This window comes from Stegodyphus dumicola, chromosome 1, assembly GCF_044657685.1.
Source record: "Stegodyphus dumicola isolate Sdum_Otavi_A_Nest chromosome 1, ASM4465768v1".
In the NCBI taxonomy this organism is placed as follows: Eukaryota; Metazoa; Arthropoda; class Arachnida; order Araneae; family Eresidae; genus Stegodyphus; species Stegodyphus dumicola.
The window spans coordinates 129,863,840-129,935,928 of record NC_140768.1 but is presented as its reverse complement, the minus strand read 5'-3'; the positions used below and the strand labels follow the sequence as shown (position 1 = coordinate 129,935,928).

The following is a 72,089-nucleotide window of genomic DNA, read 5'->3' as shown; positions in this document are numbered from 1 at the left end:
AAACATATAGGTTTGGTTTCTAAACAATAATCAGCGTTATTTTAGCCAGTTTATTAGAGAAAAATCTTCTTTTTAACCACCATGTTGCTAGAAAGCTATTTTTCTTTTGTTGAAGAAACACATAACTCGCTTTGTGTTGCTTCATTTGAAACTCACTTCCTTTGAAATTTTCATTCATTTTTTTTTTTCTAAGTAGAGCAGTATGCACATATTTAAAATAAAATTATTCTTGAATAAGAGCATATTCTGTTTCATAATTAAAGTTTGGATTAGCGCATGTAGAAAATATTTATTTACTTTGTTGAACTAATTACGGATACGAAACAAGTATTTTATAACTCCAAATATTCAAAGTTCTAAAGTACTTAATACTAGATATTAAATTCTGAATTGAAAAATCTGGGTAGTTCTTTAAATCTTTTATTTGTAGGCTAAATGTGATTATTGCTCTACAAGTGAATAAATTTTGTACATACCAAGTTTTGTTTCATCAGAGATAACAGTGCTAAGTGAAAAGTAAAACATTTTCTGTTCCTTATAAACAGTATACAAAAAACGGTTCTTTGATGATGATAATAATAATAAGAGTAAATACTGAAAGGATATAGTTATAAAGGGAAATAAAATGCACTTTTAGATTTAATTGAAAAGTTGTAGAAATCTGGAATTGATGAACTTCACAGTGTTATAAAGAAAACCTAAAGTTCTTAATCATCGAATATCTTGAAACGATCCAATTGCTGTTTTATATTGACATTTTGGGAATGGACTTAAACATTATTGTATTCCGTGAAAAGGAAATAATGCGGTCGGTAACCAGAAAGATCAGTTTTATTGTTAACAGACGTGGCCACAGGCGAGGCACTTGGCGTCCCACGATGTCTTGAAAGCTAGTTTGAGAATGGTCAAAAGCAGCGGGAACCTGAGGCCTTTCAGCCAAGTTCGGTGTAAAACTTTGAATCCTCGAGAATGAGTCATAGTCACAGGGTAAAAATTTTAAGGAAATCAAAAACATTTGCTCATAGACTTCGAAAAAACTTTTGGAAGTAAAGTAAAATATTATTTTCCATGTTTACCGAATGTGCATAAGCTTTGCACGCACGATTGTTCAAAAAGTTAAGCGTTTTCAAGAATACTTTGTTTACATGTTATTGTCAATAGATGAGCAATGCAAATAAAATTTGCTTTTCATTAAAACAACGAATATTTTGCTAAATATCAGAAATAATATGTAAATAGCTTCTAGTTAATTGGACGACATGATTTTCATACAGGAAATCAAATTCTGAGTTAAAAGTTGATATGAATAAAGGACAAATTTATATAAAAGGAACTATATAAATTCATTTGAAAATCTACAGCTTAATAATATTCGTAACAGTTTCGATGCAGATATACATAAATTTCTCGCATGTGATTAAAAATCATTGATAAATTTCAGCTTCATATATGTGATCTTCCGAATAATGATTAAATTATTTAAATTTGCGAAAAATAACAGGATTAAATTTTCCCAATTCGCAGAGTTTTTAAACAGGGAAAAAATTAAAGCAACAAATATATAGAGTATGAAATTAAAATGCTGTTGAAAAAACTATTTTTTTTTTCATACTCTTCTTTTTTCATGTCTATGAAAATGGATAACAAGTGTAAAATATCAAGATATTTTGAATTCATAAATTTCTTATGCTGCCTAATTTTCAATTTTTTATTTTTCTGTAAAAACGTAATAGTGGACAAATGACTCATTTGGTGATCACTCAGAAGGGATTCCATTTGTGGCGTATTTAGGTATCCAAATCTTGCAATAATCCCAAGACCTTTTCATTTTTTTCAAAGAAAAGCAATTAAGCATTAACGTATTACTAGATAAGATTATTGGCATTTACTAATGCTTGTTATCTAGTGGTTTTCTACTGATGTCATGCACTTTTCAGTTCTCACTATAACTGATATTCGGTAACGCGCATATCAATTACTTAGGGCCCTCGAGGCCCCTTAAGTAATTAATTAAAGAGTTCGGGTCCATGTGTTGTTAATTATTTTACATGCGCTCGAAAATAAGTTTGATTTTCCATTGACTCATTTTTATCCTAAATTTTCTATAGTATCACTCTGCTTTATTGTAAATCTTGTACAATATCATAGATTGTTGCAATATGTGAAGGTGGGGGTTCGCGAGAGATTTTGGTCTGTGTGCCTGACAAATATCTCTTTATGACGCCTGTTTTAGGCGGTGAGAAACATGGAAAATGTTCAAGCAAAAAAGCGGATTTTGTCGCCCCAAATTTGTATCCTTATTATTATTATTAAAATTATTGTATACGTGTGTATTATTATTATTATTATTGTATACGTGTTTACATGCTTGTAAAATTAATAAAATTTATAAAACAATTTTCTTAAATAAAAATCATTAAGTGACTTTTCTCTTCTTTCACTTGAAAGAAACAGTTCATCACGGTTGTAGGAAAAAATGTCACCCGGAAAAAAGGGAAACGGAAAGAATATCCCCGGAAAATAAGGAACGGAAAAAATGTCACCCTTCGTTTGCAATGGGAAATATAAGGCATGTTTAGAAAGATCGCCAATCTGGGTGATAAAAGTTTTATCTCAACAACCGTAACTTCGGATGACCGGAAACATGTGCGAGTAGAAGCAAGAAGATGTGTTGGCTGCTTGTTTCTTCCATGGAGCCTACCTCCATAGTTTCTTCGCTAAGGTTAAAAATAGAGGGTTGTTTAGAGAGGGAAGCTTTCGCGATGGACGCCAGGGGGGAAAGGCGGGTTGTCCAGCGTCGGTCATTGTCAGGTCTTTAGTAATTACTCTCCTCGCACTGCATGTAGTTATAGCCTTAAGCTGCGGTTTAGTGAAACATTTATTGAACATCCTGAGCTTTGGTATAAGAAACAGTTGTAGATGCAATTTCAAATTACGGTTTGCGATAAGAATAGGACTAAATTTTTTACCTAATTAATTTTCGTATTTTTTTTTTTTTTTTTCTCATTTGGTTTTAATTAAAAGTAACGCATCTGCACAGGAAACATTTGTTTAAATTTGCACTTAAGTTTGAAAACAAGAATACCACAGTTATTAAAATTAAGAGGTTTATTTCAAAATTATTAGTCCAAAATTATTAGTCTCTGAGGGACTAATGTTTTCATTTTGCGTCGAATCACTCTGAATGTCCGTTTCACTTTTCAAACTGTTGCCACCAAATATTGTGATAAAACAACGGTACCTACAGCCATCGAGTTTCGAATGACGTAATCCTACTGCGAATATGGGCAACTGGAAGCCCAAATTTGAAATTTGGAATTCGTTTTATTATCGATTTTATATTTTGTAACGAATTTTTGATTAACAAACTCAAGAATTTCAAAGCGAGCCATGGCAATGTTGTACAAAAAAAACATTTTTATCTCCAGCGCGTGAGACTGTGAATCGGAAATTCTAAAAATGTGCTCAATTAAAAATTATTTTGCGATACTGCTCTTGAACTGAATTTTATGGTTTAAGTGCGAAGAATATGATATTTAATAAATAAAGGTAACACAAAATGTTAAAAAAAGGCCCCTTTGGACGGAATTTAAAATCTGAAACCTTTCAGATTTTTTATTTTACTAAAATTTTAAAATCTAATTAAAATGGATCCCATAACCACGCGATCTGGATTTAAACATTTAATATGCAATGAACCCTCTTATGGCAACCTCTTCCAAAATAATTTCTCAGAGTAGAAATTAACACTTGTACCGAGCATTATCTCTTTAAGATGACCACTTCCACCAAAGACCAAAATAATTAGAAACGTTGATGATCGTATTAGAGAGGATTTAATGCAGTTTACAATGCACCAATGCGTAACCTACTCAGAGCCGGACCATCTAGTAGCCCATAAACGATTGGCGACCATCTCCTTAAGACGATCACTTCCAAAAGTGACCGGCATTTCTATAGGTATAAACAAACACTTGCACTGAATATCATCTTTCTAGGGTGGTGATCTTCACAGATATCAAAAATCCACTAGAAACATGGATGGATTAGGCTTATTCAATTATGGCAAAGCGCACGAGGGCTATCTACCTAAAGGGAGGGATGCCTTTGTGGAGAACTTTCTAAGGGAAACTGGCTCGTATACATATTACACATGGGGAAAACCACGAAAGTGCCCATGCAGCCAGCCCGTTCGCGGGATTGGAATCTCGGACCGAGCTACCAGTGTTCAGCGTCTTTACCGCTCAGCCGCTGATAGGCTGAAATCTGATGGATGGCTGATGGATATCTTAGAAAGGATTTTTACTTATAGTAGTTATATTAATTACAATTACGTGTACAGCTTATGGAAACTTAAAAGCGGCCGAGCGGTTAAGTTGCTGAATACCCTGGTTGTTATATCTGGGTACGATTCCTAGCAAAGCAGCTTTTCGTGGTTTTTCCCCTATATAACGTGGTTACGAGCTAGTTTTCCTTAGGAAGCCCTCCACGAAGGCAACCATTCTCTTAGGCAGATACCTTTCGTGCGCTTTGTTATAGTCAAGTAAACCAAACCAAATTAAAGAAGCTTATTTATTCTACTCTCCAAATTGAGATCCAAATAAGTCATACGTGGGAGCTTTTCGTATTCATAACGTAAGACGTATCAAAATGGGGAAATTAAATAAATTTAATTATTTAACTTTGTTATCTAGAATTCCAGTTTTTAATTTATCTCTTGTTTCCAAAAATCTGAGCATGAATAAATGTATAATAAAGCATAGACAGATAACTTTGAAATTCAGAGAATAACTTAAATGACCTTTGACCACTAGCAGCCGAGAGGTAAAAATAGTTGAATATTGGTAGTTCGACTGGCACGCCACGATAATTTCTTGGTAAGCAGCACATCAAACCATGGCGGATGTGCTACTTACCAGGAAATTTTCGTGTTTTTCTCCATGTGTAACATAAATACGAGGCAGTTTCCATCAGACGTATGAAATAATTTTTGTCAACTACTCGCTATAAACAGTCCTCCATGAAGGCATCCATATTCACTTCGGCAGATAATCTTATGGTACTTTGCCATAACCTAAATAATCTGATTTGATGATTATGCTAATTTTTTCTCATACTGAATCCTGTGATGCTTTAATTAATGTTTTATTTATCATAAACTGTGTTAACTGCTTAAATTAACCAAATCAGGATTTTTTTCTGTTAGATTTCCTTTTTGAAATTTTTCACATCATTTTAGAAGCCTAAATATGTCAGATCGTTTTAGTAAGACGTATTATTTGTAACTGTTTTACATATAAGTACAGAGAATCTCATGACGGCGAACTCTAAAAGTGTTTCCTACAACATAAATAAACAGGCTTTTATACATTTGCCTCTCTAATGCAACCATCTACTATATAAGTGGCCTAAAAATCGCTTGAAGCCACCGTTAGTGGTCGCATTAGAAAAGTCTCATTATATTTGCATTTTTGTGGCATTTAATAATTTCAGTTACATGTCTGCCTTATAAACTATAATATTGATTTTTTAAGGTCGTGTAACAACTTTCAATATAAATTAGAATAGTAATAATCTTTTACATTCCATTCGGATTATTGTATTCGTATGAAAGCCTTGAATCAATTGTTGATCATTATTTTGTACGTATGTTATTGCAAAAATTTAAAAATTCTTAATTATGATATTTTCCAATATTCGGGCTTTAAATGCCCAAGTTATTTAATTTTATGCCAAGATTTAAACTTTGTGCATTTACAATAAGAAGGTCTTAATTCTGGAACTTTTTAACATTTGAAGCTGGTTAAAACTGGTTGAAATGTGTTGCAGTCGCAGTTCGTATGCAAAACCTTTCTCGCACTGATTTGTTTTATGCTTAATTTATAGCAATTTCCCTAAGTAACCAAATTTTAGATTTATATCATTTTTTTTTTTAAATTGTGAAAATAAACAAAAAGAAAGGAGAAAATTTTTCTTTCTTACATTATAATTATTTTCAGTTCATCTTTTATGATAATTAGTGTATTTTTCAATTTTCCTCAACTGTCAGATCTTGTTGTATTTCTAAATATCTTTAGATTATTTACAGTCCCTGCAATTTTAGAGGTTTTATGTTAAACTCTAAAATAGTTATTAGAAGAATTATTAGAAGCATTTGATGTAATTAATGACGTACGTCGCCCATAGATTCGCAAATTTTGAATTTTCAATATTGTTGCAAGCACTTGAGCAGAAAATTCGTCTTTTCTAGCAAATTGCAAATTTTAAAATTCAAAAAATTCAACTCCATCAATCCAATTTTCAGACTCAATTAAAGGCACTGAAGTTATTTAACATTTAAGAACTCTCGTTGATTTAGAACTCCCCGGAATTGGTACTCAAGAAATGATTTCAAAAATGCTCTTCTACATCTATTAATAATTGTTCTCCCTTGAATAGCTAGTATCTACTGCATTTTCTCCTCATTTCTTCTTTGGTGGTTATTTGAATCATGGCAAAGCACGGGAACTTGCCTTCGTGGAGGACTTAACGAAGTATGAGAATGGGAAACTTGATTGTATTTACCTTACACAGGAAGAAATAACTAAATTATCTTGCAACCAGCTTGTTTGCTGGGATTTGAGCCCCTGTCGAACTGTCAATGTTAAGCGACCGCCAGAGTCGTAGCTAGGGTTTTCAGCGCCCAGGGACAACTGAAGATTAATTCTACAATGTCGTAATATCAGTTTGGCGCCCCTTGGATTCTGCGCCCGGGGACAGATGCCCTCTTTGCCCCCTTCTAGCTACGGCCCTGGCGACCGCTGGAGCGCTGATGAGCTGCATTATGTATTCTGCTTAAGAATATAGAACACAAATGACTGTCAATTTTATTATATCATCAGTGTTTGGTAACTTTCCCTATGAAAGTAAAATTGTTAGAAACGTGAGTGAAAAGACATGTAAATATTTTGAATTTGGATTCAATTTAATCCCCTTCATGTAACATATAATGCAGTTTACGTAATAGCATTTAAAATTTTTGAATATATTAACACAAAAGGATACGGCAATGCTGTTACGGCATTCGACAAAATATGTCTCGTTTACGTATATATATGTACGTATATATTCTTTGCAGAAGGAAGAAAATTATAGCCAATGCAGAAAATTTCTAAATTCAATTTCGCCAGATAAATTTCACATAAAATGAAAAAACAATTTTCTGTACATATAAATAATTAATTGAATGAATGTAAATTTTTACTGCAGAATACATAAACTTATTTTCAGCTCAATGTAAAACTGTTCCCACGCAAAATTTATATTATAAGAAAAAGTTAAATGTCTGTTATGTCGAATATTTCTTCACTTAGATTGCAGAGACATTCGATATTTTATGGAAGCAGGAGACTTGAAAAATGAGCAACCCCCTCTCCGGGAATCGAACTGTGGATCTCTGGAATACGTGCCCAGCGTGCAGACCACTACACCACGAAAGCACGTCAAGAAGGCTCAAGTCTAAAATTTATGTATAGTATTAATTTAGTATTAATTCTATATTTTGCATATTAACATTTTAAAAATACCTGACTAAATTACTCCTGGACGGTTGTGTATAAACCTATGGTTTGTTTGATCAAGTGCGACTCATTTGTAAAGTATTGAATGGTGTACTCGCTTGCAAAACCTTGTGAATTTTGTTTTTCTTGAAAAATCGGCAATACTAAGTATGATTGCTAAATATTACATTCTTTTTAAGGGAACGTTATAGTATAATAATAAGAATATTTTCTCCTGGGATATACTTTTATCAATGATATGTTACTGTAGCGCAGTTTTGCTAAATTCCTATAAATCAGTTCTAATTATTCTAAGCTGATTTACTAAGACTTGGAATGATGCTGAAGGCCGGCGCTAGACGTTTTGCCGCACGGTGCCTGCTTTACAACTTCAAAATTCTGCCGCCCAGCTCTTTCCAAAGTTCTAAAAATTTTGCGTTCTCTCAATTCTGCCGGCCGGTGCGGCCGCACCGATTGCATATGCTCTGGCACCGGCCCTGATGATACTAGGAATGATTAGGAAACGATAATTCAGATAATACTTATTATCTGAATTGTCATTTCCTCATAAACATGATGCTTATTAAAAATTACAGATGTTTTAATTAATAACAACCTTAAAAACTGGTTGTTAGTAGCTTTAATTTTGACTCCATACACTTCAACAATTAAAAAAGCCAAAAGATAGGAAGTTTCCTTGTCAGCTCTTTTTGAGGCCTTTTCTAATACTGCTAAAATTCTGCATGATATTTGTTTTAGAACTGCTAACAAACTGCTAACAAAATTTTAAATACAAAAGTTATACTGCAATTTTAAGTCTGAAAAGTAATTAATTCAGACTTGAAAGCTCTTGAAACATAGAACTTGAGCTCAAAACAATAAGAATAGAATTTTGCATCCATTTTTTTTAATTATACGATTGTTGCTTCATTGATAACAATGTTATAAATAGTTCATTTAGAATTACACTACAATTGCTGCATTAGAATCCATATTTCTTACTAATTATTTAAACATGAAAAATGAGAACTATAATATTTATATATACTTTTTAATCTCCAAAGTCATAATAAAGTTTTCTCATAAATAGGAAATTGACTGTTTTCAACAGTTTTCACCTCTTCGTCAAGATGCATTTCTTTTACGGTCCTAATTAAAAATTACAGAACAGCAGAACATAATCTTCTATCTCACGAAATTTGCTAAAACAAATTCTTTCGCATTAATTTTGAATTTTATTTAACTCTAATTTATTCAATATTTCGAGTTCTGGATAATCAAATTAGCGGTATCATTCTAAAGCTGCAAAATGTAATTAAGAAGCTCAGCTTCATTTTTAATGATTCATTTTACCATGCCACTGGAGAAAAAAAAAAAAATCTGAGTTTTCAGATTTTCAATTACGTCCAAAGGGCGTTTTTTTTAACATTTTGTGTGTTACCTTTATTTATTAAATATCATGTTCTTTGCACTTAAACCATAAAATTCAATTCAATAGCAATGCCGCAGCATATCTTTAGAATTTCCCATACACACTTTCGCGCGCTGGAGACAAAAAAGTTATTTCCCAGCCGTAGAGTGTTGCCATTGCTCCCTTTTAAATCGCTGAGTTTGTTACTCAAAAATTCGTTAAAGTTTTGCAAAATATAAAATCGATAATAAATCAAATTCCAAATTTCAAATTTGGTCTTCCACATGCCCATATTCGTAGGAGGATTACGTCATTCAAAATTCGATGGCTCTATGTACCGTTGTTTTATCACAATGCGAGAAATATACATACATTTATGCAGATTTTTCATTATTTAAAGGAAAATCTGAAAGCTTTCGTATTTCATATTGCGCCCAAAAGGATTTTTTTTAACGTTTTGTGTGGTACCTTTATTTATTAAATATAATGTTCTTCGCACTTTACCATAAAATTCAATTCCACAGCAATATCACAAAATATTTAAAAAGCGCAAAATTTAAGAATTTCCAATACACAGTTTCGGGCGCTGGAGATACATTTCTTTTTTCGTACAGTGTTCCCGTTGCACGCTTTTAAATCGATGAGTTTGTTAATTAAAAAATTCGTTAATGTGTTGCAAAATTGGGAATAGCTAATAAAACAAATTCCAAATTCGGAATTTCAAGTGCTCATGTTTGGTTGAAGCACTGCGTTATTCAAAATTGGATGGCTCTAGGTACTGTTGTTTTTTGAAAATGCGGAAACATTCATGCAGAATCTTCATTATTTAGTTTCTTTAAATATAATGCATGGCAATAATATTTTGTAGCAACAGTTTGAAAAGTGAATCAACGCAGAAAGTGAAACCACGCAAAATGTCGTTTTGAGACTAATAGCCCTTTGGGCTTAAAAAAAAAAAAATAAATGTTAGATTAGCAAGTTAAAAGTCAGAAATAGCAACATTTAACCGATAAGAAAGTCAGAACTCTTTACTACCTCGCTCGAAGAATGCAATTTTGAATAAAATGATAATTTTGCTTCTTTATTAAATTATTCTTATAACAGGGCTTGCATGAATGGATTATATTCTACTATAAGAAATTTTTTCATACCAATAAATTGCCACAGTTAGAGACAGAAAGTACAGTAAACCCTTTCTAAGATGACCACAGGTTCATAAGATTTTGGGCTTTTGCGAATTAGAGAAATAGCTCTCAGCACCGATGTCCAAGTTCTCAGAAATACTGATCATCATAGGAAGATAATCACCAGAAGAATGTTCACTGTTCACATTCGGAAGTGCATTATTCTATAAATGAAAGTACATTAAGCCGATTCGATTGCGTGTATGGCCGTATCTATTTATATATAGGAAAAATTTTAATATAAAATAAATATAGTGTAAAATATATGTTACCGTTAAAGCGTATAATTAAGTTATTTCCTCGAATAAGTAAATATTTGGCGGGGGGGGGGAACTAGCCAAGCCGGTTTAGCTAATTATTTTAAAATAACTGTATTAATTAGTATAGAATATTATATTCTATAAACTAACCAATGATAAAGGTTAGCGGTGTAGTGGTTAGGGGAGCCAACTTCGATACCTAACGGCTTGGGTTCGAATCCAGGGGAATGCATAGTTCTAATGGTCCGTCCCTTTATAGGAGACAAAGTTGGCCCACCTATTAGGTGACTGCATAATAAAGTGACAACTGCTTCTGGTCAAGTCGAAGTCGGCTGAGGAACCATCATTCATATTTAAAAAAAAAAAAAAAAAAAAAAAAAAAAAAAAACTTAATAACAAACAAAAAAAAATCTCAAAGGTTTCAGGTTTTAAACTACGTCCAAAGAGGGCGTTTTTTTTTTTTTTTTTTTTTTTACGTTTTGTGTGCTACCTTTATTTATTAAATATCATATTCTTTGCACTTAAACCATAAAATTCATTTAAATAGCAATGTCGCAAAAGAATTTTAAAAAAGCATATCTTTAGAATTTCCGATACACAGTTCCGCGCGCTGAGATAATTTTTTTTTTTCGTATAGTGTTGCCATTCCTCGCTTTTAAATCGTTGAGTTTGTTAATCAAAAATTCGTTAAAGTTTTACAAAATATGAAATAGATAATAAAACAAATTTCAAATTTGGGCTTCCAGATGCCCATATTCGCAGGAGGATTACGTCATTCAAAATTCGATGGCTCTATGTACCGTTGTTTTATCACAATGCGAGAAATATGCATATATTTATGCACATTTTTCATTATTTAATTTCTTCGAATATAATGCAGGACTCGGCGAAAAAAAATGACACTATAAAATATCTGTCGTTTTATAAATTAACTGATGATAAACCGTTAGTGTTTAGAAAATTATATTTCATATTACGGATAGATTAAATAATAACGGAATGCATAATATAATATTATTGCTAGATTCGTTAAACCGTAATAAGAAATAACAAACAATACTACGCCAATAGTTCTGTTTAGCAGCTTTCGTGTGCCGTCTTTACTGACAATTCGTCATTTATCAACACTTTAATGTGTTGATAAATGACGAATTGTCAAACAATTGTCAAACTTAATGTGAACAAGCTGTTAGCTTCCAGTTAGGGATGGATGAAATTTAGTTTAAAGACCGGCAATCATTATTTAACAGAGGAGAAACATTTGCTCCCCGTGAATTCTTTCCTTCCGGGTGAGGTGGGTCGGTTTCTTTAAGGAAACGGGTGAAGCAAACCCATGAACCACGGGGGAGAACATACGATTTTCCCGCAGGCAAGTTTGAAAAACCTGCTATCGAAATGACCTTGCTCAGCTGCAGCCAGCTCAACGTCTTACCCTTAAAACTTCCCTCAAGAGAGCCCGCTATAACCCTGCCCGTTTGGCAGGTTTCCCCATCTCCAATCGGCGACATTATTTGGCGAGATTTTAGAGTTCCTTTTTTTCCGTTCCTTATTTTCCGAGTGACATTTTTTCCGTTCCTTATTTTCCAGGGACATTCTTTCCGTTTCCCTTTTTTCCGGGTGACATTTTTTCCGCACACCGTTCATCCCCAACGACATTTAACACCTACAATACGAATAATTCGTGTATTTTAGGGAAAAAAATTAGCACGCTCGCAAACGTGTCCTAACATCATCATAATTCTGTTGCTATTCTAAATATGTACAATCGCATTTGTAACGCGAATAACATGTAGTTTTTTTACCCCATGTCCAAATGTTATGGAAGATACCAATATTGCACATAGAAAGCTACATAATATTCACATGGTTGTTCTAGTAGAAAGTTCATGACACGTTTCATGAATGTACTGCAAACACAAATGATTAATGCGAAATGAAAAAAAAAAAAAAAAAAAAAAGACATAATTTCATCTGAAAAAATATGCAGGAACTTTTATTTATTTATTTTTTTGAAATTCTAAATAACTTACATTTAATAAGCAGAATACAGTTTTTAAGAAACATTATTTTATCTATTTTTGAAATACAAGCCTTACGAACTGTCTTTACAGTACATATATAATGAAAATGTTTTCTATAACTAATACTGCGGCAAAATAAAAGATATTGAAGTATTTATGAAAAATGAATAATTTGACGGTTGCCTGAAACCTAGGTAATTAGTATAATTGTAATGTGAGTAGCATGTACTTTATAGCACACGCTCCAAATGTTTTAACGAAGAAACATGGTACAACACGGCAGTTTTATATATTAAAATGTACAGAAAAATACAGGTGTAACAAGCACGTCATGTAGAATGCGTTTGATAGCATGCAGTGAGCCATCCGAAAATTACCAATGGATGCTCTGAAAAGAACATCCTAAGAAACACAGTGTAATTAGCTTTAGCGTGTCATGTATAAAGTAATTTATACCACATTTTTTTTTTATTAACGTGCTTCGCTCTTAGGCACTACACGGAAGGGAGATGCCTTCCTGGAGGGCTTCCTAAGGGAAATTGGCTCGTATACACGTTACACATGGGAAAACCACGAAAGCGCCATGCAGCCAGCCCGTTCGCGAGAATCGAACCTCGGACCGAACTAACAGTATCCAGCGAGTTTACCGCTCGGCCGCTGGGGGCCTATAGCACATGCTGAGAACGTTTTGAAAAATACCAGTATTGTATTTCTAAATGTACGTTATAAGAATATAATTGTAACACACACTTCTTCAGCACATCATGCAGAACGTACTTTATAGTATGTCTGGGAACGTTTCGAAAAAACCAGTATTGTACTTTAAAATGCATGTCCGAAGAACACGGTTATAATACGCACAGCTTTACCACGTCCTGTAGAACGTACTTCAGCACATGATCAGAACGTTCCAAAAAGTATAAGTGTTTTACGTTGAAATATGTGTTCTGAGAACACTGTTATAATGCGCACCTCTTTAGCACGTCGATTAGAACGTTTTTCATAGCACATGTTGAGAACGTTTCGAAAAGTACCAGAATGTACGTTGAAATATACGTCCTAAGAACACGGTTATAATACGCACCGTTTTAGCACGTAATTTAGAACGTTTTTCCTAGTACATGTTGAGAACGTTTCGAAATGTACCAGGATTGTACGTTGAAATGTGCGTTTTAAGAACACGGTTATAATACGCACCGCTTTAGCACGTCGTTTAGAACGTATTTTCCAGCACATGTTGAGAACATTTCGAAAAGTACCAGTATTTTACGTTGAAATGTACGTCCTAAGAATACGGTTCTAACATAAACAACTTTAGCACGTTATGTCGAACGTATTTTATAACTCAATCTGGAAACGTTTCAAAAAACACGATTGTTATACGTCGAAATGTACGTATTAAATACACGGTTGTTACACGCACCACTTTAGCACGTTATGTAGAACGTTCTAAATACACCTAACACCGTTATAGAACGGTATGACACGGACTCTGAACGTTTTCGGAACGTTCCGGTGCTGCTTGGGTTATTAGTACAGGGGCCTGTTTTCACGTGCTTACACACCTGAGCCTTGGAATCCAATCTAAGTCGAATTAGTAGTCATTAGCGGTAAGGCTTTTATATGCCAGGCTGAATCACCAACTCTTTTCCATCTTGGCGAGAAAGGAAAGCGCTGCCAGTTTTGGCGCGTTTATTTCAAACATTGGCTGAATGTCTGCTGTATTTTAAAGATTGATTTTATAGATGCGAGGGATTCCGCGCATATAAACTTTTCGGATAATTTATTAGTTCTCGAATAGTATAGACGTTTTCGAATAGTATTAGTTCTCGAATAGTATAGACGTTTATATAAAAATTTCACGTATATTTCGTAAAACATATTCAAACTTATGCTTTAGCCCACCGGGCGGCTCGCATTCAAATCTATTTATGTCTCGAAAACTGCAGTAAAAATTAACCATGTTTACAATTTTTTTTTCATTTAGAGTGAACCAAAATTGTCCTGAAAACGGCCTTTGTTAGATTTTCTTCCCCCCTCCTTGTAGCATGGAGGTAGGACCTCCTCCATGCCTTGTAGGGCGATCAACAAGTCGTTTCACTTAAGTGATGGTTTCCTACTGTCCTTTGATTACCGCCTAGAGGCGATTAAGCAGATGGGGTGCTTTTGCCCTTACGGAGGAAGGAACACGTTTTGTGTCCATGCTTTGGTTAGACGAAAAAAGATATTTTTTTCTGGAAATCCAAAACAGAAAAGGAAGTTTTGCATTGCCTTGTTACTAATTTTGTGCATATTTCTAATCTTAATTGCTTATCAGAGCCGTGCCAAGATATTTTTTCACCTGAGGCAGAAAGGTCAATGCGCGTCCATATAAATATAAAAATAGCTACACTTGTATTAAGCCAAAGTAATTGTATTAAATCAAAATGTCATAACTCTTATAGCATAATTATACCATAATTCTTAAAGTATTTTTTAATCGTAGTTTTATAAATTCAGAGAAATAATGTAGCCAATTATTTATAATTTTCAAATGAAAACGTTAAAAAATTCGTTTTTGATAAATAAGAAATAACACTGAAATGCATATTGCATTAATTTCCAGGTTTTCTTGCAATTTTTTTGGTTTGTTTTATTGATTTAAGTTTGACGAAGCCTATGTCCCCTAATAATTAAAGTAATTTTCGAATTCGTATAGCCAATTTGGCGCCTCTTCTAGTGATTCACATGAGCCCGGCTTTGTTGCTTTTTAAGTATAAATGTTACTGATTTTTATTGCGTTTCGGTATTTTAATGTACGTTAATAGAATGTTAATTTGTTTTTATATGCATATTTCAGTAATATAATCTTACGACTAGTGAGACAGTGTAGTTTAATTTTCTGCTTTTGATTCATGTTATCGAGATTTAACGCTAAGAAAAAATTTATAAGAGGCTTAAAATACCTAATTCCTATTGTAAGCTACATGTAATTGATAATTAAATTACTATTAAAATAACAAACACATGCTCAGTGTCAGTCATTTCGACATAATGTTTGTAATTCATTTTGCCGCAAATTTATTTCGTTTATCTTGTTTCATATTTATAAAAGGGGAGTTACCTTTATCGCATTTATTGGGTGATAGAAGTTATGAAATATTGAATATTTTAAAACAAATTTCAGTCATAATAACCTTATTAAAAATTTTCTACATATAGACAAGATGTCACAGATACCTCTCAGTTTCCGAACTGAATTACATGGTACTAAAATTCGGCGCATTTTCATATGATTATTTTTGACAGAAAGAGTTAGTTACCTTACGTAAATAACAAAAGAACATTGTTTTAATTCTTAATTAAATATAGCACTTGTATTAAATTGCTAAAATTCATTGTTAGGAAAATCTCTCTCTAAAAAATTAGACACTTTTACCTTTCAAAGTGGAATTTTCGTGGTTTTCTCTGTGCATAATGTGAGCGCGAGTAAGTTTTTCTTAGAATGTCCTCCATGGAGGCATTCCTCCTCTTAGGCAGATAGCTCTAGCGTGCTTTGAAGGAAAAATAAAGCAAACCAAAACAAAATCTTCAAAATTGGTGTTTAACATTTTTTTGGGTTCAAATACGCAAATTACTTAGAGATCTCAATTCACATTATCAAATGTTATTATTTAAATAAATAAAAGCAAGCTGAGGATTTCCATTTAAATTGTTTGTTTTAAAATAAAAAATAAGAACAGTAAGTTTTGAATAAATCTTGTCAACATCAAGCAGGGACAGGAACATGCCAATGTAAAATTTAATATTAGGCCAAAAAGAAATGCTTTGACGTAGATTTTGAATAAAACTTAATCAAATTCGCAGGTAGTCAGAGACAGGCCTTTCTTGAGTAGAGAGAAAAAAAATGTTTCTGAAGTATTTGTGTATTTATTACACAAATGTTTTAATGCTTCCATAGCACTGCTAATCGATAAAATTTATTTGATGAAAAGTAGGAAGTTTGCTTTTAAAATTCCGATTTTTCAACCTTTTTCAGTGACATATGTGGCATCGAAAAACACGTCTGGCCAGGAGGCAGATTAATGGCTGAAAAATTCTTAGAATTTAAAGAGGCATCGAACAAGAAATTTTATGGATGGCGAAATTCTAAGAATTTGGCACTTGACAACGGCAAAAGTTTTAGAATGTAGAGAGCTACAGAATTTAGGCAGGGCAAAATATTTTAAATTTATAGAACATCGGTCAGTAGAATTAAGATCAAACAGCGATTGCACTGAGAAACAAATCGACCTGCTTCTCGATTATGCGGATGGACGCAGATTAACTTCCGAAAGCTCGGTGAAGCAAGAGCTATACATAATGCAGCTATTTACGATTTCTGCTATAAATAAACTGAAATTTAATATAATAATTTAACACTATATATCAGTTTACGAAAACATGATGATACTTTTGAGAAATTTTCTTTAATTCCCCAGTACACTAAAAAGAAAAAAAAAAAAAAAAAAAAAAACAAGAAAAAAAAAAAAAAACAATAGATTATATAATGATATTATTAACAAAATGATGCCGATGACGCATTTAATTTTTATCAATCTAAATAAATATGTCATTGAGTTTTCCATAACTTATAATTTTGCAAATTAAAAATGTTTAATAATATAATATGTGATTATGGGTATGGTACTATTCAAGGCAAAGCACACGAGGGTTATCTGCCTAAATGGAGGGATGCCTTCATGAAGGACTTTCTAAGGGAAACTGGCTCGTATACACGTTACACATGGGGAAAACCACGATGCAGCCAGCCCGTTCGCGGGATTCGAACCTCGGACCGAACTACCAGTGGTCAGCGTCTTTACCGCTCGGCCGCTGGTGGGTAATATGTGATTATGAAAGCTGTGAAAAAGAAGAAAAATTCTTGCACATTCGTCAGGCAGCATATACGATATGCACTTGCTTGAGGAAAAGGATGCGTTTGTAGATGACTTTTTCAGGGAAACTGGTTTGGTATATTCAACCTAAAATTCACCAAAATACCAAGCAACGAACGCATTCGCCGGAATTCAAACTTAGGCAAAACTACCAGTGTTCAGTTGCAAAAGAGAGTTAACAACATAAACAGCCAACATGTCTGAAATTAGTATTTATTGCATCCAACAGTGATATGATTTTCTGATATAATTTAATGGAATATCACTGTAAAAGAATGGGAATCTTTTTTTTTTTTTTTCCTTTTGTAAGGAGATTTTTTTCCGCTTTGTTTTCAACATTTGGTTGAAATGCAAATTAAATAAATATTTACAAATGCAGAATATTGGATAGTTATTGATGATTTCGAGCTTCAGTTTCTGAAATCCATTTCATGTGTCATTTCCTTAAATGGTGATACTGAAACCAACTTTCGAGGAGTAAAATGATTACTAGAAAAGAGTTTCCGATTTCTTTCATTCTTTTATTCCCATTATAAATTTATCCCGTAGTTCTTAGAACATTCTTCTATTCGTAAGTGATGATTTGCTTCCCGAGAAAATTTTCTGAAAGGAATAAATTACTTAGTCTTCAAACCATGAGAAAATCTTGCCATCGCCGGTACTTAATATTGAAAAGAAGGAGGGGGATATGTACAAAATTATAATAAAGATAATTCTAAGGTATTTTTTATAAATATGTATGTGACTGATTACACACTGAATATAGAAAATAATCGCTTACAAATGACTTATGCAGTATTTGTTTTATTATCATATCCTGCCCCCATAAGCTCAAAAATAAAACTTTATACAGGAAAGTCATTTTACCTCCAAATATATTTTATGGTATTGAAGTATAACAGATGATTATTTTTGTTAGAAAAATTATAATGTTATGAATATTTTCTAAAAAAATATTTTCCTGAAAATAATTATACTTTATATTCAAGCATATTTATATATTAATATATATATATTATATTCAAGTAATAGATGATATATTTATATGTTCTATTTAAGAAATAAATGGCAGCACTATGTCTTATCATTAACTTTATCAAAAGAACTTACAGGTTCAAAGCACCTAATTTCTAGTATAAGAACTGTACTTCGAATGTCCTTTTCTTTTCCTTTTTTTTTTTTCTGTAAGAGTTTTGCTTTATACTAGACATCTAAAAATGCTTGGCCTTTTTTATCCAAATATCTAAATATGGAAGTCTGAAATAATGCAATATATTTGTATGTATATAGAGTAAAATATTAGTAAATTCTACATAAGTATATTATTATTCTAAGATAATGTATTTAAAAATATTCAGTTTAATGCAAACATGTGAATCAATTTATACATATAAATTTTAAGTGTATGACTTCTGTTGGATGTTTTAAGTAAACAATAAAATAATTAACCTTTTTATCAACTTATCTTGCACATATATACATTATTACTTTTTTTCCCTATAAGAATAAACTTAACTAAAAATAAATAATACACAACATTTATTAAGGCAGACCATTTTTAGTACAGTAACAAATAATACAAGCAATATAATTTAATACTTTCAGTCGTCAGAGAATGAAGTGAGTTTTGTGAAGCTATTTAATGAACAAATCTGAAAACAATTTTTGATGGTTCTAAAATATAAGTTCTAAAAGAATTAAAATATGTACATGAGATAAATGCCGTTCTTTTTGTTTTAACCCTTTGAATAAATTTTAAACAATTTGATACTTTTTTTACTTCTTTTCAAAACCCTGAAATACATGAGAAACTGATTTCAGGACCAACACATTTCAAGAAATATTGCTAACTGCAATGAATCAGCACACATGTATGACTTCATCAGAACCATCAGAATGTCTTGTATTACCTTTATTTATTTATTTAAAGTTACTAATGGATTTATACATAGAAGAGCTGAGATTTCTAATACAGTTACCACACTGGCATTTTTAATGATCTTTTCACTAATGATTTGAAATCTCTATATATTTTTTTTATTATTATTCAAATGAAAAGTTTTTGTTCATTTGTTTCCAAACTAACAGCTATTTCCTTAGTTCAATTATTATTTTTTTAACTGGTTTGGCTGGTGAACTCCTATAAATTTTTAGTTTTCTTTTTTTTTTTTTTTTTTTTTTTTTTTTTTTTTTTTTTTTTGAATACATTAATTCTGTAATTTTTTGTTTTCAGTTTTTAATTTCTCTTTTGAAAAGTTTTCTGCAGTTTAACTTAATAGCCTTGAAACTTATGATCAACATTCAAAATCTAACTTCAATTTTAAATTTCAATGTTTACCTGGATTCATAACAAGTGTATTTATTATTTTTAAATTATTCAGACAACTTAAGATCTCTGTGTCTTACATCTTCATAATGGTAGAAAATTTCATTGTACAGCCTATGAACATTTTAGTTTTGTCATGTCATGCCATTTGTGAAATATTCCTTCTCTCTGCTTAATTTTATTCCGTATATAGAGATATTCAGTAAGTTTAAGCATAATAAATTTGTAGAAGATAAATGTCTAAAATTCCATTTTCAGTTTCCTATGCAGACTTAAATGCATTTAGTACAGCAATCAATTACACATTGAATTCCAATATAAAAATATTTTTATCACAGCCTTCAGATCATTCCTGAACATCATTCAAATCATCATCAGACTGCAGTATGAAATATACAAATACTTCTTCTGTTTTTGAAACAAAAAAGAAATCATTTGATGACAAGGTCTGGTGAACATTGTGCATAGGGTACAGTCAAAAGTCTTTAATCCGGACTCGTCGGGACTTCGGCGATTCCGGATTATCGATTTTTCCGGATTATAGATCATCAGTTTAAATCTGGTAAGATGGCATGCAGAAATTATAAAACTAAAAATATGAAACCGTAATTTATAAAATAATGAGCAATTATGATCTAAAGGGTATCCAAATTTACCAAAAAAGAAGCCTAATATTTATTTGTTTACTTTATTAAACATTTCTTTTAACGCGCGGATGCGTAAAGCATACCTTACTCATAGCCGAAATTAGAAAATTGCAACCAGAAAACTATGTGATTTGTATTCGTGATACTTATAATGACGAGGAATTTGATTTAAATCATATCAAAGACGGAGTACATCGAAATTAAATACTACATTTAGTAAGGAATTATAAGCCGACTAAAATAAAAACATCTGCCCTGAAGATAACGATAGTGTTGATAGTGCCCCCCCCGCGCAGAGCAGCGTGAAATTGATAAACAGATTTCGGAACGGTTAGATAAACAAAGGATATGCTTTTATTCATTTTTTGTAGCAATTCGTTTTTTGTTTGATGGACATCGAAACATACTTTCGTTTTCTAGATCCTTTGGGAGCTCCAGCATCGGAAATTCTATTTGACATAATCGAAAGTTCAAGCTTACTTTTAGAAAATTGCTCTTACAGTCTGCTAAAAATAATAAGCCGGATCCAATTTGAAGATTAAGGAACAACGCAATTATCAACATTAACTGAAATAGTTAATTAGATAATTTTAGCTTATACCGTCCGTCATACATTAAACGCGCACGTGAAAACGTATTCTGCACTTGCGCAGATGCATATGCGCAGTCGTAAATGTCTTGCGCACACGAGTAAAACGCCTATGCGCATGCGTCAATGCGGCGCATGCGCAGAAAGATTTTAGCTTCGAGGTCCGGATTATAGATCATTCCGGATTACGGGTGTCCGAATTAACGACTTTTGACTGTATAAGCTAAAATTATCATTCCTGGAACAGCAATCTGGCAAATTTTAGTCTTGTGTGCTGCAGCGTTTCTATGCAAAGCGGAATTTTACTGCTGAGTTTGCTACACAGTTTTATAGTTAATAGGAATTGTATTGTATTATTACGTCAAAAAAGATGTGAGAACTATCTGTCTAAGAGAAGATATGCCTTTTCAAAGGAACAATATAAGGGAAACTGGCTCTGATTCACTTTATACATGAGGAAAACAGCAAAATCTCCTCTGCAGCCAGTCTATTCGTCAAGCTTAAACTCTGAGCGAATTACTAGCATTCAGCGGATTTACCTCTCGGCCTCTGGTGGGCCTTGTACAAGTTGAGTCAACAGGTTAGCGTAATAAACACCTTTTATCATGATATTATGTGACCTATAATCTATAAGCAATGCTCTTCATAAAAAATGGATTCTGAACTTAGCTAGTATATGTGATCTATGCTCTAGTCTCTTGTTTTGAGATCTGCTCATCAAAACAGAGCAACAGGTCAATTAAAGAAGGATATGCATGCAGTGCAATCATCTTCAGTACAATCTCAAGTCATAGTCACGTCTTTAATCCACCTAAAATTCAGTCCCAGTAGTTTTCACTCTTTGAGCAAAAGTATAATTCCAGTTGGAGTCTAAATTAAGATGAGTTCCGGTATTTCAATTTTCTACTGAACTATTTTCATTAATTAAATTGAATTATCTAATTTTATTTATTAATTTACATTTTATTTTTATTTTTTTCTTTATTTTTATCTTTGCTGACGACCTTTCATAGTCCTTCTTCTTTTAGAAATTAAGTTCTGCCCACAATGCATTGAGGCATAAAATTGAACAGGCACTCGTATAATCCTATGGCAAACATACCACACTTGCTAGATAATGTGTTTCACATTGAGGACATCGAAGCAACTGAGCCTAAGTAGGCCAGATAGAGCTTAAGTCACATTATTTTGATCACGGCAAAGCACGCAAGGGCTTTCTGCCTAAAAACAGGGATGCTTTTGTGGAGCACTTTTTAAAGGTTCGATCTGGTTTGTTTGATTTTAGAAAAGCACTTGAGGGCTTTTTGTCTAAGAAGAGCAAAGATTCTTGATGGCTTCATGATGGACGTTTCGAAGAAAACTAGCTGGCATTCACATTGCACAAAAGAAAACATCAAAAACTCCCATGCGACCAGCCCGTTCGCTGGAATTTCAAACCAGTCGAACTAACAGTATTCACCAAACCAATTTTACTGGTAGATTTATGCTCAATAGGGGAGATATTTGTGGAGCAGGTAGGTCGTGTAAGTGTCAGTAAATGACGTAGCCAGTCTTGGGCAATAAGCTATGAGTGGCGTTCATTATCCTACTGACATATCGTACTTGGATTCTTTGTCAGGTATTGGTGTATATTGGTAGAGACAGACAGATTTTCACATGTTAAGTTTCATGTGAAGCAGTAATTAGAATGGTGCAAAGCATAATATAACATCGTCAACGTATTAGACAATGAGAAATGTGACAACACTGACTAAGAAAGGAATGCAAAGGATACAAAAGCAGATTCGAAGTACATCTGTATTCTGCTCTAATCAAAAGGTTAAGGCTCATATGATAAGGGTAACACAAATGCAATTATCACTAGGGGATATAATCCTACTTAATTGTGATCCAGTCTCTCTACTGTATATTCATGCTCTGTACGAGATCGTCCACGAATTTCTGAGAAATTATGTTCAATTCTTCTTGCAGGGCTGATTACAGCTATGAAAGCACTGAAAGGCACTGGCGACGGGCTGTCAAAAGTCCCTAGACCATACACCATATATTAAGCTAGAGCCTTCAGAATTAAGCGTCAGCCTTCAGAATGCTTACGCTAAGACAGGTGCTATATCTTCACTCCTTAACAAGCTAGCGACAGTTTGTATACCATGAGGTGTAGCACTATTGTTCGCGAAGAATCTTGGAAAAGATGCAAGTAAGGAGAAGAACATTAGCGCAACCGCAGTCAGTAGTGAATTAATCTTCTTCAGATGTATGGAGCTTCATATAGCAACCGAGCATTTCACTTACACAAACGAAAATGTGAGCACTTGCAAACTGTTTCCTTTCGATGATGTTAGAGGGAAGGCTGCGTAATCTCTGCTTTATCTGGATATTTAGACGTCCAGAATGGCTAGATAATCTAAATATCGGAAGATTAAAGCTAATTGTAAGATTAAAGCTGTTATCTTATTCTTGAACCTGGATGATAATCCCTGATACAATATTGCAGCGGCTGCTCTATTGTACTAGAAACTGGATGAGACCCCCAGCCCCTGTTTAGTCTTGCCAGCGACTGCTGCTATCATCCTTAAAACTCAACTCCATTGCTGAGATACTCAGTGGCGTAGCGAGGGGGGCTAAAGGGTACAGAAAGAGGCGCAGCCCCCCATCCACCTAATCGATTTGATTTTATGACTTTTCCAGGGGGGGGCGCCAAGTTAAAATCCACATAATAAAATACGCCCATTAGGATACAACCTAATGGACCTTAACGGCACAATAATAATTAAAATAAATAGAATGGTTAGAAACTAACTAAACAAAAGGACAAAACACAAGACACAGACCATGCTCTATCATAAAAACACTAAACACATGTTAAATCAAAATTCCGACATTAACACGATTATTATTAATAAAATTCATTAATTCCCTAGCAAATTCAAATTCAGTGTTTTTTCCAGTAAATGTATTAATATGTCCAAACTTTTGTCTTATATCATAAGTTAAATCACATTCATTTACAAAATGTTTAACTGAACCCGTAACTCCACAATTATAACATAACTCATTTTCTTGTAGACCGAATCTCTTTAGGTACTCAGGGAAGCGTCCATGTCCTGTGATAATTTGATTAAGATCCAGGCAGCATGGAATACATTTATTATATGTAGGGATCAAATTATAACTGTAATCCTTTTTTCTATCAGACTCATTCCAATCCTTTTTCCACATATCAATATAAAATTGTTTTATTTTATTTACAAGAATTCTTCTGGATGGTTGGACAATGGAACACTCCCCGGATTCGCCCAAAACTGCCTCCTTGGCCAACACATCGGCCCTTTCGTTACCCAAAATCCCAACATGGGACTTAACCCATTTAAATTTCACAACATGAATTTTGGTGATTTCTTCATAGAGACATTTAATATCAACAATTAATGAGTTTTTACATTCGTAATTTTTTAAGGCCTGGAGACCAGACAGACAATCACTATAAATTGATATTTTATAATGTATAAATAAGTTATCCCTTATCCATCTCAAAGCATAAAAAATAGCTGTCAATTCTGCCTGGAACACTGAATTAAAATTTTCCAATTTAATTTTATCATTGTAAATTTCAGTACCATAGTAATATACAACATAAGAAAAACCTATCTTACCATCGATTCCAGAACCATCTGTAAAAATGTCAATTTCACCAAATTCAACAAAATGAAATTCATAATCAATAATAACTCTTTTAGCAGGGTGTATACAATAAGGATCCAAGTTATAAAAAGCAGTACAACAAGCAAAAAATTCCTCATAATGAATAAAATCAATCTTATTAGTAGATAATAAAAATTTATCGTGATAATACCTATAAAATATAGAAAGAGGCGGTGTGCCGGCCAAGATGCAGAGAATTTCGGATGGAGTAGTTTTGAAACACCTAGTCAGTGACAGAAGCCAGGGCCGCTGAATTGTTATTAACTTATTCCTTATTCTTTGGAGTTCCGCCGCCCTAGAGCCCCAACTACCTATTCCATACATTATTACAGGTATGATAACAGCATTATAAATCATTCTTAGTATATTTCTTTTAGTAATCAATATTTTTTTTTTGGAAAATTTCTTTTATAAAATAATAAAATTGCATCAGATTTCTTCTGAATTTCTTTAAAATGAATTTCGAAATTTAATTTATCATCTATAATTACACCCAAATATTTCATGTGATCTACTCTTTTCAACAGGGTACCATAAAATCTTAGCCTGGGTGGTCTAGTATTTTTGCCGGCCTTAGGGAAAAACATATATGAAGTCTTTCGCAAATTAAAAATCAACTTCTCATCCTCAGCCCAGTTCTTTAGAATATCACTCACCAGTTGAAAACGCTGTTCTAATTTTTCTAAAGATACATCATATATTACATATAAAATATCGTCTGCATAGCAGATCACATTTACGTATTCAGGAAGAGAAACATTTAATAACTTAAAAATAACGGCGCTCCAGAGCAGCGGAGCACTAGGCGAGCCCTGAGGGCATCCTTTATACACATTTTTAAAAATTTTAAAATCAGCATCATAAGAAAATACAACCTTTCTGTTATTAAAATAATTACACAAATTGCAAAAATATTTTTAGGTATTTTAAAATTCTCAAGGGTGGAGAGCAATGAATTCCATATAACAGAATCAAAAGCCTTTGAAACGTCGAAAGAAACAATTATCACATGAAAATCTTTCTTCTTTTGAACTATAGTGTTTGTTAAATCATAAAGTGCATCATTTGTTGACCTTCCCGAAACAAAACCGAACTGTCTATTTGAAATAAAATTATTCTCCAAGAAAAAATGATATAACCTATTGGTAAGCAATTTGTCCAGAACTTTTCCAAAGAATTTCAATAAACAAATAGGTCCAACTGCCTGGTCACCCTTTGGAATGAATATTACTCTTGAGATCTTCCACACTCCCGGAAAAATCGACAAACTAAAACATTTATTATAAAGTAGAACGAAAAATTTCTCAAAATTTTTAAATAAACATTTAACCATAACAGCATGTATACAGTCAATTCCAGGAGCACTTTTATTTCTCAATTTTCCCACAACATAACGAATCTCATCTATAGAAAATAAAACATCATCAGCACCACAGTTTGGAGATGTTAAAAGTTCATCTTTAACAATACCATCCTCAGGATTTCCACAATCAAAGTTTTCCATAAAATAATCCCTAATAACATCAGAAAATTCATCAGTACTCTGCTCATCTTTCCTTATAATCATTTGGGAAGGTCTAGATTTACGTGTTGCTGATCGAAAGTAGCAATCATAGTAGTCTTTATTATCCAAAAAATGCTTCATCTTATATTCATATTTTGTCTTTTTAATCTTTTTTCGATAGAGAGCTATTTCCTTTTTATATAATATTTTTCTTTCTCTTCGAGTGTCTTCATCAATTTGTCTAACTTGATAATGTTTTCTTAAAGCCCTTATTCTTCGTTTACATCTCTGTAAATCAGCGTTCCACCAATATGTCATCTCTACTTTCCTTTTACGTAAAATTAGATGTTTCTTAGCATTCTTTACTATTAAGTTTTCAAATTCTTCAACAAATTCATCAAGGATAACAGGATCATAAATTCCATCCAATCTTTTTCTCATCTGATCTATATTTGGTTTTAGTTTTCTGCAAAATTTATTCAGTCTATAAATATTCTTTGTGAACACAATATTTTTATAATATATTGGCTGGACATCACAGATTTCAAAAGAGACATGCCGGTGATAGCTTAAACTTTCCTCTTCATAAATCTTCAGTTCGGTATTAAATGTCGATAATGAGGAAGAACCTAGGATTAAATCTGTCCAACCCTCCCCAACAGCAGATACAAAAGTTGGTAAAGAGTCCATTTGATTAAATAAAATCATATCATTCTGTATTATAAAATCCATAGTTAAAGATCCCCGATTATCAACTATTCTTTCCCCCCAGTTAAAATTTTTGGAATTAAAATCACCAATAATAATAAAATACTTATACATTTCCAAAACCTGTTCCAACCTTGTTAAATGTAAATGTAAATTTTCTGCAGGAAAAAAATAAACGGACACAATTCCTAAAACAAATTGATCCATCCTTAAAGAAATGGCTATAATTTCATTCATTTTACAATCGACAATAAATTCACTTTCATCATTTGTGACAATAATGGCTGATCTGCCTTTCTCATCATATACCGCTCTCCACCCTTTATTTAAATATGGCATCTTATCATTTATAAAATAAGGCTCTTGCACTGTAATCAAATCAAAATTTTTATCTAAAATATTTTCAACTGCGGCCAACTGGCAAGCTGCCACCGCACAGTGATTCAGATTAATATTTAATATTTTCATATCCAAGGGAATAATAAAAATAAAACAATTACAAATATAAAATTACATGCCATAAGAACAGCTAAAGCAGTTAAAATAATGACAAGCACAGAAAAAACAGCCCAATCGCAGTTATAATTAATTAAAATCCAAAACAATACTATTCCAATATACGCAAATGTTCAGAAATAAATTTAATCTCACGCTTATAAAGTTCACAATCCTTTGCCAAAACATGATGATTCACATCAAAACGAGTACCATATTTCAAATTCGAATCCTTACAGTTAGCACATATTTCCTTTTCTTTAATACAATTTCTAACTACATGAGATTCTGAACACTTGATACAAGTAACATCATTTTTACAATGTTTAGTGGTGTGTCCAAATTTGAAGCAACGTAAACATCTCTTTGGCCTAAGATAAAGTTTTGCTACATAGGCCTACCATCCAACACGAACTCTGTTATCCTCTAAAATTGAGGATTGACACTGGGGATCCACACGAAAAACTCTATGAGTAACTTCACTTGGTTCTTTACATTTTATCCTAAATAATGGACGCACACAGTCGCCAGAACAACCACACTCACTCCTCATTTTATCAGCAATTTCATCATCTTCTACATAGTTGCACACATTATATACAATAAGTTTTGGCTGTATAAATCTTTTTTTCTGTGTATACAACTTATCTTTTAAATTTTCTTTAGAATCAATAACATTTTGAACCATATCAACTTGTTTACTCTCTTTAAATCTCATAACTAAATCACCGTTTCTTTTAACAAAAGAACTCATAATCTGTGCATCCATATCATCAGGTTTTACATTCACAATTAATTCATCATAGACATCAAGTCCAGGCATCGCTGGTCTAACAACTAATTCATTTTCTTTCCAATTCTTATTATCCATAAATCTATTCTTTTTATTCTCTTGTTTATGTCGATTTTCCCGAAGAGTACTTTTAATCTCATCGATGCCCTGTTTAATGTCCAATAAAACATCCGTTTTCGAATGTATAAAATTATCTTCAATACTTCTTAAATTCTGTGCAACAAGTAATTCAACAGCTTTGTCGATTCCCCCTGCCAATCCTTCAGTAATCTCACGTGAGACCCTTCTAACTTTTAATTTATCAACAAATTCATAGAGGGCCCTAAGAGCAGAAAGGACGCTTCCCAATTTCTCATCATCATTTAATTTTTCATTATCACAATCCATCTTTTCTTTCGTTATATCAGAACCATCCAATATTTCACTATCAACACCTGTAAATTCTTTCTCAACATCATTTTTCAGTCGACTCATTATAACAAAACAAATAAATATCAAGATTACAATACTGCGACAGGGCTGTATATAAAATATTCAGAATTAAAACATATTTACAGTAAATATATTTAAAAACAATATAAATCACAAAAATGGTCTGTATCACACAAAATTCAAGTTTGCAATCTTTTAAAATTCACAAAACTGCAGAAAAAACATTAAATTTTAAAATATAAATGTTCTGCGCAAAATAAGGGGCGAATTCAAATGCAACGCTCTGATAAATTGCAAATGTTAGCTCGCAAGAGGCGTTCCTGCTATCGGCTGCTAAAGTCGAATTCAAGTGCAACGCTTTACCGCTCTGGTAACTGATGACGTCAAAATTGCAATGGGGAGCTGGTTTGCTCTCGTGCCAGGAGAGCTTGTCCGATAAACTACATCAATATCCAATGAGACTGCGTGTCGATGTAAACAAAAAACATCAGTTCCCATAATTCCTCTGAGCTTATGGTCAAGTGTTTACTGCGTTGTAGTGTGGTGTAACGAAGTGTTCCAGACCTGAAAACGAAGGAAATATGCAGACATGTAATGTAATGTGTACAACTTTATTTACTTTATCTTATAGATTCCCTCCAAAGTAATCTAGAGCAACAGGTGTGTGTAAAATATATTTTACTTTTCAGACAAAAATACTTGCTTTTTCAAATATAAACCACATTTTTTTTCCATTTTCAAATTACAGCATTTGGTTTTAATTCTTCTAATAGTAAGTTTAATTTAAAATTCAAATTTGTGTTATATTTTTATTGTTTAATGCAGATGCATGATTCTTCAGTGACAGTAGGCATGTTTACCATATGAAAATTAACTAGTTCTTGAATTATATAGTAATTAATAAGCCCATCTATCTACAAGCAGATAAGCCTGCTGAACACCGCTATCCCAGTCTCTTTTTAAATCCAGGTGAAAAAGCTGACTGCATGAGTGTTTTCTTCATTTTTTGAATGTATTATGCTTTGTGTTCTGCTCATTATATTGTGCATTTACAGTGCACTTTCTGCTTCTTAAGTGAAAGTTTGGACCCATTCTCATTTGATATCAGTTATATTCAGATTTATTTATTTCATAAAATTTCAAAAAACAATTTTTGGCTATTAAAAGCTACAAGTGCAGAAACAAAAGCTTAATATCTTTACTGTAACTGTGTCATGCTTCTCTGCTGATAATGAAAGTCGTCTTTTAATAAGATTTCTTTCATTGCATATATTAATTATATCTTTTACCATACTGGTTGCCATCTTTGATTGTGCATTCTTCAATATTTTTTGGTACTTACGTATTAACACAAACACCTGTATCAGTTTGATGGTCTTTATAAATGAAAAGAGAAAAATACTTATCAGGAGAAGTACGTTGTTTTTGCAGCTTGCTTTTAGCATAACCAAACTATCAATATTTATCTAAGTTGGCAAAATGTTATCAACATATCAAAGGAAAAAACATTTAACAAATTTTAAAATACTAATTTGAATTATTAAATAAAAATTATATGATAGTTTAAAAAAAATACATTTTCCACAAATTTTTTTGTCTAAATTTTGAGCACTTGTGCCAAGTGATCTGTTTTCACTTAAAAAAAAAAAAAAAAAAAATCAGAGAATTACATAAACTTGATACTGCATGCCTTCTCTATGTACCAAATTCATCTCATAGTTGTTTCCATTAGAAATTTTTGTACTAAAATGTTCTATTCCTGCAGAACTTTTAACACAGCTTCGTCTTTTGATGGTAAGCTCCACAAGCAGTATTTTAAATCTGAAATTAATCTAAAACAACTATTCGTATCTAAAATCCATTGGAACTTGAAATACAACATAAGAAACACATATGAAAATGGTGACATTGTTTGAATGAAAAATTGTTATGAGCATGTTACCTGAAAAATTTTGATACATAATCATTGCCAGAGTTTGGCACATTTTTGAAAATTTGGTAACTTTTATTAAGGTGGTTTCAATAATATGCAAATATCTTTTATTCTTATGATTGCTTCATTGTATACTTTTTTCCTTTCCCTACAGTGCAACACAATACCACAAGTTTTCCAGCCAAATGCGGTATGCATTTCAAGTTTCTATACATTTATATAAATTTTAAGAGAGTAAAATATTGACAAAAACTGCATTAAGTTTTCAACTCTTGTTTTGTTTTTCATTAAAAATTTGCTATCATTATGAATAATTCATTTTTTTTAATGTAAATGTTTTTAAGTATTTGTAGGATAAAGGCAAATTACATTTATTCATTCTTTCTTTGATATAATACATGTAGCTCTTTACCTGAAATCAATGTTTGTCAAATTATTATGCATAAATTACAAGTATGCATGTTTCTCTTAAGTCAGTTATGTTTCAGGAACTATCTTTAATGAATTGTATAGAAAATTGTGGACGAGGTGTTAGGTGTACAGGAACGTGGTATATTATAAACATGTATAGTATCTCATAGTATATAAACTCGTAACTTTGATTATGCAGTATGCTTTGTATATTATTTCTGAAAGCATGTATATTTCAATCAAGATTGTTGAGTAAACTTTTCTTGCTTTATGCTATCTCTGAAAGCATATATATTTCAGTCAAGATTGTTGAGCTTATTTTATGCTTTTTTCTTTTTTACATTAGAAAATTCCACACCTTTATCACGAGGAAATCTGCAATGGCATTTAGGAATGACAAGTTTGTATCTATTACATAAAATCTAATGTTTTCTGGATTCTTCTTTTCCTTTTCCTCCCAACAGAAAAACTTTAATGGTATAAATCAGCGGTTTTCAACCTTTTGACTGTAGTGTACCATCTAAGCAAAAACTGAAAAACATTAATACCACCACTAATTTTACAATTCCTCAATATTTATTTTTCAATTCCTCAATAGAAATATAATATATATATATTTATATTGCCATTTGCACACTCTTTGTATTAAATATGTACACATAAAAAACTATTAGATTAAAAACTGATGATTACTTATCAAAATTAAATTAAATTAAATTAATTATTCACTTGATTATCAAAATTTCAGTTATAATACTTTAATATTTAATTTCTTTATGTCTGCTCTTATTTCATTTAATGGTAAATTAGGATCCACTTTTTATTTTGGTGAGTATTTATATTTCAAATTTAACATGGAAAAAATCATTTTTCACACAAACAGATTGTGCGAAAAGACAATACAAATTTGATAGCTTTATTTACTTTAAATTCTTTTTTTCGGTTCAGCCAAAAGTTAACAAGTGTGTCATTTTCCAAATCTTCAAGTCAATTTCGATCAAAGGAAATTTCTATTAACTATTCTTTTCTTTATGAGATTTTTGAATTTTGTAGTTAAAAATATTTTGTTTCTTTGCATACCACCGGCTGAGAACCGCTGGTATAAATTAATTATAACAGATGTAAATTAATATTTCTCATACAAAAGAGTTATTTCAATTCTTTATTGTGAACATTATATACAGAGTATGTCTTTTATTAACAACAAGATTTTAAGAATTTAAAATAATTATCATTAAATCCTCTTGATCTATAAACAGTCTTAAAAATTATAAAGGGAAAAAAAATTGAAAGTTAAAGAAATCAATATTATGAATTGTTCCTTTTTAGAGAAGTTTCATTGTTTAATTAATTATAAAAAGTTTTTTACATTATGAAATATAAAAATTAAGAATATTTGAATTTGAATGAATATTTTAAAATTTTCCCTCAGATAGAAGCTCAACTATTCGAAGCAGGAGACCGAAGAGAAAAAAGGAAGAGAGATGATATTACAGCTGCAGAAAAGGAAATAATTGAAACGCAGAAGAATATATTAATGTACTGTGTGAAATATGTGACTTGTATAAGCAATCAGTTGCAAATCAGTCTGCTGTCATAGAAAATCAAAATATAATTATTAATTTATTAAAAAAATAAATCGTGCATTTCAAATATTACAGTGTTTTCATTCTTTTATGTATTTCTGCAGTGTGGGATTCATATTTTAATTGTAAAATTTACTACTTTCTTAATTTTATAAAATTTTGTGATTATAAAAATTATTTAAAAGAAATTCACAGATCCATTATATGACATAAACATTATAATAATTCTAATACCACTATTATAAGTCTCGTGAAAATATTTATGCGTTTTACACAGCAATTATCTTTTTCCTGGAGGAAAATGGGAATAAGACCTGTAAGAATCTTTAGTCAATGTATTACAAATTTTAATTTTCAGATATAACACGAAATGAATTAAATTGTTTTTCAATTATGTTAATAAGTTATATGAATGAGATGTGGTATTAAAAATTTCATTTCTTTTTATCATTGAAGAAATAACATTCGATATCCTACAGCTCCATAACAATGGCAGATAAAATTGACATTCTAATTTCGAAGTTCTAAAAATACAGAGATGACAACTATTAAAGTATGGCTAATGTCTAGTTTACAATAACAATGTTGAGTCGCGTACTAAAAATTAAGTGAATCAAACTGTATTTATTTTCCCCCTTCTCTTTTTTTTTTTGGCTGAAAAACAATTTATTATACACTCATGATTTTACTTAAATGTATTTCTTTTAATGGCAAACCCACTGAGGGAAGTATGCAGTAAGTTATTATAGTGAATGCGTAATGATGATATAAATCTAAATTCAGCAAACAATCTTTCCCTTACTTTAATGTTTTAAAATCTAGAATTAAAAGAAAAATGTATGTTCTTTAAATAATACAAGAGGATATGGAGGCATAAATCATAGGCTGTTTGTTCTTTACATATTATGCTAATCAGGAATTGGAGCAAAACCCTGCTTAATCGAAGAATACGCTCACAGGAATGGTGGAGGAAAACTGAACTGTCCAATATTTGTTTTGCCCACCCCCAAGAAGACATAAACAGTATAGAGTAAAAATAATACATAAACAGTATAGAGTGAAATAACTGTTTTAATTTATACTATAATAAATAAGCATGAAGTTCTTATGCTATTAAGTGTGTATTGTCACATGGAAATTTTCTATCTTGTGCCACGGAAGGGGACGAAAGGGAAACATTTGACTTTTTGGAAGAAACTGAATTTTGGTGCAGTAAATCTTATTGCTAAGTTTAAGATAAATTAAGTGCAATGCTAATTTATAGTGACTTACTATTGTAAATCATGACTGGCATACCAACACTAAAATATATATATATCAAGCCTATTAAGTTATTTCTGGTAGTCAAGAGTTTTTAAACATAAATGATGGAAACAAGAAATTCAGAGGGAAGAACAATAATGATAAAAGTTGTCAGTATGCATTTGAAACCAGGACTAATAAAATTATTTAGGATTATTATTATCAATTAAAATCATTTAGGGTTGTGCATTTAGTTACAGGTTTAAATATAAACCATGGCTTGTGGGTCCCCAAGAATATATTATGAAAGTAATTTTTTTCATAATATATTCTTTATTATCCATGAAGGGGGTTTCACCTTTGCCAGAAGTTCATTGTTGCCCACTTTGGGTTTTTATTATCGAGTTTCAAAATTTAAAGATAATTCATTGTGCAATGCACTGACTGAAAACTTTCTGAAGGTACCAACTCATCATCTTCAAACACATCGATCTCAGGATTTTCAACACAATACCTTAAGCATATATTATGTAAAATGGCCACCAGATATGACCATTTTACATATTTTGCTTTGTGAATACAATAGTGTTCCACCAGTATCGTGCAGTACCCTAAATCTTGATTTGATCTCTATAGCTGCACGAACTTTTCTGTGCTTCTCATTATAGAGATATTCCCGTGATAAAATGGGAATATAATCCACTATCTCCCAAAGATATGCACGATGCGACAAAATACTATCTAGATTTTGTTTCAGTCCACTCCATATAAATGCATCATGAGTATTGCCTGGCCATTGTCCTATAGCATAGAGAACCCTCAGACCAGCATTCCATACCTAGAAAAACATAAATCCTCAGTCAAAAGAAAGTTTCATCTGAAATTTTAATACACAGATTTTTAACATTAAATATAGTTGATATATTAATAAATCAGTCTTTTTAAGGAGTTTACTTTCCATTTTTAACAAAAATATGTCACTGTTTTTTCATTATTAAAAAATATGCAATAAAACGTTAAAACAGACTGATGTATGGTTTGTTGTAACTGCTGTATACAAATGTCTGGCTCAGAATTCCACAGCAGTAATTAGCACAACTTTCATGGTTGATGGTATAATATGGAGGTACCAAAAATTAGTATTATCACAGTAACTGCAAGATGGCTTATATTTCTAAAACTCAGTTAACACATTTCTTGCAGAAAGAAAATATTATCCAGTTTCATACTTAAATCAAGGTCACTGAAATGTGGTAAAAGCAATCTGCTTAAGAAAACAGATGCCCCTGTAGAGGACTTTCTATGGAAAACTGGCTTTCATTCCCATTATACATGGGCAAAACCAATGTCATGTAATATAATAATCTATTAGTACAGTAAATAAATTTAATTTCTTTGTATTTATTTATGTCATGCTGCTTTTCGTGTAATTTAGTATGATAACCTTATAAGTTTATTTAATTCTGATCATGGTCTACGGAAGTAAGGTAAGTCACCTGTTATCGAGAATATCTAGTTATGTGAAAGTCTGCAATAACTTTTCATATCATAAGAGATTTACGAATGTGTGTATAACTTACATGTGTAGTTATTATGCAAGATCTATAGAAAGTATCCAAAATTACCATGACATTAATCACACTGTACGAACAGGCAATACATTATACATTAGGAGAAAATTAACTAATATTTTGGGGGATGAAATACTATTTTACACATGGGAACTGTTTAAACAGCTGAGAAAAATTCATGCTTTTTCCCCCTACAGTTACAGAATATATATATATTGTTTCATAAGAATAAAAAGTAAAGTTAAATTTAAATAATTCTCATACGCCATTGCTGCAAAGAATGAAATTTGAATTTAACAAATATTCTCTATTCATATAAAGTTAATTTAAATTATGAAATTTTAATTGCATACATATCAAAGATTAATTATTGCTGCAAACTAATTTACTATATCACTGAAATTCTGAGAGCATATGTAAATTAAATGCACGTATCTAAAACCATGAAAAAATATATAATATTCCAAAAAACTAATCCCAAATATATACATATATATATCTCAAACACAGGCATATGCATAATTTCTGTTAGAAAAACAATTTCTCCGAGATTACGTTTTAGAGTAATTAAAACAATAAATTAATGGTGATATTATTACTGCATTCCAAAATTCGCAGTAATTAACGATTTCGATCATTACTACGAAAAAAAAAGGGATGAAAAAGAAAGAATCCTGATACAATAACATTAAAAATTTGTGTGTTAACGTATAAAAATATATAATATTCTCAAATAGGTCATTTAAGCATAGTCTTTGATTCGGAAACATTTCCAGAAGTATTTCAGTTTTCATAATCTGAAGTAAAAACAAACCTGCTTTTGCAGAGAATATCCATTGGCAGTTGCCTTCAGAAAAGGTTTCAATTCATTGAAGCAAACCGATTTAATCTGAATCAACTGATGAACTCACGCTCCGACATTTCAAAAGCATTACGACTGTCTCTTAAATGCCAAGAAATTCGATCAGCATTTCTCCGATTTCTTAAACGTCTGAGCAAAATCACTTCAGCCATCTTGTTTACAGTCACTGTTAAGAGTTTGCGGCAGGTCAGGAGTAGCCGCAAAATTCCTCTATGGTAGTGACGTATTTTCAGTTGGCGTGTCCGAAAAGCGTTGCACTTGAATTCGGTTTTGCAATGCAAGTGCGATTACCATGACAAGCGTTGCACTTGAATTCGCCCCTAAATAAATCGACCAACGTGCCAAAAGTTACATTCAATAATGCACCAAAAGCTCGATCAGTTATTCCTGGTAATATTCATAAACTCAGATCAAGTTTTTATCAATTGGCCAAAAGTCTTAAGTAGGAAGTGCAAAACAGGAAGCCCTCAAAGGTGGGACACGTTATTAACCGGACCTCTTCTCGCTCCTCCCACTAAATGGCACCCTCTCATTGGTTATAATGAATGTCAATCACGCATGACGTTCAGATGAAGAGTTTTGTCTCCGGGTTACTAGAAGAAGGACTTTATGTTTGTCATAGTAATGAAGAGCAACTGAAATATCGCTAATTTGTCGTGATTTGGGGATTTTCACGCATTTTCTTTGTTCTTTACTGAAATTTTTTGTTCTTTGTTGTTCGTATGCAGACAGAAATTTTCCATAAGCTAATCACTAATTTTAACGCTTGAACATATTAAACGCTATTTTATAAGGAGAAGCATTTACAGTATACTCTGAAATATTTCTTAATCACTTAATACTATAACAATAATTCGTATCACTGAAATAATTGTTCAGTATTTCCTGAATTAAGTTTTTATCAGGATCATCAAATGTCTTTCGATATGAAGCATGGTTTATTAATCTTTGAACAAATGTAGTTTCAAAATATTAGTTCTAATTTTATTTTCTATCATCTCATAGTTAGATTGTTCTTTTATAATTTTGAACTTACGTTATCTTTTCTCAAATAAAATTCGTAAATTGTGAATGATCAGAATAACTATTACTCTACACCGATTTCAGCAGGTTTTTATAACACAAAACAAGTATAATAATAAATGTTTAATAATTTTAATTTATCTTAATTTAATTTGATCCAGTTTTTATATTGTAACAGATATGCAACAACAAAATATCCTTGATTCAACTTACTTATGTAAACTTGTCATTGTGATATGTAAATTATACTCTATAATTGAGATTTTCATCAAATTTCTATGCACTTCATACAATTAGTTAATAATAAGTAAATGGTGTATCATGTTGTATATGGTTAAACCTTGTAAAAAATTAAGAAATCATATTGCATGGTTTCAAATTATAAATAAACTGTTTAAATATCCTTTAATTAGCAAATTAAAATGGTTTGGATAAATTTCTGTTACTTTTATTTTGGATAAGTAATTATCGTTTCTTTTAGAATTTTCTGTTCAAAAGCTCATTTTAATAATTAAACATATGTTTGATTTGGATCCCATCAGTGGCCAAGCAGTAAAGTTACTGAATACTAATAGTTTGACCTGAGTTGGATTCCAATCGAAAGGGTTGGCTACATGAGCATTTTTGCAAATTTCCAATGTGTAACTTGGATACCAACCAGTTTCCTCTAGAAAGTCCTCCACAAAAGCACTCCTCCCTTTTGACAAATAGCACTCACATGCTTTGCTGAAGAATTTTCTGTTGAATAGCTAGTTTCATTTATAAAGCAAACTGAGCTATGTTTGATTTGAGATTAATTAAAAAATGAAAGGCAACTAAAAGCTAAGTATCATTAATTTTAATTTTTTGCTTCAAGTTAAACAGCAAAATACAACTGATAAGTTAATATAGTATAGAAACTAATACATAATGATCATACTGGATATTTTCTGGGCACTTGATATAAGAAATACAAAAATAAACTGTTTATTGACTCCATAAAAATAAACAGATTTAAAGATTTTATTCCAGTTATTGAAAAATTAGTATATATATTGATTAAATCTGTGCAAATTAAAGATTAAAACTTTAACGTGCAACTGATTTAATAGCAGAGTAGGTAACACTGATTTCTTGAATTTATGGGTTCCTGTGCTAGGCGAGAAAATGCTGACATCCTTAGCTATTTATAATTCATTCTAAGGAAGCATTAGATCCCTATATAGTTAATTTTCTTTTTAAAAAATGTACATTTAAGATGGTAAATAATGATTTAATGTTTGTACTGGGTTACTAGAACTTGTATTTTAAGGTTATTTTAGTAATGAAGATCAACTCAAATATTACCAGTTTGTCCTGATAGTTTGTCTTTGTAGATGTATTCTGTTCCTTTCAAAATGTTTGTTGATCACTTACTTGTAAGATAGTTAAAAAGTATTTTCTCCTGTCCTTCCACATGTCTTCATGGTGTAATTGAAAACAGACTCGATACATATTCGAGAGTTCCAGGGTTCCTGTGAGAACACTGCATATTTTTCACACCTTCTGCTTCAAAATAATCTAATGACGTCACATAGTACTTAATTGTTCAAAAGCTAGTCAATAATTTTAATGCTTTTACCATTTTGTAGGGAGAAACATTTATATTATAATGTGAAATATTTTTATAATCACTTTAAATTATTGAAAAATTAGTAATTATATTTGTTATTTAATAGCTGATTTAATAACAGAATTGTTAGTGCTATGGTTTTGTTAATTTTGGTTACATTTCCAGCTGAGGAGATGCTGATGTCCTTAATTATTTATAATTCATTCTAAAAAAGCATTAGATCTGTGTACAATTAAGTTTCTTATTCAAAAATGTACATTAAAATGCTAAATAATGATTTAATGTTTCTGAGTTAAATTATAAAAATAATCCAATTTCTTTGTGATGATCTTGCATTTCATTATTAGCTTAAAATGTATTATGACATGGATATGTATTAGTTTACTACTCACACATTTAAAAATTAAATACCTTAAAACTTCCAAAGACTGATATAATTAAAAGTTCAAGATAGCGTGGTATCTTGATATTGTGCTTACATCAAAATTTTAACTAAGCTTTACACATTTGAGCAATATAATCACAAATTAGATAACTGACCTAAATTTCTGTAACATAGCATTTAATGATTATGAAAAAGCACACAATGACTTAACTATCTAAAGGTAAAAATTACCTTTATGGCTGGTATTCTATTTAGGATCCAGAAAAACCACAAAACCACCTTTACGGCTAGCCCATTTCTAATGATTTCAATGTGCTTTGAACTATTGTGTGGATGGAGAACCCCAACATACTGATTTTTTTTACTCAAAAGACTTCTCCTTATCTAAGCAATTAAAATTTTTCTAGAAGACATATTTCATACATAAAATATCAGTAAATGAAACATTTAAGTTTTTTTTTATATTAGATTTAGCTAAAACATTTTAATAAACACTATATATTATACTTAGGTTCAAGTCATAGAATATCTAAATATTAATTCTGATTATTGACTTAGTCCCACACGTAGCTGAGTAGTTAAGACTGCTGAATGCTGAAAGTGTGATCATAGGTGAAAGTACTGTCTGTATGGTTTTTCCTGTGTGTAACGTAAATGTGAGCCATTTTTCCTTAGGCCTTTACTTATTATTTACCTTATTTTTCCTTTACTTAGGGTAGGCAGATAGCCCTCATATTCTTTGCTGTATTCAAATATCCTAATATAAACTTTTATTATTTTTTTCCATTTAGTGAATATGACAGAGATAGTTATAATTCTTATGTATTACAGTGCAAGGATAAATTGTTGTTAATAAAAATAAACAAATAAGTTTCATCTTTACCCTTCCCCCTGTGTGTGTGTGTGTGCATGCATAAAATTTTGATTTTTCCATCTAAATTTGTTTTTGCGTTTAATTATTAAACTTGAAATGTCAGTTTAATGCCGCATATGTAACCAAGTGCATTTTTATCCAACCACAACTTTTTTTTTTAACTGCAGTGTGTGTACAAAACTTATTTCATTTTACTTTAGATTCACTAGAATTTTTATTCGATACTGCCATTTTACCTCTGCAAGATGATTGTTTTCAGAGATAATCAAATCTTGAACTTATGAGAAAACAAATCACTCGCGGTAGTTCTAAATTTTTTTTAGCTTAAGAAGCAATGTAATAAAAAACATGAGCATTTCTTAATCTTTTTCTTGAATCTTCATTGGGCTACATTTTGTTATTCTATTGAAGTATTTATCATCCTTGCTGCATAATACAGTCAAAAATCGTTAATCCGGACTCGTCGGGACTTCGGCGATTCCGGATTATCGATTTTTCCGGATTATAGATCATCAGTTTAAATCTGCTAAGATGGCATGCAGAAATTATAAAATTAAAAATATGAAACCGTAATTTATGAAATAAAGAGCAATTATGATCTAAAGGGTATCAAAGATTACAAAAAGAAAAAGCCAAATATTTATTTGTTTATTTTATTAAACATTTCTTTCAATGTAAGTTGTTTAATTTGCTTCGTTTCATGTGATAATACTTTCTCTTTAATTCTATTAAACAGACATAATTTCTTGTTTAGTTACAAAGTTCCGCTGTTCAAGTCCTACAATTGCTGTGTCGAGAATACCGACTAATTTGTCAATCGAAATTTTTTCGTTTTCAATGACCTCTGAGTCACTTTCTTCACTATCGGAAGCGAATTATAATGACTAGGAACTTGATTTAAATCATATCAAAGACCGAGTACATCGAGATGAAATACTGCATTTAGTAAAGAATTATAAGCCAAATAAAATAAAAACATGTGCTCTGAAGATAAGGATAGTGGTGACAGATCAACTTCCAATTCATTGCGCGCCGTGTCGTTTCCCTTTCCCCGCAGAGCAGCGTGAAATTGATAAACATATTTCGGAATGATTAGATAATCAAAGGACATGTCTTTATCCATTTTTTGCAGCAATTCCACTTTCTGTTTAATGGACTTCGAAACATACTTTGTAGATCCTTTACATATTAGTAAATATATATCGGAAATTCTATTTGACATAATCGGAAGTTCAAGCTTACTTTTATAAAATTGCTCTAACAGTGTGCAAAAAATCATAAGCCGGATCCAATTCGAAGATTAAAGAACAACGCAATCTGCAACATTAACTGAAATAGATAATTAGATAATTTTAGCTTATACCGTCCTTTATACATTAAACGCGCATGCGTAAACGTATTATGCGCATGCGCACATGTATATTCGCAGCCGTAAAGGTCTTACGCGTACGCGTAAACGCCACGCATGCGCAGAAAGTTTTTAGCTTTGAGGTCCGGATTATGGGTGTCCGAATTAACGACTTTTGACTGTAATTGCCAGTTTTCAGAAGTTATAATTCAGTGTAATGTAATATTTATTTTATCTTTCACATTAAAACTTCAAAAATAATGAGCATCCTTTTTTATATCTTTCTTTAATTTTGATTTTTATAATAATTAAGAGATAGAATTCTTCAAAGGAATATAACTGCAATTTGTTTTAAAATTTATTAAGTTCTTTAAAGAAGGCAATACAAGAACATGTCATATATGCATAAGAATTTTGGTCCTTGTTCAGTAGCAAGAGGTTTAAAAAAGGAAGAGAACGTTCTGACTGGCTTCCCAATGTAATCTATATATCTTCAAGATTTTGCCACCAAGTAACTTCCTGAATTCTAAAAATTATGTTACCTGTACTTCACCAGGTGACTAGTCATGTGTTTTAGACACCATACACTGACAATACTGAAAGAGAATTGTCATTTCATTAAGCTCCAGACTTTGAATGCTGTTTTCAACTTTGAATTAACAATTTATTTTATTAATTTGATCTGAAGTGTATGAAATCGGGAAAATTTATCTTATATTAAAATAAAGAAAAGAAAAACAATATTTTTATTTGCATGCATAAAAGACCTGGGCAGTTTGGAAACATACACTAAAGTTTCAGCATTTTCCTAAAATATGATTAAGTAAAAATAACCTCGACTTGACAATATCCTGATTTAATGAAAAATTTCATGAATTATGTCACACTTTGATTACTATTAATTGTTTGAAATGATATTTTTGCATCCTTAATTGACAAACTTAATGACTATAGCACAAGGAATTAAAAAAAATTACTGAATTTAATTCAATGAACTTTTCATTAAGTCACTCGTGGGCAAAATTAAGAGAATTTGCAAATTATGTTTATTTTTAAGAAAAGTTTTGAATCTAAGGTATTAATTATGCCGCGAAAGAATTATGCAAATATTCAGAGTCGAATACGTAATCGTACATGTGCGTATCTGCGGAGCTATGATCATGAAAAGAATGTCAGCGCACGAGGGGTTTCAACAATTCATTACAATACTGGATATTAATCTGCATTGTGATTGCACCTGTATATATACTATAACCACTAGTTGGCACCACTTTACAGTAAATCACCTATCTACATGTTGGAAAATTTTTTATCACCATCGGACTAGCGTCCACTTCTGCGATGGAATCAAAGAGTTAAATGCAATGGTAGCCACAGTAATTTGTTATAGAGTTCCGCCGATTACGGTGTGTATGTATAAAGCCAATGGCCTAGAAGAGTTCTCCCAGATTCGGGTAAAAACCAGTTAGTTACATGCCTGTTTCAAAGCCACGCTCGGCGATTAACGGTAGATTGTCGCCAGATCAATCAGAAGCGGAGGTAGTTAAAGAGCTCAATGTGACACCCAGTGTCGTCAGCAATTTATGGAAACAGTTTCAGGACTTTGAAAAGTTCGACCAAGATCCACAACCAAGGTCCAAAGCCGACCAAAATCTACAACGACGATTGAAGCTCACTATTTGCCTCTTTCAGCGCTGCGATACAGAACTGCTACAGATTCACAACTCTCACCTGAGCTAGCTATATGCTGCCGCTGAAATCCGAGTTTCACGGTTTACAGTTGTCTGAAGGCTTCATGAGATATCTTGTGTTACATTACAGCTTTTTCTGAGTACATATACAGGGTGGTTCAAAACTATATGTCAAAAATGTAAAGGCAGGCAGAGGGGACCTGAATAAGCAGATTTCATATAGGAATGCATGTGTGGTAATGTCGCATTAAAAACTAGCACGTAAAGCAGTATGAATCACAGGAAACTGAAAAGACAAGTAAAGACAAAAGAAAAAAATTATTAACAGTTTACAATAGGCATTTGAAAGAGTGGCTACCAACAAAGACACAAAATTCAGTGGCGACACATGGATCAGCGTACTTTAGAAAAGACGTCAGGTATGTCGAGCACATGTCCAGCAACAACAGACAAGTGGGAAACAAGGATTACCTGCAGATGTGACTGGACTCCTGTACACGAAGCCTTTAATATGACCCCAAAAAGAAGAAATCGAAGCAGGTTAAATCAGGAGAACACAGTGGCCAGTTCCTCCCCATCCTATCCAATCCTGACATTCCCACTGAAGTGAGCTGGGGCTCCATCATGCTGGAATCACATTTGTCTGTAAACAGTTGGTTTAAGTAAGACCTCCCCGTAACATTGCTCCTTGTACATTCTTTGAACAGTTAATTCATTTCTTTATGCATACATGAAATGCATGTTGGCAAGCTCTGCTTTGGTGTAACGATGCATGCTGTTCGAAATCCATGCGGAAAACGAAGAATCCAGCTAGGACAGCGCTTTTATACGCCATACTCATCAGTCACTAAACAGGTCTTGATTTACTTAAAATAAAAGCAAATGATTCATCAAAATGGAAGATTTTCTTTCTTGATTGAAATATATATTTATTTCTCATCAGCAGTTCTAATATTAAGAGTCACTCTTTTTATTTAGAAACATCTACCATATTAAACATAAAGTAAATATTTTAGTGCATAACTCAATAAAGAATGTAAACTCTGATCGAAGTACTTATTTGCCAATTATGCTGAAATGATAAACTGTGAAATAATGCATTGGTAGATGTATTTTTAAAATAACTTGCTTTCAATTTGATATGTTTATAAATGTGTTGTGATTTATACTTTACATATATTTAATCTTTGTGATATATATTCTTTTTAGGCACCTTGCAACTGGAAACAGCTACAGTTCTTTGGCATATAGTTTTCGTGTTGGGAAATCTACTGTAGGAGTTGTGGTGCCTGAGACATGCAATGCTATATGGACAGCTCTTCAACCGGTATATCTAAAAGAGCCAGAGAAAAGTGATTATGAGAGAATAGCTGTAGAATATGGCACAGTGTGGGACTTCCCAAATTGTGTTGGAGCTGTCGATGGCAAACATGTTGTCATTCAGGCTCCAGCACATGCTGGCTCTACCTATTTCAATTACAAAGGGTCACACAGCATCGTTTTGATGGCTGCATGTGATGCTTCATATTTATTTACAATGGTGGACATTGGAAATTTTGGCAGAATCAGTGATGGAGGCATTTTCTCAGCTTCAAACCTTGGGAAAAAGCTTTCTCGTGATAAAGAATTTCTGCCTGGGTACAAAAAGTTACCAAAAAGCTCCAAATGTCTGCCACATGTCTTCGTTGGAGATGAAGCATTTGGACTGAAAGAAAATTTCATGCGTCCATATTCAGGTAGAAACTTAAGTAATTCAAAAAGGATTTTCAATTATAGGCTCTCCAGGGCAAGAAGATGTATAGAAAACACATTTGGTATTTTGACTGCTCGCTGGAGGATTTTACGGAATCCAATTATTGCACAGCCTCAGACAGCAACATTAGTTGTTCAGGCATGTTGCTGCCTGCACAATTTCTTGATGAAATACGAGTCTATATCTCATAATTATAAATACTGCCCACCTAATTTTGCCGACAGACCCATGCTTGAGACAGCTAATGGACTCTGGCGAGATGATACATCTCCAAACAATGGTCTAGTGAGAATTCTTAGATTAGGGAACAATAACTATTCATTTTCCTCTGGATCTGTTCGTGATTTATTTTGTAGTTATTTTGAAAATGAAGGAGCACTCTCTTGGCAAAATAAAAGAATAGGTCTGACAGTGCACCCAAATTAAAGATAAATGTATGTAAATAATATTTTTTTTTTATTTCAAAATAAATATACATGTACAATGTGTAAAAAATAAAACAGGTTGGAAAAACATGTAAGCATTGCACAGCTCACTTTGATACTTTTTGTGATTATTATAAATAATTTCAAAGTGTATATTATTTTCACAGTACTTCTATATTATTTATTTCCTTATTATCTGATTTATTTCCTGAAGTATATAAAACTTCTGCATTATGAATATTTTTAAAGACTATATGATGTATATTAACAAAATAAGATTTCTCGCACCAGAAAGCATAAAATTATCAAAAAATATTAGCTAAGAAATAAATTTGTACCTTACAGTAATGAATTTTCTGTTAGAGATCTGCTACAATACGAAACCTGGCTGTAAATGTTATTCCATAAGCATAACATAGACAAATTAGGCATGAATGTAGATTCATTACAATAGTTAAGATGTGTATCATTATGCTGACATTATTGACATCTATTTTCTGTATACCTTTTTCAGATCATTCAGCTTTTATCATTGCTAAAAATTTAGTTTATACTTATTGCCGAGGCATTTTGTTGTCTTGTTCTGTAATGTACGATGCACTTTTATATTTTCCTGAAATGTCTATGCTGTGTGGAAATTATTTTGATTAATTGATAGATGGCGCTAGCGTTGTGTGTTAACGAGACGCGACGTGCCTTCTGAATTTCCATAGACTCTCCACCGGCAGTTCGATAGATGGATGTCTGATGGTTCGCACACTATTTGATTAGGGACACTTCGGTTCTTATTTGATTTCGATTTTCGATTATGAAAGCATATAGATTTATTTGTCAACTGAACCACCATGTTTGATCTATGATCTGTAAATATTGTACATATTAAAAGTTACATTTAAAAAGTGATTGATGTCGATTTATAGATCTTAGAATATTTTGAAACAGCACGCAAAGTTATCAGGACCACCGTGTCCAAGATTCTAAAAAAAATCGAATCGGAGTTGAATAAAGAAGAAATTGATACAAGTACATTAGAAGAAAATTTAGATCAATTAATCACGAAATCAAAAGCTCTGAGTGAGTTAGATGCTCAGATAGAGCGTGACTTGAAATCAGAGGCAGAAGAGTTTGAAACAGAAATTCTATCTTGTATCGAATACGAAGAGAAAATTCAGTTATGGCAATTCAGAGCAAATAAAAAATTGAAAGAATTGAATAAAGTAACAAATTCGGATAATGAAAACTCTCTTAACGAAACTAATTCTAAAATCGAAAGCAATAAATGTACGCGTCTGCCAAAATTAACCATCGCTAAATTCTATGGAGATTACACCCAGTGGACAAGTTTTTGGAACTCTTTCAAGGTAGCAATCCATGATAATGAATCTTTAACAAAGATCGAAAAATTTAATTATTTAAAATCGTACTTATGCGGGAACGCCGCAAACGCGATAGAAGGCTTTTGCATTTCGGAACCAAATTACGATGAAGTTGTCGAAATACTTAAAAACAGGTTTGGCAGAAAAGATATAATTATAAACTCACACATGCAAAAACTCCTGAATCTTACCCCAGTAACCAAATCCAGTGACACTGTAAAACTTCGCAAACTTTGTGACACTATCGAAACTCAAATACGCAGCTTGAAATCATTAGAAGTCACACCGGATAAATACAGTTATATGTTGATTCCAGCCATAATGAAAACTCTGTCGTCTGATATAACCTTAGAATTCAATCGTAAAACGGATTCGTCATCCTTTTTTAATGTTGACGAATTATTGCACTTTGTTCGTTTAGAATTGGAAAGTCGCGAGAGAAGCCATCTTTTGCTCTCCACTCATAAATCAGAAAGCACTTCCTGTGTTTATAAAGAGAAGGGTGGGAAGGGGAGTATCGTTCATTCCACTTACCAGCTCTTGGCGCCGGTTAAAGAAAACAAAAATACTAATTGCTGTCTGTTTTGTAATACATCCAAACATGTTACTGAAGACTGTGAATCACTGACAGTTGATGAGAAGAGAAATTTATTACGTAAACATTCCCGATGTTACCTTTGCCTGAAATTAAACCACCGCCTAAAGCAGTGTCGAAGCGATCTCGTCTGCTCCAAGTGCAAAGGTCGACATAACCGTTCAATATGCTTTCGCGCTGAGAAAGAACGAAATGAAAAAAAATAAAAGTATAGAAGATTCGCATGTCCTTTCAGCATTCTCACGCAGCAAAATTAAAACTATTTCACTTCAAACGTGTTGCGTAACACTTCGAACAACTACGCAGTCGGTTTTAATTAGAGCTCTACTGGATTCAGGTAGTATGCGTTCCTTCCTAAGAAAAGAAATCGCGGATAAATTGAAGCTTCCTGTTATTCGAACAGAGACTCTTTCGGTATTTACGTTTGGAAATAAAACACCCATTAGAAAAACATTTGACGTTGTTAAGATAAAATTACAGAACAAGGAAACACCGAATTTGAAAATCGAAATTGAAGCTCTCGTGACTGAACAAATTTCAAGTTCTGATTTACCACCTCCTAATCTGGATAGACACATTTTAGGCAAACAGTTAGAAGGTTTACAACTCGCAGATTCTTGGGATTGCAAAGAAAAAATTACTCTTTTGATAGGAGCTGATCATTATTATGATGTAATAACTGGGAAACTTAAGCGTTTAAACAAACATTTAGTAGCTGCTGAAACGTTATTCGGTTGGTCTCTGCTAGGTTACACTAAAGGTACAACACACACGTCCACAGCCTTCAATATCATAGTTGAGGAAGATATAATATCTGATCAGATAAAGAAATTTTGGGAGCTTGAAAGTTTAGGTATAAAACCTGAAAATGAATTATCTGAACCATTAGACAATACCATAATGGAAAATTTCGAATCGGAAATTTTATACAGAAATTCTCGTTACAAGGTTAGGCTGCCATGGAAGTCTGATAGAAAATATGAGTTACATGACAATAAAGCGATTGCGCTGAAACGATTTGAGAAACTTGTAAAGCGATTTCAGAATAACCCTGAACTCTTTTATTCGTATCAAACAGTTCTACAAGATTATTTACAACAAAACATCATTGAACCAGTTCCAGACACTGTTGATAGTGAATCTCAAATCACGTTTTATTTGCCTCACAGAGAAATCGTTCGTAGTGTTCGAACTACTAGTAAACTACGTATCGTATTCGACGCGCCTTCACATGGACCTGCTGAAATCTCGTTAAATGACTGCTTGCATATTGGTCCAAATTTGTATCCTGACATTCTTGAAGTTCTATTGGCCTTCAGGCTTCACCCTGTAGCATTTACAAGTGACATAAAGCAGGCTTTTCTTCAGATAGAAGTAGATGAGAAGGACAGAGATGTAACGCGTTTTCTGTTTACTAAAAACCCATTCGATGATCCACAAAATTTTATAACTTATCGGTTCACACGTGTGTTATTTGGCGTAAACAGCAGTCCATTTTTACTGGCTGCAACCATTAAACACCATTTGAAACAATATGAGAAAACCTACCCTGCCACTTGCGAATTTCTAAATGATCACATTTATGTAGATGACATCATTGGAGGACACCGAAACGTTGAACTTGCTTTCAATACCAGTTTAGAATGCGTCAGCATTTTTAGAGATGCTAGTATGATTCTACATAAATGGCACACCAATTCTCAAGAACTGCGCGAATTATGGATTAAAGAAGGTATTGAATCCGAGGAATCTAGTCATGTTTCGGAAGCTGGAAATCCTCCATTGAAAGTGTTAGGAGTCGCTTGGGACAACCAAGGTGACATAATTTACTTTGATGTAAAACATTTGATAACATTTCTCTCAAAACAAGTTAATACTAAACGTTTCGTCCTACAAGCAATAGGACGAATTTTTGATCCTGTAGGTCTATTATCACCGTTTGTACTTAGAGTCAAAATCTTATTGCAGCAAATTTGGACACTTGCTTTAGATTGGGATGATGAACTACCAGAAAATTTATGTTCTGTTTGGAAAACATGGTGCAAAGAAGTTTCCAATTTGGACGAAATCGGTATTCCACGATATTATTTTTCTGCAATCGGTAATAGTGATGTGGAACGGATTGAACTGCACTGTTTTTCTGACGCTAGCAAAAGGGCATATGGTACAGTAGCGTATCTACGTATAATTTCTAGCAATGAACAAATATATACGGTTTTTGTTGCTTCAAAGACTAGAGTAGCGCCTTTAAAACCACTCACCTTACCTAGGTTGGAACTAATGGGAGCTCTTTTGTCAGCCAAATTAGGCAGTAGCATCAATAAAGTTTTGAAGTTACAACCTTCTTGTTTTTTCTGGACTGATTCGAAAATCACACTTTTCTGGATAAAAGACTGTGCAAAGAAATTTAAGCTTTTCGTTAAAAATCGTATTCAGGAAATACAAAATTTAACATCCCCAGAAAATTGGCATTATTGCCCCGGTAAATGTAATCCCGCTGATTTGGCTTCGAGAGGAGCTAAACTTCCAGATTTGAAAAACAATCCTATCTGGTTTCAAGGACCAGAATGGCTTAGAATGTCGTCTGAGTTGTGGCCTCGACAGAATGAAGAGAAACCTGTCACTGAAGAAGAATTAGAATACCGCAAAAATATTAATGATATTTATAAATTTGTATGCACGGCAGTTGAAGAAAGGGTAATAGACATCTCAAAATATAGTAATTTAAGAAAATTGTTGAGAATAACTGGTTGGATAAAGAGATTCATCGGTAAAATTAGGAAAACAAACCATTTGACAGGTCCATTAACGACTGAAGAAATAGTAGATGCCGAAAATTATTGGATTCGATCTGAACAAGAACGTTTTTATTCCAAAGAAATCGAGTCTCTGAAGAGAGCGAATAAAGTCGAAAAGAAATCATCCTTATATCTTTTTAACCCATTTTTAGACCAGAACGGGATACTGAGAGCAGGTGGAAGATTAGAACATTCTAGTTTGTCACAGGATGAAAAACATCCGGCAATTCTTTCAAGAGACTCCTGGCTAACAAATTTGATAGTAGAAAGTGCACATGTTAAAATGATGCATGGAGGAGTAGCAACGACCTTAGCTGAAATTCGAAGTCGCTTTTGGATCCCAAAAGGACGTCAATTTATCAAGAAAATAATAAACAAGTGTCTTATTTGTAAAAGATATTCATTGAAGTCTGCTGACCAGACCACTTCTCAACTTCCAGAAGACAGAATCAATGAGACACCACCATTCTACGTATCTGGCATAGATTTTGCTGGACCGATTTACGTAAAAAACATTGAAGGGAGTCAAAAAGCCTATGTAACATTATTTACATGCGCTATCACTAGAGCCATACATCTGGAACTTGTACCGAATCTCTCTACAGATTCTTTCTTGATGGCATTCAAGAGATTCACATCTAGGAGAGGCAATTGTCGAGTAATTTATTCGGACAACGCGAAAACTTTTAAAAAGGGAAAAAAAGAACTCGAACATTTCTCTAAACTATTGTCGAATGAGAAATTCCAAGATTTTCTGTCGAATGAAAGAATCAGTTGGAAGTTTATAATAGAACGAGGGGCTTGGTGGGGAGGCTTCTACGAGAGATTAGTAAAATCAGTGAAAGAGTGCTTACGAAAAATTCTCGGTAAAGCTTTACTAACGTTTGAAGAATTGTCAACAGTTTTAGCACAAGTGGAAGCTGTTTTGAATTCTCGTCCTTTGACATATGTGTACAATGACCACAAGGAACCGTTGCCACTAAAGCCAGTCAATTTTTTGATTTTTGGAAACAAAGATTCTACATTACCTATCAACTTTAATTCCATTGTTAAAGTTGGCTCTACCAAGTCCTCTCTGACTAAAAGAAAGATTTATCAAGATTTATTGGTTAGGCAATTGTGGACTAAATGGAAAAAACAATATTTGATGAATCTTCGGACAGCTCATCAATTAAAAAATCCTAACATTTATGATGATCTAAAAGTTGATGATCTTGTATTAATTGAAGGCAACAATTAGCGCAAACTTTTGTGGAATTGTGGTAGAGTGATAAACGTTTTTCGTGGTCGTGACAACAAAGTTCGTTCTTGTGAACTAAAAACTGCTGATGGAATAATAATAAAACGACCAGTTCAATTATTATATCCTTTAGAACTTTAAAAACATTTTTTATTGTTTAATAATATGAATAAGATTGAATATGTTTTATGCAATTGTTTATTTTACTAGTTTAATTTCATACGCTTAGATTGTAAGGATCTTAAGTTTTACTAACGTTTATTTTATTTTAAATCTTTACTATCACTTCTTATTTTCTACTTCCGGCCAGAATTATAAGCGTGAAGGAGTTTATGCAAAGTTGTCTGGCGAACGCCAAGTATTTAAGTGTGGCCTTTTTGCCAAGAATGAGAGAGGAAGCAGTGAGTTCGAAGCAGGCCGCTTACCTTAGAAGTTACGCAGTTGCTATTTGCCTTCCAGGCCAGAGGTTTTAATCCTCTTGATAAATTAAACGTATTGTAGTGTTCACAGTCTCTGTGCTACATACGCTTTCTGTTATTATAAGGCCAATCTTATTCTAAAGTTAAATTAGAGTTTAGTTTTATTTTTTATACCTTTTACGTTAGACCCCGAGTGGAGGGTCATTGTATTCCGAAGTATGGAAGTCATTGTATATAAAGAAAAATAAAGGGTCTTGTATACCCTTCGTCTGTATCCTGTCTACTTACTACAATTAGTGAACATAGCTTTAGTAAGCTCTCTGTTCCTAGTTAGGTCATTGTATGTTTCCGAAGAAGGTTAGAAGAAACATTGAACCTGATAGTGGCGCCCGACGAAGAATAACCATGGCCGAATTTCAAGAAGAACTTGTGCTGCCTGCAGAAACGGCTCAGAATCCAGAAATGCCAGCTGCCGCTCTGGAAGGATTTGGGTACATCGTCCAGACCATGCGCGCTTCGATGAAACCAGAAGCAACGTTTAATTGAAACTCACAGGTAACCAGTTTTTTGGAAAAATTGGATGACCACTTCATGCTCTACCCCGTGCACGAGTTTCAAAAAGTTACCTTAGCTACCAGCGCTTTGAGGGGCCAAGCGCTTAACTGGTTCAAATGTATCGGCAGAAGTCTCTTGGGTCAAGCAGGAAGTCCCACCTATACTTACGAAAATTTCAAGACTGCCCTACTAAAAGCCTTCCCTGTTGTAAGGGATCGTGCGAAATTAGAAACAGAACTTTTCAGTATATATCAACAAAGAATGGAAAACCTCTCGAGCTTTATTTTAAGAAAAATTCACGTTTTCAAGCTCTTGTATGGAAACCGTCCGGATCCTGAAATAATTCAAGTGATTTTGCCGAGGTTACTACCCCAAGTGCAAGACTTTATTGAATTACGAAATCCGACTACACTGGAAAAGTTATTTGAGCTAGCAATCCAGTTTGAAAGTAGAAGAACGGCGGACGTCGAAAGAAGACGCCAATATCAACAGCGAAACCAATTTGGTACGCCAAGACTACAGCAAACTCAAGCACATGGCTACGGAGAAAAAGCGAATCAGTGGGCAAGGAAACCCGAGCATTCAAAAACAGCCGGCGAAAGTCGACAGTTCAATAGCAACCCAGGAAAAAAGTCTCAAGGCCAGTGGAGAAAGAAGGAAAGCACCGAAAGGAAAAATAATTTAAACTAAAACGGATTTCTGCTGACGAGAGGGTGCGGAAATCCGAAGGCCACGAAAACCCCTCTTCCTACAAGTTAAATACAGTAATGGTGAAAAATTTAACTCTTCCGAAGATTGAAGTCTTGGTAAATAATATCCCGGCCACCGCACTCCTGGATACCGGCGCGCAGTGTTCCTGTGTGGCAGAAGTCTTTTTTAGAAAGTATTTTCGCAAATACCGCATATATAATGCGGATAATACAACAGTATTAGCGGCGCAAGGAGAACAATGTAAGTGCGTAGATAAAGTACCTTTGTACATCCGTATCAAGGACGAACAAGTAAAGGTGATGTTTTTTATAGTAAAGAATTTGCAAGCAAATTTAATCCTAGGAATAGACTTTCTTTCAGACGCACAAGCTACACTGGATTTTAATGCAGCGTCCCTTAAGCTGCCGATGAAACCAGTGCGTGTAGAAAAGGTTGAACCGCCAAGGTTAAATCTTGACCACCTGCCTAATGACGAGCAAGATAGAATCCGACAAGTGGTAAGTGAATTTGCTTCCTTATTTAGTGATATTCCAGGATTTACTCAGGTTACTAACCATAGTATTGACACCGGAGATGCATTGCCGGTTCATCAAAAACCATACCGGTATGATAAGAATAAGGAAAAAATTATAGAATGGCATATTACCGATATGCTACGTAAAAAGATCATAACGCCCATCTCAAGTAGTTATGCTAGCCCGGTGGTTTTATGTAAGAAAAATAATGATTATCTTTTGGAGCATCCAAAAAGGTGGAGATTCGCTATTGATTACCGTAAATTAAATTCCATAACGAAATATCCGGTATATCCGTTACCGATTATAGAAGAAATTTTAAGGAACATAAAATCAACCAAATTTATGACGACTTTAGACTTAACGAATGGTTATTTTCAAATAGGGGTCAGGCCTGAGGACGTGCCTAAGACTGCTTTTATAACCAAGTCTGGCACTTATGCATTTTTGCGTATGCCGTTTGGCCTTTCAGGCGCCCCAGCAACATTTCAGCGATGCATGGACATTGTGTTAAAACCTGTTCTTGGAAAGTCCACATTTATCTATTTAGACGATATCATTATTACTAGTGATAATCTCGACCAACATATACAGGATTTAAGACAGGTGTTTTCTTTATTAAATGAGGCCGGTCTAAAAGTTAATGTCGAAAAGTGCAAATTTCCAGCCCCTGAATTAAAATATTTAGGTTACAAAATATCGCAAAAAGGGATCGAGACAGATGAATCAAAAATAATCGCTGTACAAAAGTATCCGACTCCAAACACGGCAAAGAAGCTCTCTTCTTTTCTAGGACTTTGTTCATATTATAGGTCCTTTATAAAAGATTTTGCGGCTATCGCTGAGCCATTGTTAAAATTAAAAAGGAAAAAGGCAAGATTCTCGTGGACGGCTGAAGCCAATAGTGCTTTCGAAAAATTAAAACAAGCATTGACGCAAGCCCCTGTGTTGAAATTTCCTGAAAAGGATGAAAATTTAGAAATTTCAGCGGATGCTTCGGATTATGCGGTAGGAGCGGTACTTTCGCAAAATCAGCAGCCCGTGGCATTTTTTAGCCGAACTTTAAATCAAACACAAAGAAACTATTCCGCGACCGAGAGAGAGGCACTTGCAGTTCTGTTAGCAGTGCAAAAGTTCCGAGTCTATTTTGGAAAGGCGCCGATAACAGTATATTCTGATCATGCGGCGGTAACTAGATTGTACTCAGGGAAAAATTTATCCCCAAGGTTAATAAGATGGGCACTCAAGCTGCAAGAATATAATCTGGTAATCAAGCATACCCCCGGAAAGGAAAATATCGTAGCAGATGCCCTATCACGAATTAAATTAGACGAACAGGGTAATACCGTAAAAGTTGCAATGCTGACAGCGTGTACAATAAATTCCCGAGAAACTGTAATAACCGAACTGGGTAAGGATCCTGAGTTTGGAAGTATTTATGAGTATTTGAAGGATCCTGAAAATTTTAGCCACCAAGATATTGTGGCGATAAGAAATAGGGCGGCCCATTACGAACTAATAGATGGTCTATTATTCTACACAAAAACTACGAATTCCAACAACGAATTTCGACCTGTTATCCCAGCTAGTCTTAGATTAAATATCCTGCAAGAGCTCCATGACAGCCCTTTAGCTTCTCATGCTGGTATTCGAAAAACTATCCAACGCGTACGCGAGGCAGTCTACTTTCCTGAACTGCAAAAGTTAACAAGGGCGTATGTCCAGTCCTGCCCAACATGTCAAGCCGTTAATTATATTAATTTCCGCCCGGCCGGGTTTCTAAATAGTATTAAATCCGAATTTCCAAATGAAATAATCGGCATCGATTTATTGGGCCCTTTCCCAAAAAGTCAGTTAAACAAAAGTCGCTATCTCCTTGTTATGGTTGATCATTTTAGTAAATGGACCGAAATTGTTCCCTTAAAACGAGCCTCCGCGAAATTAGTTACTGATTCTATTTTAAATAAATATATTTTAAAATACGGGGCGCCCCTAAAAGTTATATCGGATAATGGTCCTCAATTTGTAAGTAATATATTTGAAGACATGTGCCAAAAACTGGGCATACGTCATTTAAAAATGGTCCCGTATCGGCCGCAATCAAATATAGCGGAACGGGTCAACAGAAATATAGTGAAAATTATCCGTAGTTATGTTAAAAATTTTCATAAAAGCTGGGATAACTATGTCAATGAATTTGCTTTCGCCCTTAGGACCGCAAAACATGATACAACGGGCAAAACTCCTGCTGAGTTATTTCTAGGCAGAAAGGTTATAACACCGTTAGATAAACTATTTTATGTGCAACAAAGAGCCCCAGAATTTAAAATGGGTGATATAGAAAAACTAATAAAAGAAGCAAAAAAGAATACGGAAGTAGTACAAAGAAAACAGAAGTTATACTATGATCTGAAACGACGGGGAGTAACTTATAAAGTAGGGGATGAAGTTTTAAAAATCAAGCATTCACTTTCTTCAGCACCAGAAGATAAAACTGCCAAATTTTTTCCACGCTTTGAAGGACCATATGTTATAGAAAAAATAACTCACGCTGTTGTAGTGTTAAAGGCAAGAAATGGTGAAACCTGTTCCGCAAATATTGATCAAATTAAACCCTACTTCGATCGTAATAAAATGAAAATCTTTTCAGATCTTTTGCAGGATCCGGTACGGCAGACACCGCAGGTACAAGTTCCAGAGGTGGGAAAACGACAAGTACAAGGGCAAGCCAATGAGAGACAGAAGCAAGTGAAAAGAAAATTGCCCCGCGGAAAAACTGAAGGTAAAAAGAAAAAGAAGCCGTTCCACCGTCCAGAAAACAGAGTGCACGAACACCCCCAGAATGAAGAAGGGAGAAGGACGACGTATGTGGAAAGGACCGGGAGAAAGGACGGCAACTATAACCCGGCTGTGAAACGGAAGATTGACTCATCCGACAGAACTCTCCGCAGCAAAAGTCGCCGAACTGCGGAAGGGCCATCAGCGGCGGAGGAAAAAGTACAAGAAAAATTTGAACGGCCAACAACGAGGTCCAAGCAGGATCACGACAGAAGTTTCCCGGTTCCACCAAGACCAGCTGCCTTCAAACGGCCAAGACCACAAGCAGAGCACAAAAGGAAGGTGTTCAAGGGTGGCCGTACTGGTGAAAAACGGAAGCTTCCAGAGGAAAGCACTGAAGGGCGAGCCCGTACAAGAAGGAGGATCAACCAAGCTACTATCAGCTATACCTTTAAAGACTGGGCCCAGAAAAGGATGTCTGAATATTACAAAGATAAGTAAAATTTTATGTTACTTTACAAACTTAAGTTAATCTTTCATTCTTACTGCAAGTGGCAGATTTCAAGAAGTTTTACCTCATGCGAGGTCTACCTTTATCGCCAAAAGGGCGAGAAATGAGTTGTGACCGATTTTCTTATTATGTTTTTCAATTACTCGCGCGTAAAACTAAAGTTGATGTATAATAGCGTTGTGTAAAGACTTAAATATTGTAAAAAGTTATTGTATAAATTTTATTTAAAACATTCTAGCAAGAAAGAAGTTTTAGTCTGAAAGACTTTTTGAAATGTAGTATTATTTCAATGTAGAAAGAATTGGCACTTGCTTTGAAAAGAATAGAACTTAACAATGTACTACTAATGTATGTTTTCAAATGTGTAAAATTAACGGCATGTTGATATGTTCTTGTATACATGTGAACTGTTATTTTGAATGTTAAGAAATACCGTGATATGGTAAAAGTGAAAGTAATGTTAAAAATTTGTTATTCGTGTGACTGTAAAGATTAAATCATGGTGAATATGTGTTAAAGGTTGAATGATGTAGTTAGGCTCTCTGACGCTACACTTTAGAGTTAGCCACTTTCAGAATAGTACCTCAGGGTTTAGAGTTGAAAGTAGGGTGTGTTAAGAGGTCTCGTATGTTGAATTTTAACACGTTAGTGTTTTGATTGTAGGAGGAAGAGTGGCACACGTAGACAGAAACACATACGTGTTTGGTGTTCTTTTACAACACATGTCAGAGAGCACGGGGAGAGATAATTAAAATAGTCATGAATGAAATAAGAATGTTAAGAGAAGTATATTCTATATGTTAATTGCAATGTCATTCTGTAACATTTCATTAAACTAGTTTTCCTTCCAGATCTCTGGAAGGAACCAGAATTGAATAAAGCTCCTGTTTAGATGCAGTACAGATGAAAAAAAAAAGATTGTTGTATATCCCGGGAGCTGCTATTGTAACAAATTTCTTTCTTTTAAATTTTCTAGTTTCTAGCTAAGTTATGATTGTAAAAGGTTGGCCTCGCGTTAGTTTTTAGAGCTAAAAGTTTTCAACAAGGTCGTTTTAGACCTCAGTTTCAAACAAATTAACTCTGGCGGGAGGTATGTAAGGATCTTAAGTTTTACTAACGTTTATTTTATTTTAAATCTTTACTATCACTTCTTATTTTCTACTTCCGGCCAGAATTATAAGCGTGAAAGAGTTTATGCAAAGTTGTCTGGCGAACGCCAAGTATTTAAGTGTGGCCTTTTTGCCAAGAATGAGAGAGGAAGCAGTGAGTTCGAAGCAGGCCGCTTACCTTAGAAGTTACGCAGTTGCTATTTGCCTTCCAGGCCAGAGGTTTTAATCCTCTTGATAAATTAAACGTATTGTAGTGTTCACAGTCTCTGTGCTACATACGCTTCCTGTTATTATAAGGCCAATCTTATTCTAAAGTTAAATTAGAGTTTAGTTTTATTTTTATACCTTTTACGTTAGACCCCGAGTGGAGGGTCATTGTATTCCGAAGTACGAAAGTCATTGTATATAAAGAAAAATAAAGGGTCTTGTATACCCTTCGTCTGTATCCTGTCTACTTACTACAATTAGTGAACATAGCTTTAGTAAGCTCTCTGTTCCTAGTCAGGTCATTGTATGTTTCCGAAGAAGGTTAGAAGAAACATTGAACCTGATAAGATTAAGAATAGTTTAGATTTACTGAAGTAGTGTCAAATTATATTTGATGATAACATACCTTTTTTAGAATTTAGTGATTATAGTTTGAATATATTTTCTATTCATTTAATATACTTATCAATTGTTTTATAATTATATGTTAAAATACTTATTGCTATAAATTTGATTCTTGTTAGATTGATGTGAACTCTTGACAGAGTTCAGGTGGGGAGTGTGTGGTAATTATTTTGATTAATTGATAGATGGCGCTAGCGTTGTGTGTTAACGAGACGCGACGTGCCTTCTGATGCTGTGTACACGCTTAAAGTAGATTTTTTGTTTCCATTACTTAATTTAATAGGATGTAAAATTAGTTTTTATTTAAAGAAAATATGCATAACACTTAAATAATAATTTTAAAGTCATGTTAAGTATGATGCTCATAGTACATAGTCTTAAATAATAAAACAGAAATTAAAAACATAATTTTTTATTTTACATATTCTGCAATTAATTCCAACATTCTTCTTTTTAATTCATTTTTTTTTCCCGTGGTACAGCACCAAAGTCATCACGGAGACTTAGTAGAAAGTGTTCATCATCTGATGTTTGGCTCCGTGATTTTAATCGTGCTGCTGCCAAATCTAAATAAGTCGACAATTTTGAATCGAAGTCTTTTTTCTTTTGCTTTTTAAGTGGAGGTTCTAAAATCTCTCCACCATCTACAAGTTGGCTGCTGCATGCAGCTTCTTTATTTAATGATTCATCAAAATTTATGGAGTCATTAAATGACTCCATTGTGTCTTCGATAGGGAGTGAAGGCTCATCAATTATATTGCTCGTGGTCCTGTAAATAGAGGAAACATTAAGAGAAAATATAAATAAAATTAATATATATACATAAACATATACATTGTGTGTGTGTAACAATTTAGATTCATTTCATTTCAATTTTCATGTAAAGTAGCCAAACTTTGTTGGAAGAAGCTACATATTAAAATTAAGAATCATTTAATAGCCATAGCTAGATATTTATAGTTTTTAAGAAGGTTGATATTGAACCCACAGAGGTCAATGAGGATCAAAAGGGTCGATTGCAAATATGCACCAACAATTTATAGGAATAATCAAGCCCCCATTGAATAAAAAATGTATAATTAATTGTTTATTGATATAAAACTACACATGTGGTAAAGAAGAACACCATACAAAATAAATATAAGGGAAAAAATACATAAAAATTACTTAATAGAAGTTTAAAATCCCATTTTCAAAATGTATAAATTATTTATGCAAAAGTACAGTATAAAAGAATAAATGCAGGAACAAAGAAAACATAACCAAAAATATAAAAATGCAAACTTTCTCAGAAAACGTATTGTTATATACAAGATGCTTGCAAAATTGGAAATTTAAATTTGTCAGTGGCTCATGGAACCTCTGAATTGCAATTTCAGATCAATATTTGATCTAGATTTTATGATGTAAGAAGAGTTGATTATATTGAAGGAGGATGTTCAAGCAGAAGTCTTATTCAAAATGGAAGTTTAGGAATTAAATATTATCAAAGAGAAATATTCCAAAATAAAAGTTATCACATAATGTTATCGAGTTTCCCTTTTTTCTTTTAACGTAGTAGGTGTACTCTTTAGTCAAGATGAGAATTTTCAATGTAAAAAAAGAAATAGGCTGAGCATTTTCGAATGAAGAAGTAGTCTTAATAAGAACCAAGCAGTTTTATGCCGAACACTTAAAAAAATGCATCATTACATCAAGTGCAGCATTTGCATTAATTTAAATGGAACTTTTCTGTAATGTTGTTTCTAAAAACTTGTTTACATTTGTAAAATTAAATATAATAATAATAGAGAAAATAATATAAAATAAATCTAATAAACAATTTTGGTATATCGGTCTTACAGCAGTCCCCCCCCCAAGACATAAATCACTAATCGACTGAAATATCTTCTGGAAATCTTGTCGTGTGTTCTTATACCTCACTGCATATTACATCTCAGTTGTTTACCAATTAAATTTAGGGGTACTATAAGCCAACACAGATATATCAGTGCATTGATTACCAATTAAATTTAGGAAAATGCTATAATAAAGATGTATCAATTTTTCTTGAAACTTTTGTTTATATTTCAATATGTTATCGTTAAGTTATACGGTTTAATCCTAGTATCCTGTTCACACGGGATTTGGCGACTTTATGATGAGCAGTAAAAACGGGGCATATACGATGAAGTATTAACGGGTCATTTAAAGAATATATATAGTTATACATAGAACGTTGTTTGGGTCATTTTTGGTGTTGGCGATAATTTTCAAAATCGCGTCAAGGCTGTAGCGTATACTAGGATTTTACCAGTTATGCTTGTGCAGTTATTTGTATTATGATTATGTTTCATGCCACATATAATAGAGAAAGCATTGAAGAAAACCATCCTTTTAAAGGAAGTCAAAGCAAAAAAAAAAAAAAAGTTTGGAATCCCTGCACAAGAGCTTTTGCATAAAAAAAGTAATTTAGTTTTCTGAAACAATTAACTTAAGCTTTAAATTATTTTACAAACTGGAGCAGAAGATATCCCCTCCCTCTCCTCCAGTATACGTTACATATATTCATAGTGCTGTTAAGAATATGAATGCAACATCTGTTAATACATGTCATTTCTGCTGTCATACAATGTCTATATGAAATGTAGCATATGCACAGTAGTAAATTCCATAAATGGAACTTTTGTTTCTTAATTTGATGCTAAGTGTACATCAAGCAGTTTCAAATTGCTTAATGCTATTAAACACAATGTAATTTAAAATTAATTTGATGATTGATAACAAGGCATGTCATAAAAAAATTTCTGTTTCAAATTGTACTTAAAAAATGAAATCGTTTCTTATAGCATGAGCCACATTTAAGGACCTTCCAAAATAGTTTTCATGGCTTCTTCCACATGTGTCTTTCTCTTATTCAAAACTGCACTTCCAAGGTGTTTCTCTTTTACATATATAGCTTAGTTAAAATAATCTGTAAGCAACCTATTAAATTTTATATAAATTTCCTTAAATAAATACCATTTTGAAAAGCAGTTATAAAATTCTTAACAACTTCAGGAATATTTTGAGCCTTACAAAAAGTATTCTCACTTGTTAATGTAGTTACAAAATTCCCTTAGCAAATTTATATAATAAACAATATCAGAACTATACATTTAAAGATGTAATTCAATTTTATTATTTCAACTACAAAAGTAGAGAATATATATCGTATAGCTGTGATATTTTTAAATATACAGAATATAGTAATCGTTTTAAAATATTAAAAGTTGTTAGAAATACTTACGGTCGATGACTAACTGTATCTCTTAAAAAAGATAATTCCTCATACAATCCAAATTTTGGAGTTGTAGCTTCAGAGCCACTCCTATTTTTTGATTTTAGAGCCTTGCACTCCCTAACATATCTATCACGCAGACATTTCCATCGATGTCTGATAGTATTAACTGAAAATAAGCATATTATAATCATTAGTAAGCATACGTTTCATATCACAAAAAAATATAATATAAGCAAAAATGTTCCTTGAAATATATGAAACAGACTTACCGTCGTATCCTATACTATTCGATATTTTTATCCAGATTAGTTCTTTTCTTTCTTTATTGCGATAATCTTTGAGTTTGTGATCCCATAACAGTGGGTATTGTCGAATCTCGTTGATAAGTATTTCGTCGTTAAACGCAGCCGCCATGTTGAAAGCTGTAAACAAAACTTTGGAGCAGATCATGACACGTGATCCGAATTCAGTCAGCTATTGGCTAAACGCGCGCGTCGCGGGCGAAAAAGCTGAACAGGAGCGTCCTCAGTTTTACGTCTTCTGCGTCATGCGAATTTACGCCGGCGTCAAAAAAGTTACGTCAACTACGTCGGGAGCGGCCTCGTGTGGACGGGCCTTTACAGTTGTCTGAAGGCTTCATGAGATAGGGCTGTATGCCAAAAGACCTGCTATTTGCGTTCCGCTCACTTCAATACACATACTTCAGTGCGTGCTTTTTACACGAGCCGAGATATGCCTGGCCATTGATTCTTATTGTGTCTGCATTTGGAAAGAGCCTGGAACACGATACCATCCCTCCCCTCATCATGGGAAAGGATCATTACGGTGGTGGAGATGTAATAGATGGGTAGGTATTATGCTGAACGGCCCCACACTCCCTTCATGTGTTTGACAAAGGCTTTCTGATTTCTATGAGGTATAGAGAGGCAATCTTAGATCGTATGTTTCAGGAGCGCAGTTGGTCCGGTGTTCCTGTTAATGGATTACAAAGCTCGTCCACATAGGGCTCAGCTGGTCAACAGTAACCTGGAAAGTGAGGATATTTGCCACCTGGCTAAACAACGCAACACCTAACTGAAATAATATATCCATATAAAGCATGTCTGGGACGCTCTTAAGAGGGCAATTTTCCCCCCTCCAAGAACCATCCTGGAGTTGAAAACTGTCTTGTTGCAGGAATGAGACCGACTGCCATAGGGGCTCTTCATCTGCGTCCTGTCTAGTATGCCGTCACGATACACGACCTGTCTGGCTGTAGAAGAAACCATACCTCATATTAGATCTTAGAGAGATGTTAATTTATTTTACCGATGTTTATTTAGAGCTTTATTGATAATCATGAGACATAAAATGACTTGGAATGTCACATTCCTTTCTCTGTTATAAATGTATATTCATAGCGTAATTTTAAAATAATTCATATTCAGCAATTTTAAGTGATTTACAATAAATTTGACAGATGAACTCCTGTGTAAATAAAAAGTTTAAGAAACGTTAATAAAGTTCTCATATATTTATGTCTTTATTCTAAACAACGCAACACCTAACTGAAATAATATATCGTTAGTTTCGCTTTCAGTTTCAGGATAGTTCTAAAAAATTAAGTTATTTCAACTTTTTTAAAAATTAACAGTATTCAGGATCTTACCTGTTTTTGAGGTGATCCTCTCTACTTCTCAAGGTTCCATATGATTTCGATCTTGTGCGAAAGTGATTTTCAGTACCGATATTAGTCTTACACATATTTTGTTCTTTTCAGAGATGGACGCAACTAGAGAGTTTACTGCATTTTGTTTTATTCCGTCACAAATAAGGTGATGAACGATTTCATCACGTTTGAATATTTGTGAATGATTTCATGTTATGCCCTCTTAATTAAATAAAGGGAAACTTTTTTAAAATTATTTCGTGTGATATTTGAATATGATGCAAATGTTATGCCATTTTTTTAATCATATTTAAAGACAATATCCACATTTTTTTTTAAAGCTAACTTTTAACAGTTACCGTTATTGAATCTAAGAATCTCTAGAAACTATGCATTTTCGTCTCACAAATATAATAAATAATGTAACTGTTCAATAACAGACTGACAATACTTTTTATAAATTTTAAATAATTCGTACATTTATCAGTTAACCAGATTTTTAAATCGCTATAATTTAAATAAATTTTTTTAATATGCTTGCCACTTTTTTCATTTTTGGCATTGCGAACTTGGTATATAACATTATTCGAATTATCGAAAACAGTTTAAAAAAATTATATTTGAGAATGCAGGTCGTGATATAAAGAATTATCGCATTTGGCCTTTGCCTGTTCTCATGACTAGCACGTCCAGCTGTCATGAAGACCAAACATTAGCTTATTCTAGCTGATTTTTTATGGCAGTTTATGTAGCACCGATGTGCGTAATAAAAAAAACTGCCCACTAAATTATTCATAAGTCAAATGAAACAGTTTACACAGTTCTTTTTAAGCTGTACAGATATTAAACTATGCACGATTAGCTAAAAAATTATTTTATTTTAGTAATTGAGTTTTTACATGCACTTTAACACATTGACTGCCATGTACATCATCGATGATTCATAGCGGCCTTACTTTTCGGAGCCATGCTCATCGAGTGTGACTCAAATTTTGTATTGTTTAAAGCTGTGTGAGTCATCGGTGCTTCACAAATGGATCAATTTATATGGTTAAAATTATTTCTACATTCAGAAAGTTGTTCGTATTCTTGGTTTCGGCTTCTGGAAGCTTTTTTTCATAGATTATTATCTGATTTTAATACAGATTTTGCTGCAATAAGTAATCATTATTTATGAAGTAAAACAACGAAGTTATAATTAAATGGGATTGTGTTGTTTATTGAAAGAATACAAGACTAGCGATATTTTTTAAGATGTTTACACATTCACTAAGTTATTTATTTTTGGTTATGTATTATGTTTTATTATTTGTATTGTAATACAGTATTTGTCTAATTTTACCAATTTTTCCTATTGAGACATAGAACTCTTGTGTTAATTTACAATGAACTGAAATGAAATAAATTTATTGCTTAAAACCTGTTATTTGTTTATCTATTTATTAAATATTCATAAAAATATATTCAGATTAGGTACTGTTTTGCACAGGCACTACACTATAATTCAATAAACTCAGGAACAATGGACTGTATTATATCTCACTTTAATTCTCATTAATTTACATCGTTCATGGCCACTCGAAGCCACGAATTCTCTCACACGCTCTTAGCTCACAATCTCATGTCACAAACTCCAAGAGCTCAAGACGCATGCGCCGACGTTAGTAATGAAATGCGCGCGCAGGCGCAACATACCGCCCGCCTTGTCATGATGTAATCATTCAAAATTAGATCTTACAATAAAAAATTACAGAGTGACAATACGAAATACAGGTAAATAATTGTAAGCATCAAGTAATAACATCAACAAAATCAAACTACTATAATAAGAAAATACAATAATTAATTACAAACATACATTTTGTTTAACTTGCCATATGTAAAAGACAAATTTTATTAATTGATCTTTTAAAAATTCCTCCTTTCGTTTTCACTGAAACTACTCTAACCTTATTGTCTTTACCTAAGAATATCTCTACGATTCTGCCAAGAGGCCAGTTACATACAGGAACATTATCAGTCTTTAAAATTACCATAGTTCCAACCTTGACATTGTCTTTTTCAAAGAACCATTTAGTTCTTCCTTGCATTGCACTCAAATAGTTATTTCTCCAATACTTCCAAATTGTTTGCACTATTTTAGTCAATTTTTTTCCAGCTCTTTAATCTATTATCGTTAACGTTTAAAATATTAGGTTCTGCAATAGCCGTGATAGGTCTGCCTATCAGGAAGTGGCCTGGTGTCAAGATATCAAAATTCTCTGGTTCGGATGATAAAGGTTGCAAGGGCCTAGAATTCAAAATGCCTTCAATTTGAGCAATTACTGTAAGAAACTCCTCATAGGTTAGTTTCAAATTGCCTACTACGCGTTTCAAATGAAACTTAACAGATTTGACACCTGCCTCCCAAAGACCTCCATGATTGGGAGCTCTAGGGGGAATGAACGACCAATCAATACTCTCACTCGATAAATAATTACCTAATTCATCATCTGGTTTGCTGACTAGCCTATTCAATTTCTTTTAATTCTGCGTTACTACCAACAAAATTGGTCGCGTTATCTGAAAATATGCGTGCACACTTGCCTCTCCTGCTGAAAAAACGCTTTAAGGTTGCAATAAATGCTTGACTAGACATGTCTGTTACCAACTCAAGATGGCAAGCTTTGGTAACAAAACAAACGAAAATGCACACATACACCTTGTTAAGGCGACCTTTTCTCTGATGTGGGTATTTTATAAAATAAGGACCAAAAAAATTAACTCCAACACAATTGAATGGAAAAGTTGGGCTGACTCTTTCTTGAGGGAGTTGACCCATAAGTTGTTGACAGGGCACTGGTTTTGCTTTGAAACGTACGACACACTCATGTACTATTTTTCTACAAGGGTTACGCCCGTTTAAGGGCCAAAACCCTTGTCTAACAATAGACAGTAAGCCTTGTGGACCAATATGCATGTATTTCTTATGAAACATCACAATAATTAGATTAGTCAACTTATGATTCTTTGGTAAGATTATAGGAAATTTTCTATCAAAATTCAACTTACAATTAGCTAATCTTCCTCCAACTCGTAAAATTCCATATTGATCTAAAAAGGGAAAAACACTTCTTACCTTGCTACCTGGAGGAACCTTACCCTCCTTTTCAAGGCTTGAGATTTCTTTTTTAAATTCACTATCTTGAATTAGCTTAATCAGTTTAAGTTCAGCTAATTTTAATTCTGAGCTCTGAAGAGGACCTGAAACCTTGTCCTTTCCCTTGCAGTTGTTTACAAACCTAAAAATAAAACTTAAAACACGAATAATTTTAGTGTAATTGTTACTTAAATTTAAGAAATCCTCAATGAAAGGGTTAGCTTTCACATTAAGAAAAATATTAGAGTCACTAAGGATTTTAAGTTCGTCTGGAAAGTCCTTCACAATGACTTCCACCGGAATCTCTCTATTTGGGTAGTCGTCGTATCTCAGGAACAGAGGGCCTTTCCACCACATATTATTTTCTAGAAGTTTACTGGGATCCAAACCTCGGGATATAAGATCACTCGGATTCTCCTTTGATGACACATGACGCCATTGATGACCATTAGTCAACTCTTGAATTGTTGCCACTCGATTTGCAACAAATGTCTTCAACTGGTAAGGCTCCTTTTGTATCCATGAAAGCACGATCATGGAGTCACTCCACAGATACACTTTGTTCATAGGAATCTCTAATGCAGATATTACTCTAACCATCAACCTTGCAAGTAGGACTGCCGCACAAAGCTCCAGTCTCGGAATAGTAACTCGTTTAATAGGCGAGACTCTGGATTTACTCGTCACTAATCTTGTCTTCACTTCTCCATCTCTCGAACGGCACTTGCAATATATGGTTGCTCCGTATGCTACCTCAGAGGCATCTGCAAATCCATGAAGTTCCACACAGTCTACTTCTGCAATAAGAATAAACCTTTCAATTTCTATTTTACTTAAAACTTCCAGTTCAGTAGAGAACTTCTTCCATTCATCAGCTTCATTTTTTGGTAGTGATTCATCCCAATTCAGCTTTAACAACCACAACCGTTGCAGGAATATTTTGGCTTTACTTATGACTGGCCCTAGTAAACCAATCGGGTCGAACAATCTTGCAATTGTGGACAATATCTGTCGTTTGGTAACAACTATGTCATTATCGAGTTTCACTCTAAAACAGAAACAGTCTCTTCTAGACCTCCATGACACTCCAAGTGTTATAGATTCTGCTTCATTAGGAAAGGAATAGGAGTGATCTTCTTCCGCAAGTTCAGCATGATTACTGCACCACTTGTGCAGTGTCATTCCTGCACTCTTCAGTATTGCAGTTAACTGAGATTTAAGCTCTTTAGCTGTACTCAAAGATTCCGCTCCACTAAGCACATCATCCATATAAAAGTTTTTAAGTAAGACTGGCGCAGCTAATGGAAATTTTGGACCTTCATCAATCGAAAATTGTTTAAGAGTTCTCATAGCTAAGTATGGAGCACTAACTGTACCGTAAGTCACAGTATTAAGCTCGTAGAGTTTCACAGGTGCATCATTTTCTTTTTTCCACAGGATTCGCTGCAAGCATCTCTGTTCAGGGTTAATTTCAATCATTCTATACATTCTTCTAATATCCGCCGTAAATGCGGATGGGTACTTTCTAAATCTAAGCATGATTGAAAAGAGGTCATCTTGAATAACCTCTCCATTACGTTGTAAAGAATTTAGCGAAATTCCATTTTATGTTAAACATGATGCATTAAACACTGTTCTCGATTTAGTTGTTGTTTTTTGAGGTCGGTATATCCCATGATGTGGCATATAGTACCCCACCCTAGGCTCATTTTTCTCTTTAACCTCAGTCATATGCCCAAGCTCTTCATACTCCTTTAAAAAATCCTGATACAGACTCAAATATTCAGGGTCTTTAACTAATCTTTTCCATAGGGAATTTAATCTCTCAAGGGCAAAAGCTTTTGAATTTCCTAAGCAAATAGGATCTTCCTTTAGTGGCATTGTTACAATGTAACTCCCTTCTTCATTCCGCTTATGAGTTTGCACATAATGTTCTTCACATATTGCTGTTTCTTTATTTTTTGGAATGGCTGTTTCAACATTCTCTATTTCCCAAAATGTTTTCATTGTTTGTTCTAAGTCATTAGATGTTTTCATTAACCCACAATGTACGCGGCTCTGTTCTTCTGATGTAACGCTTCCCGACACTATAAACCCGAACACGCTGTTTTGTAAAATGAGACTCGAGTTTTCATATCGAATTTGTTCAGATTTTAATATCTCAAAGAAAACCTCAGCTCCTAAAAGCATCTCTATACGTTCTGGAACATTAAAATTCTCATCAGTTAATTTTATGTTACAAAAATCCTGCATTTTAATATCAATTTTCCTTGAAGGAATAAAGTCTTGCGTGATTTTTGATACTACTAATAAGTCTAAATGTCTCACGTAACTTTTATCTTTATTGCTAATGCATGCCGAAACTTTTTTCCGAATTGTAAACAAGGAATCATTTAATCCGGAAATCGCAATGTTTACCTTCTCAGAAGTTGAATTTATTCGCACAGTCTCTGCTTATAAACGATGAAGTACTGCCGTCATCAAGTAATGTTTTGACTGGATGTAGCTTACCCATACCATCACTAATAAAGCAAATAGCCGTGCTCAGAACACTTTTTTTTGGATCTGTTTACACTAGTCGCTGTAAGTAGAGTATTACCGCTGTTAGGCAGAAAGTCTGGCGCTAGGGGGGAAAGCACACTCGAACTACTCGCTGTTTCGTTTTTATTTTTTTCCTTCTCTTTCAATGATTTATTTTCTACTGGAAAATGCAGTGTCATGTAGTGTCTTTTCCCACAAACGGAACACGAAAACTTTGATTTGCAGTTTTTGACGGAATGATTTAATGCTAGGCAATTAAAGCATAATTTATGACTTTTGATGATTTCAACCCGATCATTCACCGGTTGTTTCAAGAAATTTGGGCATTTTGCCAAAAAATGATTTTCCTCACAAAGAACACACTTTAATCCTTTTGCATCGGCAAGGAATACCTTTGAAACATTTTTCGACGTTTTGTAATTGTTGCGAGATTTTTTAAAACTGTCCATTGCGGCAAGGGACTTTCCGCGAGATGTGAAAAATAAATCTGCTTCCTTCGCCATTTGTTGAGGCGGAAACCAACTTTCAGCTTGCCTTACAGAAATATGGGCTGACGTTTCTCGATCTAATGTCTCAAACAATTTGTCTGATATTACTAACTGCTTCAGAGTTTCAAAATCCGACACTTTCCTCAATTTTAAGTAATATTCGAAATTAGTGGTTAATCGCGACACGAACTGCACATGGGACTCATTTAGGCGTTGAGCCTTTTTAAAATTTTCTAAAACAATTTGTGGTGTAGGTTCGAATTCTTTTAGAATAATAGCTTTTACTTTTTCATAGTCACTTAGCTCCTCATCTCTAATATACACGACAATGTTCGAAGCCCGTTCCCCTAACAAGTTTAACAATATTTCCGCTTTAGATTTCAGTGGCACATTTTTTGTCGCGAAAGCTCTTTCTAAAGACGAGAAAAAATAACTCCAGTTTTCAGGTTTACTCGGAACCTTCAATGTTAGTGTTCTTATACTTTTAATAAGAGAATCTAAGGAATCGGAACTTTCTCCTTTAGTTTCGTTTTGATCATTATTAACACTTTTGGTTTCAGCTCGCAATCGAGCAATTTCCAGTTCTGTTTTACATCTCTCTAATTTAATTTGTTTTAACTGTAATACTTTAGCTTCTTCAGATTTACGATGCTCTACTATGGAATTACCCAACTCTATTACCGAATTTGGATCGGATTTAAAAGCTTCACTACTTTTAATCGCTAAATTTAAATCTGTAACAGTTATCTTTTCACTTAATTCTATATTCAGTTCTAAAGCCAATAGCTTTAAATCCTCTTTAAGTGCACCTTTTATCAACATTACTCTTAATGAAATAACACAAGATAATAAGTAATTCTTCTCAATTACTTAAACACAGTAACACAGTATATAAATACTATAAATTTTCTCAAAACTCTTACACAGTATCTCAAAATAACAAAATGGCATTTTATTCTTAAATCGAAACTGCTGACTTACTTGTTATTTGTAAATAACTCTTAATCCATAGATCTCTGTCTTATGACGGACCACGATGTTTTGCACAGGCACTACACTATAATTCAATAAACTCAGGAATAATGGACTGTATTATATCTCACTTTAATTCTCATTAATTTACATCGTTCATGGCCACTCGAAGCCACGAATTCTCTCACACGCTCTTAGCTCACAATCTCATGTCACAAACTCCAAGAGCTCAAGACGCATGCGCCGACGTTAGTAATGAAATGCGCGCGCAGGCGCAACAGGTACTGAACTGATTTTTAGGATAAAGGAGACACGAAACCACTAGAATTAAAAAAAAAAAAAAAAAATGATCCGACAGACTATTTTACCAGATTTTGCTGTGGCACTGTGGTAAATAAAGATTACACACCCACGTGTTAAATAAAGATTCTTTTCAAGTACCCTAAAAAACTTTGATTTTAGAAAACATCAATTATGTCCGTGAAGTATTAGCAAGTTTGTTATATTTATAATACCGCTGCCATGGCTGAAGCCATGGCATGCGAGTCCCCAATGAAATATATCATTACTTCGCTCTTTATTATCCATTAAAATGGGGGTATCGCCTCAACCAGAGGTTCATTATAGCCCAAATAAGTCTGTAGAGTTCCAAAAAAAAAAAAAAAAAAGGTGAATTTGAAGATTTAATAATGTCCTTATTCTTCAGAAACACAATTTGGGTACAGTAAAATTAAATAATCATGTTAGAAAATTAAGTTGCACAGTAAAACCACGTGATGCGAGGTGGCCAATAGCGAGTGAAGGAGTCATAAGACCGCGAACTAAAATTTTCACTGAAAGCAAAGTTTTTGCTTTAAAACACTACACAGTACTAAATAAATTCTTGGTTAAATGAAAATAATAAGTAAGAAATATAAGTTGCAATCAAAGTCCATAAGCTTTGTGCATAACGTAAACTGATCTTGAGTAATAAAGAGTAATAAGATACGTAAAATAAGTAGAAATAAAAGATATACACTGTACACTACCACCATAATGCATTATGATGTATAGTTCGCGGTCTTTTATCTGTGGGTTCTTTAATGGCTAGGTATTGTGAGTTTTTCAGTTTTTCTGAAAGAAGTTGTGTGCTGTAGTTAGTATTTGATCATGAATCGGGAGAATATTTAAATTCTTATGGATTTGCGCGTTCCGCACAAACCAAGGGGCATTTGTTATGCTACGGAGAATCTTATTAGGTAAGACGTTTCTTTTCTAGCGTTCAGTTTATCCGGCAGTTGCCCATGCAGGAACTGCATAGAGTAGAATTGGTCTGATGATGGTGATATAAAGATTTCTCTTAGTATTCAGATTTAATTTAGATTTCCTTCCAAGCAGGGAGTAAAGAGACATAAATGCTGCATTAGCTTTATTGATGGTATACTGGATATGGTCTTTGAAATTTAAAGCTTTGTCGACGTACACTCCTAGGTATTTATATGAGCTTGCTACTGGAACTGGTGAATTATCTATTTTAATATTGGAATTAACTGGAAAATTTTTTCTGTATCTGCGATATAAAACAACCCAACATTTATCTGCGTTAAGTTTAATTTTCCA

General features: G+C 33.2%; 1 protein-coding gene and 1 long non-coding RNA gene across 2 annotated transcripts; one reads left to right on the top strand and one right to left on the bottom strand.

Moving 5' to 3' along the window:
- Nucleotides 1-28,839: 28,839 nt before the first annotated feature.
- Nucleotides 28,840-32,526, top strand: LOC146999244 (uncharacterized). The gene is made up of 3 exons (XR_015042148.1): nt 28,840-29,186; nt 30,614-30,649; nt 31,217-32,526. It is a non-coding gene; the product is annotated as an uncharacterized LOC146999244 (long non-coding RNA).
- A 26,179-nt stretch (nt 32,527-58,705) lies between these two features.
- LOC146999243 (uncharacterized) lies at nt 58,706-62,253 on the bottom strand. Its single transcript, XM_085811164.1, has 3 exons — nt 61,972-62,253; nt 61,709-61,868; nt 58,706-59,209 (listed from the first exon to the last, which is right to left on the bottom strand). The coding sequence occupies exons 1-3, from the start codon at nt 62,150-62,152 to the stop codon at nt 58,894-58,896; spliced, it is 657 nt and encodes a 218-aa protein (XP_085667290.1). The 5' UTR covers nt 62,153-62,253; the 3' UTR covers nt 58,706-58,893.
- Nucleotides 62,254-72,089: the final 9,836 nt, after the last annotated feature.

What these genes read in the sequence shown, in the direction of transcription:
- LOC146999243 (XM_085811164.1), bottom strand. Translation starts at nt 62,152, where the DNA reads ATGATCTGCTCCAAAGTTTTGTTTACAGCTTTCAACATGGCGGCTGCG. An exon ending in GAATAGTATAGGATACGACG is followed by an intron (nt 61,869 to 61,971) that starts GTAAGTCTGTTT and finishes GCTTATTTTCAG; the next exon opens with TTAATACTATCAGACATCGA. An exon ending in GATACAGTTAGTCATCGACC is followed by an intron (nt 59,210 to 61,708) that starts GTAAGTATTTCT and finishes CTCTATTTACAG; the next exon opens with GACCACGAGCAATATAATTG.